Genomic DNA, 72089 nt, shown 5'->3' with positions numbered 1-72089 from the left:
AAACTATGACTGATTTGTTTCCTAATGAAATGATTACCATATATATGATGCTTTATTTGTGTTTTTTTCATTTCAAATTGTAAGTCCATCAAACGTGTATGCCTTTACATTTGTATCCGTATTTCTATGAATTTGGTATCAAAGGAATATACATAATAACAGACTTGTTAATAATAATTAGTTACATTTTAGGCGTGAAATGAATAAATGTTTTCAAAGAATAACAAAAACAAGACGTAGCATTACAAAAGGGATATTCAAACTCTTACGTCAAAAAGAAACTGATACTGCTTTTTGCCACGGCATAGGTAACTTGTGTTCAAGTAATTCATTTGTTAGCTTTCTCTTGTCTCGTTTTGCAGTCTGATTACGTTCCTATTGTATAGAAATATAGTGAAAACTGGAATATTTTTTTTCGAACTTGAGTTTACGAAAGTTTATCTTAGCTTAAATCAGCTAAAACAACAGCAATTCAAGTGGACACATGGTACTGATGAAAAATAAGAGAAAAACTGGACATACGTTTATAGATCTTTATTAATGAAAGCACTTACCAATTTCAAATGAAACTCGCATCAACAATAACAAATACATATATTTGAATTAAAATAAATTTATAGAAGAATAAAGATTTTACAAATCATCAATGATATATGCAGAATATGAAATATTAATTTAACAGTGGGGGATAAGTTGCGTCTACACAATCTGCATTTCAACTGATAGTATTACTAAACAATTTAATAAGAAACATATTAAGACTTTCAAAAAAAAAGGCATACTAAACTCGGATCCGAAATATTTAAAAGAAACTAAAATTGAAAAATCATACAAGACTTACAAAGGCAAGAGGCTCCTGACTTGGGACAGGCACAAAAATGTGGCGTGGTTAAACTTGTTTTTTGAAATCTCAACTCTCCCCCTAAACATCTTCACAATGTAGACAATCATACAACTATGCGCACAGTTAAACTCAGTTTAAAAAGAAGTCCGAGCCCGATGCCAGAAAAGTTCTACAAAGCAATTACTAGCAGTTACTGATATGCCAGCTCCGAATCTTAATTTAACTGATTTAAAGATTATGTCTTCATTTGCCTGTATAAGAATATATAACAGATTGTGTCTTCCTTTTCCTAAATAAGATTATATAAAAGATTATGCATTCATTTTCCTATATAAGATTGTATAAAATTTTATTTCCTCATTTTCCTATATTAGAATTGAAAAGGGAATAAACTATTAAATAATTGATAGTGCTTGCCGATGTCAAGTGTCAAATATTTCATGCAAATTTAGGATGATAACCTCGATAAAAAAAATATGATTTATCAAATGAAATGCATCTATCATGTCAATGTCTTAATTGTTAATTAGCTTTTATGACGCACCAAGATAGGCTAATTTTATTTTTACTATGTGAAGAATGATTTATTATTTGGAAGATTTGTTGCTCTCTTTTAACATATTCAATACATTTACACAGAGGATAATCATGATAATACTGTTTAGTAGTTTATCATATTTCCGTTTTAGAAAATAATACTTTTATTCTTACACAAAAAAAGCTTAATTTTTGAAAATGACATTATAGATAGGGTTCTTAAAAATAATGTAGTATATGGGTGAAAATGTTAAACATGTTAAAAAAAATCCGAAACCGTTACAAATGTAGATTTAAATTATAATGTACTTTAACAAATGTAATATATAGTAAAAGGCACATGTGAAAGTGAAAAATTAGTCTGTCATATTTGAGATTTCAAAATAAACTGACATATGTACGCAACTCGACGTACAGAAATAATAGGACTGGCTATTATCAATTTGATTTGATTAAATACGTCGCTCAAGTTTAAACAAAGTGTTTTTAGAATTTTAAACTCATACACTGAAATTTCGTCAATATCAAATAATTGTAAAAAAAGGGACGAAAGATACCAGAGGGACAGCCAAACTCATAAATCGACAATAAACTGACAACGCCATGGCCAAAAATAAAAAAAGACAAACAGACAAACAATAGTGCAATGACACAACATAGAAAACTGAAGAATAAGCAACACGAACCCCACCAAAAACCAGGGATGATTCCAGGTGCTCCGGAAGGGTAAGCAGATCCTGCTCCACATGTTGCACCCGTCGTGTTGCTCATCTTATAACAAATCCGGTTCATAGTCTAATTCGGTAGGTCTAATTTATTTGAAAGGGAAAGGGATTGTAGTAACGACGTAAGGAACATATCCGATATCATTTGTGAAACGGTTATTCCATAACGATCAACCAACTTGTGATGGCGTCCGTAAAATTTACGAAGGGATGATTTCAACTTCACAATTTTGAATAGCTTCCTTGTGAGCAGCAGTCCTCTATTAAGAAAATTATGATAGGAAATGCAAGCACGGATATCGTATCAATTGGGAGATATATACCCCGTATGCAGGTGCTGCTGGAATGTTGCTACTTAGAAATTGAAAGTTCACAATTGGAAGGCTAAAATCACCTCTTTTTGTCGTAAAGTTTTGTTTTTAACCGACCCTCATTGTCAATTTCTAGATGTAAGTCAAGATATGAGGCAGACTTAACTGTATCTGTAGTATCCTCTATCTCTAGTTCGATGGGATAGATGTGTTCAACATAGTCCCCAAATTTTGAATTATTAAGTGACAGAACATCCTCTGTATAGCGGAAAGTAGGGTTAAATGATATTGCTAACTTCATATCTTTCTTCCTAAGAAGTTTCTGTATGAAGTGAGCCTCCTAATAATAAAGAAACAAGTCGGTAATATAATGACAAATGATACAAATCATGCATTTTCGTTAGGACGAAATTATCTAGATGCCAGCCTTAATTTGCACTAACATAAGATAACGAATAAACATACATATCACTTTCCTATCTTAGGATATGATAGATTTAGGTTAGCTTTCATGGTTATGGTTATGAACATAATTTGCAGATGAACGCTCGATTATTCTTATAGTTACATGCTTTTCTGTTCGTTATCCGCTGTTCTTTCTTACTTTCTTCGTTTATCTCTTTACATTTATTTATATCTTTGGTGTGGAAAACATTTTTTATAAATTACATTTTCTGCCAATTTCAGTAATGTTGAAATTGGTCCATGTTTGTGAGAATTTGTTTATTTACAAATTTGAAAATGAATTTACACTATTTCATCTATTTAATTTCTAAATAAAAATATTCCCATTTATCATCAGATGTAAAGAGAAAAGAAAAATTAATTTCATAGGTTGTATTTTAGAAGGTGTGATCCATTAAAGTTTGTTCGTCGTGTTCTTTGTTGTTGTTTTTTGATTACGAGTCCAAATACATAAGATATTTCCTGGTACGATATGTTATATCCCTTGAACAGCATTAACGTATAGTAGTTTATCTATTTATGCTATAGAGAAAATTCTAGGGAGTCACCAATTGAAAATGTGTTAGGTAAGAAACTTATAAAAAAATAAGATAATACAATTTAGATTACCTTTGGTGATACAGGAAATTGAAAATAGGTGGCAAAAATTTGCCTACGTTAGAATTAATTGGAACCTATAAAAATTCTATGCATTAACCATAAACTTAGTTCCATAAAAGATTCCCTTAATTCGCGTTTGGATGCCTTTTACAATCAAAACAGCATGTGATTCTTTCTTTTGTATTCCCAAAAAGATCACAATTTAAAAAATGCTGTAATATAAGTACGTACTAACCGGGTTTAAAATCATTATGTAAAAGTGTCCATTACAAAATTATGTACTTTGAATAGGCATTATCAGAATGATATAATGAGAAGATTATTATGAACCTGAATTTGTAATAGAGCGATCAGCTGATACAAATATTTTAACGTGCTTGATCACAAAGTTTGCAGGAAGACATATAGGAAACATCATTTTGACTTTTGAATATTGCGTGCGAAACAGAGAGGCTGGCAAATAGCTAGGATTGAACCACAGACCTCACGTACTCGACCGGCGAACTAAAAACACAATATCAAGGAGGTGGTTATATGTATCAAAGATACGCATACATTTTCATGTATATTTGAAACATTTTAAACACGAATATGTGGCCTCAAGACACCGTGCTTTCTCACATTATCTGGCTTCCATATTCAGTAAACCGCTTAATCCAGATCTGATTTGATGTAAAATTTAATAATTGAACAGAACAGACGAAATCTCTAATACGGCACAACAAATAAATAGCATTACATCTTTGTCCATCCCTTTTTGAATCATTTAGCATTCAATAACCGTATAATATGTTGAAAGGCTGCACTACTGGATTAATGCACATTATAGTAAATATATATTCAATAACCAATTTCGTGTTTTGCTTGCTCACGTTATTGAATTGTTAAGAGCCTAATGCTGCATTCACATGTTTATCCGATTTCCGAGGGTTAGAAAGCGCTTGGTATTGAAATAGCTCATGTTCCATTGATACCGGTAACGCATGATCAGTGGATTCATAAGTATGATTATCTAATTCACGTTGTTTTGTTAATGATTCATATTGATTGGTGCTGATAGAGTCTGACGCATAAACATGTTCAACTGAGTTTCGATTGGTTGAAAATGATTCGTATTTGTTGCAAATGTTATCTTTCTGTTCAGAAGAAGTTACAGCGTTTTGTGGTGATGCATGTTTTGTAGATTCATAGGTATGTTTATCCGACTCTCGTTGTTTTGCTAATGATTCATATTGATTAGAGTGGATTGAATCTGATTCGTAAATGTGTTCAACTGAGTTTCGATTGGTTGATAGTGATTCGTATTTGTTGCAAATGTTTTGGTCCTGTCCAATTAAAAATTTTATGTTTTGTGGTTGATGTTGTGCAGTATTGGTTTTCCCATTTAACTTATAAATAATACTGATATCTGTCATTTCATTATAGTTTATAACGTTATAGTCAGACTCGTCGACCCTCTCTGCAGTTGTTTTCTGTTGAACCTGACAAGGTTTCAATTTTTTGGCGTTCTTTTGTCTTTTGCAATTAATTACGATAATCACTAAAGCAGCACCTGTTATGAAAACTAGTGCAGATACGATCAATACAATCAGTACTGGAATACCAGCTGCAAAATAATTAACAAGGTTACAGCAAACACCAAGATGATTGAACATGTATTTTTCTAGGAAGTATAGTCATAATGAATTCATGAAAAAGTGCGGTGACAGAAGTGTAAAAAGTCGTCTAGATCGCGAGTTTAATCTCCCCAAATAACACACGGCTAAAAATGGTCTTAACTTAAAGACAAATATGTCTTCTTTAGTTTTTGCCCTGTCGTCAGAATTTCGTACGGTCACTTTTTTCTAAAAAGTCGTTTTAATGACTGGTAGTATATTGGAGAGTTTCAACCCCCCTTTTTCAAAATGAAAAAATGTGTATGTTTGCTTACATTTAATTTTATATGTCAAAATATTCCATTCAGCATTTTATTTTCTTCTAATCTATAAAATTTGCGAAGTTTAGACTATTTGAAATTGAGGTAATTTTAATTGCAAATTCAGACTCAAACTTTAGTTTCCTCTTCATAGTAGTAATAAAAATTATCCCATAATATTTTAAGCATATAATATTTAATCAAAATAATTAGTGATAAAAATTTCGGAACCAAAATATGAAAAAAAACTTAAGAAATCAATGGAAAAAGAATGGAGTAAATATCTTCAATTTCAACACGGAACTCAATCACTTGCCTTCCGTCACATTTTGTGTGTTAGTCAATAATTTGCTCTCAAATGATATATGAAATTACTACCTTTTTCGCTATTATATACACATATTTTCAATTACAGTGCACTGATATATGTTTGTATATGTTTATATTCTATGTTTTTTCGTTATAAAACATCAAATATACTTTGTCAGAAAAGTCTTATTGTAAAATCAAAATAATTGACGGATAGTTTCAGTAAATACTCCGTGATATGTCAAGTCCTTTGCAACTTGCTCCATTAAGTTCAAAGAAAAGACAAAAGTCGTTGCATTTTATGCAGTGCATAATATGCCAAATAAAAAAACCTCGATTGAAATTTTGAGTCAATTTACCAGTTTAGGGAAGTCGATTTTTGTATCTGCATTGCATAAAAGATTGGATGAGGTGAACATCAAGCTGTTTCATGCAATAGCTGTTAATTTGAAAAACTCCGTGCAGGCAGTTATTCATCGTTCATGCTACAAAACTTACACAAGTAAACATATTTGTTCCCCCTTTTAGAGCGAGGAAGCTTCTTGTCTAATATTTAATGACGACATACAATTATCTGACTGTTGTCCCTCAGTTTCTGGTATTTGTACACGTTCTAGAATGCAGTCGTTCAACTGGAGCGCTTGTATATTTTGTTGCAACAAAACATTTTAGAAAGTAGAAAATTACTCAAGTTTGAATCAGATGAGCGTATTAAAAATGTTTTATCCGTGTCAGATAAAGTTATAGTTGAAATAGTTTCCCGTCCATCTTTTAAACTTCAATCACTCTGTCATTTTGGTTGCATTACAAATTATTTGCTTAAAACGTTAAAAAAAATCCAAACCCGTGGAAGCAGATTGCTCAAAACATGATACTGCTTTTAGTAATTTTATTTTGGCTATTGACAACGATTCCTGATTGGTCATTCCTCAACACCGTTACTCGATAAATATAGATCATTTCTTCCGGCTGATTCTAATTTAAAATATTCTACATGTAAAATGCAGTCTAAACTAATTTATTTCTTTGGAAATTCAGTTGTCAAACAACTTCAACAAGTTCAAGGTAAATGTAACATAATATTTAATAGCAAAATAAGTATTTAAGATGCCATATAAGCCTCTAGTCAATTGAAAACTGACCTTAAAATCTCAATGTCAAATGTAATAGACAAAAATAACGGACAGATATTTCATTCCGCTGCAAGTGTACTTAGAAAAGACATCGAAACTATAAAGAAGACTACCCAATTTCGGATGAATTGTCTCTTCGTTCTTAATTCAGCCAATGCCTTCGTATTTATTGCAATTCATTCTATGGTTACTCAATGAAAATGCATACAGCCAAGACTATTCTCAGGAAATGGCACCAGAGAAATTGTGGAAATGCTAAGCAATTGTTGAGGCAATCGTTTTTGTTTTACTCCTTTTCATTTAGGATTGGCTTTACAAATGTACCATGAGTTTGGTTCAAAACATCTAGTTGAAACATTGAATGCCAATGGATTTTATGCTTCTTAAAGTAAAGTGCGACGCTATCTAATGTGTTGCCAACCATGAAATTGAGCGAATTCAAGATAGTGCGTACGTCTCGTATAATGTTTCCCCAGCATCTTTGCAGACAAGCATATGGATGTCATCACACCTTCCTAAACCCCCTTTTAGATCTCTTTTAAAATCTTGGATGAATTGATAGGGATGGTTTGAAGCTGGTATTTTTTTAAGGAACAAATGTGTTCGGACTTCCTACAATACCTTGTCTGTACTTGTAAAGAAAAACTCAAAATAAAGTGTTTGCTTTGAGCAGAACCTTTCATGTGCAGACCTGTGGCCATGAGTGAAATGTGTAGAAATATTAAAACATGTCTTGTGACGGTTGATGAAAATGAAGATGATGGAGATAACGGTTGATTTGGTATAAAGCTTGTTGCACTGGTACACACGGTTCCAGTCCGAGGTTAGGGGAGTGTTGACGTGCCCTTAAAAATGTTAAACCCCGCCAATATCTGTATGTGTCTGTTTCAAGTCACGAGACGGTAATCATTGGTAATGCAGTGTTTCTATATACAATATTTGTTTCTTTCTTATTTATTTTGTACATTAATCAGGTCGTTAGAGTGTTTGTTTGTTTTACATTATTCATTTCGGGAATTGAAGACTATGCAGTAGGAATTTTACTCATTGTTGAAGCCCGTACGGGACCTATAATTGTTTTATGTCTCATTTGGTCTCATTTGGAGAGTTGTCTCATTTGCAATCATATCACATCTTCTTTTTTTTTATATGGAATACCTTTGAAGTTTGGGGTACGTTGCAAGGGATAAAAGGGGGGATATATTTTAAAAAAACCTATAATGTAATAGATATTAACCAGAGTTAAATACACAACAAAAGAAAATACTATGGTAGCAGTAATAATTGTGAAAAAAAACCAAAAGCAACGAGTAGTCTATAAAAAAAACTGAAGTATCCGCAAATTCAATTTGAGGTCATATTTGACTGTAGTGTTCTATGGCTTTGTTTTGATGACTCACCCACTATGATAGTTTAAAAAATAATTTTAAAGTATTGTCCTGCATGACACTTGATTTTTACCTGAAATTGATATTTTTCATAAGGTTAAGGTGCTTTAAACATTTTATAGGTTGAAAACTTGATTTTTGAAGTTTTGTTTATAAAACGTCGTTTTAGGATTTTTTTTTGATAAAAAAAAATCTCAATGATTAAGGTTTATGTATAAAAACAAACATTACTAAAGCCAAAACAGTATCATTTATATAAAGGTAGAGTTTAGAAATAGAAAAAAATGTCAAAATTGAAACCCTCCAAAACTTTCACAGATTTTTACATATGACCTTTGACCTCAATTTAAAAAAAATGTGACCACATCAAGTCCTGACGACAGGCATATTATTATAGTACACGATTTCCTCTTTCTAATGATATATTTTGTAGGTGTGTGTTCGGTGGGAAGATTAAATTCCAAAAAATCTGCCTTCAGTCACCGCACTATAAAGGTAAGGAAAAACTTATTGTATTTTCATTGTTCTTCAATTTTTAAATGCCTGACTTCATACAATTATTTATTCTTTTAAAAATATAATGTGCGTTTTCAATAAAATTAATATAGTTTTGACATCACGTTAATGGTGTTACGGAAAACAATGGATTATTGTTCATATTTTTATAGTATTAATGTCTAGCTACGATTTTATTGTATGTACCGCTGTAGCTGCGGAACCGTAGCTCTTAGGTCCTTATGTTATTTTTTGACTATTTGCGGTATATGATGGTCCGCAAATAGTAAAGAAAAAACATAAGGACCTAAAGGCTACGGTTCCGCAGCTAGTATCGCGGTTGTGCGTTTCCAATGTTCCTTTTGTGTTTTACTAAGTCAGTATGTCAGTATCTGATCGATATTGAATTCCGAGATGTCATATCATAGAACATATACAGATAACACATTCCCTTGAATTTTATTTGTTCCAATTGCACAAAAACAAATCGTTTCTGATTCGTGATTCGTAAATTTGTCTACCTTGGAAACCGCGATTGACCGTGCATTGTACGATTGCTGCTGTACTGTTGGACTTGTGTATTATGTAAGAAATATCTAAAATATTTCGAATTTGGCAGGAAATATATATAAAATTTAAGCTCCATGTACCATTTATTCTTTAATTACCTAGTATATATTACACCCCTTATGCATTATAAATGTATTTTATCCGTTCATTATCGTGTTCTGTTGATAACAATTTAAACATCGAAACACAAGCAGTGTGCTTTTCGTTGTCATAATATTGGAGCAAATTAATATTAAAAATTAGGACTTGGTTGACCTAAATATATTTATCTAAGACAATTACAGTTTACTCATTATCTGTACGTAAGTCTGGCATTTGATAAGGTGATAATTAAAGATTATTGCTGAAATCCTTCTCATTTTATGGTACGTGATTGCAATAGTTTGAAAAAATAAAGTCCATGTGAATTATAACTGATGTGGTTAATACATTTTCTTTCCAGATTTTTGGTTTGATTTGGGAACTATCGTGGATCTTTCAGCTGAAAGAAAAAATGTTTTTACTTTCAAACGAGCCTCATGAAAATGAAACCAAAGACAATCTTTAAAAGCATTAACCTTTACAGCCGATTGCAATGATTCTCTAGAGAAAGGTAACATCTTTGGTTAGGTTGCCTTCTAGCTGAACCGTGAATTCGTTTTTAAGTAAGGTATACTGCCCTCCTTTCGAAGTATCCTTGTCCTCCAGATATAAAAATTGGTTATCTTTCGGACTAGTGTACTTTTACAGGAGGGTAGTTTACCTAACCTCATAATGACTTCACGGTTCATCTAGCAAACGAGCTAACTAAAAATATTAACTTTACAAAAACACTCTTTGCATTCGGCAGCAAAAACATACACGTATTTGATCAATGAATTAAACTAAGCACCATCAGAGTGACTTTTTTTCCTCTCGCCATGTATGTATATATCATGCTGATGTTTGATTTCTAAATGAATAATAGTAGCTTGTTATAAATAATTTTTTTTTCTGTTGGTATCTTACTTAAATTGAAATAACGTTTCGTGGACGATGGTGAAAATTATGGTCATTTTTTAAAGAACTGAATTTTGGTTCATTAGCGTACAAGTATTTTTGTATTCTGCCTGGAATCATTGGTACTTTTATTTTACCAACACATTGTTCATGTTGTTATTGAGAGTTAGCAGTTTTGCCAGAGACTTTTAAAGTCTTGCTATTAATGTACTTGTTAAGTTTCAATGCTTTACAAATTAACATAAAGGAACACAGGCTATATTTTGGAGGTAAAAGATGGTCAGTAATAAGCGTTCTACACATGTACATAAACATACCAAATCTACACAGGTTCTCAGTAGAATTGTTCGTTGTATTTATGACTAAATTCAAACATGTCATCATTATCTTTATTGAGACATTTTTGTTTCACTATGCTAACCTTATGCAAGTTCGTTACACACACATGATTATTATCGGTGTTTCGACCAAACATCAAATCATTACAATCTTTCAAGCTCTCTGGGGCATTTGGTACTTTTAAAATAAAATAAAATACGTCTGGCTCTGTTTTACAAATTCATAATTGACACCCTTACATTGAAATCATGATTCGAATCTCATGCTCAGAATTATATATAGGGTTAATAAACGCATTATCAATCAGAAATTAAATTTGTTCACAAGCCGTGACGTTCGGATCAAACCATTAAAAAGCTCAAAAACTGACGATGTTTGAGCATTGAGAACACGCTTCTCGCTGTATTGCAGACCCATTGATGGTTTTTGACTGTTTTCTGTACTTTTGTCAGGTTGTTGTCTCTTTGACACATTCTCCATTCCATTCTCAATTTTATTAACTGTATCTGTGGTTTTCTTTACATCAAGTAAGACGTGGTCGGTGCAATCCACTAAGTAACCACTTTGAATTATTATGTGAATCAGTATACATGCACTACATAGCGGAACGTGAAGGTTAAGGTAACTTCTAACTTCTATTAGTTTTTAGAAAAAGCTAATGTTTGAAGTTTGTCTCACATGAATAACGATACAAGAAGGATAACATTATGGGTAATTATATAGAGACGCAGCTTTTTCGTTTAAAAAACACATCCTTGCAGAAACGAAATGACGTAGAAGTAAACTATAATTCAACAAACAACCTTCAGCAAATAGCGATGATCACATAGTTGGATATATGTACAAAACAGTTAACAAAAACACAACAAGTCAAACACTGAATTGCATGCGTGTGTGTGGCTGTTACATTTCATCCACTGTTAGATAAATAAAAAACAATTCTTATAAATCTGTACTGTAGCTTGCATGTTTCGTATCTTAAATAACTGCTAGAAAAAAGTGATTGATTCTTTCAAATCTGAAACCAATTATTTGCCATTTCTAATTTACATATTATACCTCGTAAGCTACCGTCAAATTCAATGTTGATATTTTGTACCCAGAGAGCCGCCATATTGACCTGCTGAAACAACCAAAGGTGCGACTACTGCAATAGAATAGAAAAAAAACGCCTACCTCAAAACTTTATCTTAATGCAATATTATCTGAGTGGATTTACGTTGGAGGTATATTGTAACAGCCATTATCATGCACATCTCGGAGTATGCGCTAAGTATAGATATATCTCGAACTTTATCACTGTGTTGTTTACAAAACGAAAGAAGTACGTCATATTAGACTAGCTGATATCTGACCGTTTCTAACACATGGAATTTTTAAATTTACGTTTAAACTTAGCAGTATTCAAGATTTTTTTAATATTTTTAGATATGAATACATTTATATAAATGATGGAAATGTGTGTGAATCAATAATCTGAAAATACAAGTCAACTATAATCTACACATTACCATATGCAATATAGGATGATAAGTGTTTAAAACTATTATGATAATTTTTGAATAAGGCGTACACACAAACATGTACCTTTTGGGTGTTAATGATATAGTAGGAGACATATTTGTTTAATATTCACTAACCTGTACAAAAATATTCTAAAACAACATCTTTATTGTAAATTATACAAATATCTGTTCCATAGAGCTAATAACATCATGTGCGTTGACATTGCATCTTGAAAATATATCCTCTTTGCATAGGCTTAACAAATTTTCCTTGGTTTTGTTTTCTATTCCTTGGCATTACATATTTGAGGTTTCGAGTGCTGGTTCGAAAACTAAATGAAAGTCGCCAGTGTCAAGTTACATTGATGGACAGCCATCTTATGTGAAATTGTTATCAAAGTTCAAACAGCGTTTTTGGAAAAATCGATTCACTCTAATGTTTTCTTATTAAATGAACAATTGGAATATATTGATGAAAACTTTCTCTTTTTTGTTACAATTGATTCTTATTGACCCAATTGGGTAGCTTTCACCCGACTTTAATAGCCTGCTAAATTTATTATCCTGGATACAGTATTTTATTATTCTGCTTTCATATTAGGCAAATGATAATGTCTATATTTTCTTTTGGATGACAGTTTATTTTAGTGTCATTTATGCATCATCAAGAATATCAAGCGAGCCCGTTAGATCAATAAAGTCAGAACCACAAAATACATGCCAAAGTATTGGAGGTTTTTTTTTTGCAATTTGTCACAACAGTATTATAAAAAAATACATTTTTTTAAAGCATTAAACAACGTCGTCGATGAACATCCCTATACCTTGGATTCCGTGACATTCGTTGCTGGAGAGACAATGATATTGTCTAACTTTCTACGTATTAGGAAAATGCATGTTCCAAGTCAGGATTATGACAGTCCTTTTCCATTGGAATGGTGTATTTTAGATTTTAGATTTTGCCCATTCGATAAGAGAATTGCTTTTTTTAGTCTTCTTGTAGTTATTTTTTGTTATAATATTTTCAATTGTGCATAAAAATATATTTTCTTGTTTTTTTTCCTAGAAATAATAATTATATCTAAATACATGTTAGTTTAGCCAACGTTCGAAATGTACAACCGAAAAAAAAAATCACTATACATATATTCGCACATATACAAATGACTTCTATCAAATGTAATTTTAACTTTTAAAACATATTTTTGTCTTCCTTGAAAGAAATTTTACAAATAAAATCACTAATTAGTTTTTAGATACTTTTTAAATGCAAATAACAAATATCGAATAAATCACTAGACTAACCACTACAACGTTCAGGAAACATGTCAATGTCATCAAGTCCAATGTAATTTTTCCAATATCCAAAAACTGTTCCACGAAAAATAATTCTATAAGGCACACTTCCTGGCAGATCCACAATTTCTCGAATCCATCTTGTTTCTGTACTATTTCTGTACTCTTTCAGTAAACTACATCTACCCTTTTCATTAGTTTGATATAATTCAAGTTTTGAACCCTGTACAGCAAGGACACTGTTCATGTTATACCAAAAGGATATACATTTTGATTTGGTGGACACTATAAAACCAGTAGAAATTTCAGCATGTATTTTGTCGTTGCTCCAAGCGCCTTCATACTAATGTAACAGACTGAACCTTAAAAAAATGATAAACAAGGAGATCAATATATTGGAGCATTTGGGAATGACAACTAAGAGGTTTGTTATACTCATACTGTTTACATATTAGAGACTTTTTCAAATTACTAGTTCCCTGATAATTTTATTTTGATATATTACAAAAACATTTTGCAAAAGGAAGTCACTGTATTTATTCTTAATCGGCTATTACGCGTTTTATTTCAATATTGTCATTCAATTATCTCTAAAACAACTGCACATATAAAATGAAGCTGAAATTTATAGTACATAATCAAATGTCCTTCCCGTTATCATGGTTATTGTGATATATCATAAGAATTGTTTATTTCACTTTCGAGTACTGATGATAAATACGTGTTAACACAAACTATATATAAAAAGGAATGTATTTTTTCCGCCGTTTTGATCTATATTTGGGAAATTTCATATTCTTATTTGGTAACAAATAAAACTTATGACTCACAGACACTTTAACGTTATTATATTTTCTTAATGATTTTTTCTTGTGATATTTTGCGCCCTAAACGAATTAAAAGGAACTTATATTATTCATCATATATGTGTTCCCTTTGAAAATGTTGTACATATACCTTTCCTAAAGTAAAGGTTTTGTATGACTTAGTTAAAATATTTGATTTTTAATCGTGATTGTGAAACGTGTATATATCACGTATTTCAGGATAAGATTGAGAATGGAAATGGGGAATGTGTCAAAGAGACAACAACCCGACCATAGAAAAAAACAACAGCAGAAGGTCACCAACAGGTCTTCAATGTAGCGAGAAATTCCCGCACCCGGAGGCGTCCTTCAACTGGCCCCTAAACAAATATATACTAGTTCAGTGATAATGAACGCCATACTTATATCCAAATTGTACACAAGAAACTAAAATTAAAATAATACAAGACTAACAAAGTCCAGAGGCTCCTGACTTGGGACAGGCGCAAAAATGCGGCGGGGTTAAACATGTTTGTGAGATCTCAACCCTCCCCCTATATCTCTAGCCAATGTAGAAAAGTAAACGCATAACAATACGCACATTAAAATTCAGTTCAAGAGAAGTCCGAGTCTGATATCGATGTCAGAAGATGTAACCAAAGAAAATAAACAAAATGACAATAATACATAAATAACAACAGACTACTAGCAGTTAATTGACATGCCAGCTCCAGACTTCAATTAAACTGACTGAAAGATTATGATTTCATCATATGAACATCAAGCACAATCCTTCCCGTTAGGGGTTTAGTATCATACCATCATAACATATATGAGAAGAACATAGCCCGTGTCATGCCAACAACTGGTTTTTGAATAAATGTGTTTAGTTCCGATGCAAAGACCCTATAAGTGAATCAATATTAACGCCAAAATATGCAATCTTTAATGACCTGACAACAGTATCGTAACTATATCATGTATATCCCTTCTTAATAAGTCTATTCAAAGGTTTTGTAAGTTTTTGAGGTGAATACTGACACCTTTGTGCTTTATAAAGAATATTTCCATAAAAAATTGGATGTGAAATACCTGAACCTATAAGAAGTCTGCATGTTGAGCTATATTTACGAATGATGTCCTTATACCGATGATAAAATTTAGTAAATGTTTTGACTAGTTTGTGATATCGAAAACCCTGGTGTAATAATTTTTCAGTAATACATAAATTTCTCTCGTTAAAATCTAAAACATTGTGCACGTACTGGTTCAATATTTTCGTAACCATTATTATCACAATGAAGTGATTTCATATGGATTGTAACAACATATTTTTAATTTACAAAAAAAAAAAAAACGTTAAATAAATATATATAATTGTATATGGTTGCGTTTTTACTCTTTTTTATTTCAATCCGGATTTCTTTATTTTATAAAATTCGTCTTCAAAATTGTTGTCGATTTACATGTATCGTATGCTAGGAAATTCGATTGTGTATGGGGAAAAAGTTGTAAACAATGCATACTGATATGAAATAGCACATATAACATGTATAATTTACTGCGATGGTTGTGACTACGTTGAAATCGAGAACTCTTACAAGGAGTCCCAAGCATAAAGAATTAAAGAGACCACTCTGTACCAATTAAGTAGTGACTTAATTAGCAGTTTTTAAATCTTTACAGGTTGTTTGATCTGTATGTGGACTGACTGACCTTCTTCGTGTCCAATTTCCTGGCATCCAATTGCAAAAGTCCTGTTCAAAGATTTACTTTCAACGCGTTGGTTTTCAATTTCTACGCGTTGGTCTTCAATTTCAACGCGTTGATTCGTAATGCATACTGTATGAAAAACCAACGCGTTGGTTTTCAATTACATAGCACTTTTGCCAACCAATCAAAATGTTTGTTACAAAGTATTTTCTAAAAATATCTGGTCGTCATCTCACTATTCGGAGAACCTCCGGATTTTTCTTGAGATAGCGTAGGATCAGATTATCTGTTTATTCTATTTATAGATTACCTTATCTACATACTGATTAATCAATCTCACTTGAGGACAAACTTATTTCCCATATGTATTAATACACTATAGTAGTATTCTATACAAACAATAACTATATTTTTTTTAACCAACTCTAGTTAGTCTGAGATATAAAATAGTAACTTGTATTAAAACGTAAATTATGGAAGATTTGGTGAAGAAAGGTGCAACAAAACATTGCTGTTACGGTACTTGTAATAGTGATTTACGTTATACACACAAAAATTACACAGAGGGAGTGGAATTTATAAGATTTCCAAAGCCATGGAGGGACAGAGAAAAATGCACATGTGGATACATGCATGTAGAAGACGGCTTTACAACTGTCAGAGTAAAAAAGGATACATACATATTCAGTAAACATTTTGTTGGTGGAAAAGGTCATATAGATGCTGATCCTGATCCATTCCTGCTACCACTTCTCCAAGTGATGTATATAAATACATAAATAATTTAATAATATATACTATTACATTTCAACATGTAAACCACAAAATACCAATGAACACCTTCAACTAATTTATGACAGTACAGCCCAAAAGAATAATGAACTGTATGTCAAACGAATGTATCAACAGCACAAAAGGTGACGTAAATTTCTAACAATAGAATATTAAATTGGGATTTAAAAGTTTGTAATCGAGTGATTTGACAACATGTGATACAAAAATTTTAAAATAACACTTTATGCCTTGAATGATATATTGCCTCTCAATACTGACGATTTCAGTATCTACACTAAAGAGATTTATCCTGTTGAACTGACTTCAAATACCATAAATAATGCTAATACTAAAAATAAACAAGGCACTTTACTGGATCTTGGTATCTTTATCCTTGACGGGAAGCGTAATTAATTCCAAATTATTTATGATTAAAAGATTATTTTTCATCTTTTTTGTTATTTTTTTCATTTTTAAATGTCGACGTTCCCTTGCAAACATCTTATGATGTTTATTTATTTCAACTAGTTCCATTCACAGGTGTATGTAAAAAAGTATTTGATTTTAACAAAATATACCTCTGTTCTACTGAACAATTATTACATCAGAGTTTTCGATATCCGAAGTAGCCAAAACATTTACTTAATTTCATGATCGGTACAAGGACATCATTCGTAGACATATGTGTTAGGTGAATGCTGCAATATGAGTAGTGTTGCAAATGAGTACAAGGTTAAATATAAATCAATCACAATTAAACTGATTTACTATCTGAAACATTTATGGACAAAAAGATCATATAATGTGAATGAATTGTACCGTTATTACATTACGTATTGTTTTCTGCTATCTGTTATTTTGTAACATTGTATATTTATAGAAAAAGTAATCGAAGAATTTAAATAGAGAACAATATTCAACGAGTGACCGAAAAACACATTAATTCACGAATGCGCGTAGCGCATGAGTTAATTTTCAGTGTTGTTCGGTCACGGGTTGAATATTTTTCGATATTTGAATTCTTTGATTAGTTATTCTTTTTTTTACATTATATACATTGGCAAATGGCTTTTTTTTTTATGAAATTAAAGTAGAAAATGTAAGGAACTATATCTTTTTCTAAGCATGATTTGATCCGACGTTATTGACGTCTTGACAACGCTTATTGTTGCATGACGTCAGACGAGTGAAATAACCACATTAATTTCACATGTGAAATTATCTGTTTTTATATATATATTACTGGGAAATCAATGTAATTCATTGCAATCAATGTAATAAACTTGTTTATGTATTGCCATAACATGTTATTCATGCTTTTGCAAAACAAATATTATTCATTCATTCATCATTCGCCAATACAAATCAACATGCAAACATTTTATACATTCACATCCAATCTTTTATGGTAATATTCTATATAAAATGCAAAAATGAAGGGATTGTGGTATTGATATTCATTTACTCATAGGATGTTTGCTTCGGAAATCAACACATTTATTCGAAAACCAGTTGTTGGCATGATCGGGGTTATGTTCTTCTAATAGATTTTCATGATGGTATGATACTAAACATCTAACGGGAGGAATTGTGCTTGATTTTCTTATCATGTAGACATAATCTGTCTTTCAGTTTATTTGAGGTCTGGAACTGAAATATCATAAACTGTTTGTAGAGCTTTGTTAATGTATGTATCATTGTCATTTACTATGTTTCTTTTGTTGCCTGTTCTGACATCGGATTCGGACTTTTTTTAAACTGAGTCCTACTGTACGTATTGGTGTGTGTTTGTTATTATACATAAGCTTGAGGTATAAGTTGAGGGTTGATAACTCACAAAACATGCTTAACCCGCCGCTTTTTTGTCCCTGTTCAACGACAGGAGCCTCTGGCTTGTGAAAGTCTCGTATGTTGTTTTTAATCTTAGTCCATTTATATGTTTCGGAGTTTAATATGACGCCCATTTTCAGTGAACTAGTACACATCTTTGTCTAGGGCCAATTGAATCCCGACTCCATGTGCGGGCTTTTCTTGCTGTGTTGAAGACCCATTGGTGGTCTTCGGCTGTTTTCTGCTGTTGGGTCGTGTTGTCTTCTCTTTGACCCATTACCCATTTCCATTCAAAATTTTGAAACTAACAGTTAAACGATGCATTATCAACCTCTTAGCTGGAAAACTTCAAAAGTAATAGAAAATCTAAACGGTTAGATTCCATCAACTCTTTTGAAGCTGTTTACCTAAGATTAAAATTTATGACTAATTAATTCTTGAAAAAAATATAAAGGAAATGAAGCGTACGACCAAAAAAAACCAACAAAAATATGTTGACAGCATTATGCATGTAGATGAACGCTGTTAAAAGTGAAAACAAATATGGTTTGATATATACGAGTGTTTCTTAGGGTTTCCTTTAATAAATAGTCCCCTGTTCTGTGTTTAATTATATAAAAAAAAAGGATTGTGTATATAAAATATATCTGTGAAAGCTTAAAAGATAAAGCTCATTACAATAGACGGAATTCACTGTTTTTGAGTATGTGTAAATCACCCACATATTTATGAAGAACTATCTGAGGCAATCGTATAATCGTAGACTATTAATTTCTAATGTCAGACTGTTAATACAACCTTACATACAAACTCCTAATAAATTTTTTTATTCTACTGCTTATTTTCTTATGTAAAACAACCTTATAAATTATTATAATGAATTAAACCAGCCAACAGCAATTCTTAAATTAAGAAAACATTTTAACTACAAAATAATTACATTAAGTTAGAATAAAATCTGCAACAAGCTATGCACATTTCATTTCTAAACAAAATATAGCACAGTAATTGAAATGAAATACGTCGTAAAATGATTAAAAATATCTGTCGTGAGCTTAAGAAATGAACAGAAAAATTAATTAAATAATGCATTTTATGTTTAAGAAATGCAGTTGAAAGGATGATATTGTTTTCACTTCATCCTGTTGATTTTTGTAAAATCACAAATAATATACGAGTCCAATACCTAACGATAAATAAATTTACATTATTTTTCTATTACAAAAAAAATATATTTATTAATGTTACTTTGAAAAGTCCATCGAAATAAATGAAAAAAACAATACCCGGTGGGTATCATTATAGTCCAATTTACATGAAAAATGTTGTGTATAAATAATATGTCTACAGTTCGTAAAAGAGATTCGTGATATGCCTTAAACTTTAATTTATCCAGTTATGTTCTTGTAGTCACATCGTAATCATCTTCATTTTTCTGACCGAAAACGTGGTCATATGTTCCTTCTTTCCTTTCTTGTCTGGTGTGTTGCTCAGGGGAATCATACACGGTATCGATAGCACGGCTGTGTATGGCTGTGTCTTTAACAACATGTCTCTTTTCATTGGCCTTATCGTATACCCCTTCCTCAGAAAAGGCATACGGTGATTGTGTGTCCTTCGGTTGATGACTATAGCCTTTTCCATCTTCAATTCCTTGCGTGTTTGTACTGTTTGCCTGGGTATAAATTATCTCGTTACTTGTTGTATGTTGAGGGAGTGCTATATCTTGATGACCGAAATAGTTATCATCTGTTTTTTTATCCGACTTTTTGTGAATATCCCTGTAAGAATAAAGCACTTGTCAATAATATGTGTTGTGAAGAGGCCCATTAATTTGATACATTGAACACTAAAGTCATTTTTTTTTTAAAACATAAACAATAATTAATTATTTAAGTGATTAGGGATTTATTTATCACCGCTTATTGAAATGTTCGTTTGTCATCAATGAAATATAACTTAGCAAACACGCTTGATAGTACCAATTAGATTTATCATTAGTTTGGTACATTGTACAACACATGTACAATAAAGTCAAATTGTTGTCATACATAAACTTTTATAATCATTCATGATTTACGTGAGTAAGTTGTTGAATCATTGAAACAGTGTGTATATTACGCTCAAGGATTGATGTAATAAATGCATCATGCATCATTTAGACATTCTTTAAATTGATGACATATTTCACTAGTTACACATAAACTGTTTTCAGGAAGAAATATTCTAACGTTGAACTGGTGAGATTTATGTTGCTTAATTTTTATAAAAAAAAAATACAAAAAAGCCTGACATCACTCGCAGGCAATATTGGTTTTTACAACAAACCATACCATATTTATCCCAAAATATACATGCCTACGTTGTGCACAGAACTGTATACGAAAACATGAAATTAACTCTCAAATCGTACTTCCTTGTTAATTTGACCAGTTGATACTATTTGTAATGCTTTTCGTTATTTCATGTTAATATGGATCGTGTCTATGTACCAGCTTTGATTATTTGGAATTACTACAAATTTTCACTTTTTCGTACTATGAACATCAAAATTATACGATTAAGTATACGTAATGACAAAATTATTTTCATTAACCTGTGTAGAATATGAAGCAGATTTTTTCAAAAGTGATGTTTTTTTTATAAATTGTTTAATATTTCACAGTGGTATCTTACTTTAATTTTGTTTAAACCTGTTTATTTACTTCTGACCTTAATTATTTATCCCTTATAAATTTTATTAACTATTAATTTGCATTCAGGTATCGAAGATCAAATTTATTCGTTCATTGTTTGTTAATTTTCGTTTTTTGATTGAGTAAAGCCATCCTATTGATATTTTGAAGTGTTTTTTTCTATGTTGAGATGTTATACTATTGTTTAGGAAAAGGGAGAAGTTTTGGGTACCATTAAAACGTTTAAACCCGCTGCAAATGTTTGCACCTGTCCTAAGTCAGGAATCTGATGTACAGTAGTTGTCGTTTGTTTATGTAGTTCATACGTGTTTCTCGTTTCTCTTTTTTATATAGATTAGACCGTGGGTTTCTGCGTTTGAATGGTTTTACACTAGTATGTTTTGGGGCCAATTATAGCTTGCTGTTCGGTGTGAGCCAAGGCTCCGTGTTGAAGGCCGTACCTTGATTTATAATGGTTTACTTTTATAAATTGTTAACTGGATTGAGAGTTGTCTCATTGGCACTATACCACATCTTCCTATATCTGGATCTGTTCAACAAGACGTATACATGTAGGCTGTGTACACAAGACTGTGTTGCCTCATATATTGGCATCGTGTTTAGCCAATGGGAATCACATTGAAACACAAGATTTCGTTGCTTAAATTTTCTGTCATCGTGTAGTACGACTTCCAATCGCATTAAAAGCAGTGACATGTAGGTATTCAATTGTTATTTTTGTCTATCTGTGACATTTTGTGCTAAACTGCGATGTATATTCACATTAAGCAGTACAGTCGTTGTTCTAACTAACGTGGTAACATTAATATTTGACATAATACAATGCTTAGAAAAACAGTTCAGCGTAATTGTTTTATTCATGTTTTCATATTGTATATTGTTAGTTGATAAATATAGATAACAGTAGTTTATCAAGGAGATAAATCATAAATAGGGAAAGAGATTAACATAACAAACGAAAATTGAGGAAATCAAATCAATTTCAATAAGATTGAAACAGTTATTCTGATATGATTTGATAAACATGAAATTGTCCCAACCGAATACGTGCTGTTCGAATGAGTAGTAATATTGTAAGGTGGTCATGAGAATACTTGATTTGAAATAATTTTTAAATCAGTGCAGCAGTAAAAGTCAAGAAATGCACATCTCCCTTGATTTTATTTGACATTGGTTAGTACGGTAACATCTTAATATTTTTTTTTCAACATGAAGTGCTGATGTTGTCTCCATTGTCGACACTAGATTTCTTAAACTCACATATTTCTTAAAAAAAAAACATTTTCTAAAAATGTTGTTGTTAAATGAAAGTTCATTAAGATACTAACCGCCCAACAGGATGTAGTGTCGATTCGATATGTGTCAAGAGATTAATAAACGAAGTATTATCTTAACTTAGATAGCTCTCAGAAAACAAAGTTCAATTTATTTCAAATATTATAAAGTATATTTCCTTATTCTTTCTTTACAATTATCTATGTTAAGTATAATTTCCAATTCTTAAAAGATATGTTATGTTGAAGAATAAGCAAAAATGCCTCCTTCAAATAAAAAAAATATATTGCCGTAGTAACCAATGTCAAGTAAAATCAAAGGTAAATATTGAATGACCGTAATTATCCATCTATTCTACTTTATATAGACAATGGATAATTGATATAAGAACACATCATATAAAATCACGATATAAAATACGATACATTTTAATATAAATACAATGATTGCCATCAACATGATCAAGCATGCTATGCGGAATGATTTTGGTGGGGTTTGTGTTGCTTAGTCTTTAGTTTGCTATGTTGTGTCTTGTGAACTATTGTTTGACTGTTTGTCTGTTTCTTTTTAGCCATTGCATTGTCAGTTATTTTCAAACAAAGCGTTTGAATGCCCCTTTTGTATCTTTCTCTCTTTTATTATAAGAAAATATCAAATTCTGACATGGTTGATTCATACCTTCGCCGCCGGGTGAACAAAACAAGTACGATGATGCAGACCACTGCAATAACAGCTATAGGTATTCCTACAGCAACTCCTGTAAATTCATAGTGTATATTGACAGAAGTGTGAATTAAATTCGTATGGTAAACATTTAAAGTATTGATGTTGATATTGTAATCAATATTTCAAAATATATGTATAAAATCTTTTTTTCACCCCTTTTATTTTTTTCTCGAATTTAAAAACTTAAAACCATCAGAATTTGAAATCTTATCGAATATTTTTATCCACCATTACAACATATATCGCAGTATTTTCTGGAAAACAATCACACACCTTCACAGTTCACATCGTATCAATTTCATTTCGTCAATTGCTACAGTTTTACATATTTCTCGTTAACATAGTTTGCATTGTCCCATGTTTATCGGTGCATATATATCTGTTTGATTGCTAAAATTTGGTATGTGCTTGCATCGTCTTATTGTGCTTTGCTTCCCTATTTAAAAAAAAATATATAATATGGTATTGTTGCAATAGGACAAGTATCCATCGCAATTTACATGACGTGTATCTGTGCAGTTATATGTTCCCGATGATCTTCAACAATGAAGTGAAGACATATCATATAAAAAACTATAAAGGGCCACGATACGAATACTGTAAAGATGTGGTCGAATTTAAGTAGTTGAAGATACCTATGTGATAACAAAAAAACATATTTCTGATGATGTGGATGTCCTCGAATTTAAGAAGTTGAAGATACTTTTGTGATGAAAAAAATCATATTTTTGAGGATTTTGATGAGGATGAAAATGTATGCACAAGTGTTTTCTGGTAAACTTAGCAATGCAAGCATATCAAACGTATTCATCTTTTTTGTTGAATATCATGGATCCTTAGAACTAGGTTTACACATAGTACATACTACTTCTTCATCCAATTTTATGTTTTACCAAAACGCAAATTAAACAGTAATATAAATGATAATAATAATATATGAAAAAGAAGATAACTGGTAATTTTTTTCATAATAAGGTATATTAGAAATTAATTGATTTCTCTAGATTGGACTTTTTTCTTTATATTGTTTTAATTTTTATTTCATCAATATTAAAGATTTTGAACTGAAAAATCGCAATATATTTTTTTTGTGTTCTGTTAACCACCTGTCACAAAATATAAAGTTGTTTTGTTATGAAAGTATATTTTCAAAGTGATTCGTCAAAACCCAACTATACTTAGGACTTTCATCATAATCATTACTCTTAAAAATATTCTCTATGCTAAAACATTAAACATGACCTCGATCGTAGACAAGATTATGTGATTGTACGTATTACAAACCTATGGTTGACGATTCGGATGAAACTTTATTAGAAGAGGGAGTCATGACACATTTTCTTGAATTGTCTGTATCTAGAGAAGAAAAAGAAACATACCGAATAAATTCTGTAGGCAAATGTTTTCCGTATATAAATTTGAGATTCGAAACTAATGATATAATAATAATCATACGACCAGTTAGGCTGTGACTTTTAACATCTTACAAATCTTACCATTATTATTACATGCATATTACAGACGATAACAATAAGATATGATATCAATAAACTAGGCAACATTAGTATACCGCTGGTCATTAGCCATAAATCGATTGGGAGAATACATACCATGTCACAAACCAAAACCGAGGGAAACACATCAACTATAAGAAAAAAACAACTGACCAACACTGTTGTATTTTATACATACGAGCTTTTGTAGTAACATACAAAACAATTCTTCTAAAAAATTCAGAAAGCCGCCAGTAGCATTCTTTTAGCTTGGACACACCAGTTGGCCGTTTTTGCTGTGCACTTTTCTAAGACTGTTTAATATGTTGTGTTCTAGATAAGATTGAATTGTTTCAAGTTTTGAGTATATGCACTATTGTCTGGCTGAGATAGTTTTTTCTTAGTGAATCGGTCAACTTCTAGTGAAGATCCGTTTTTTTTCGAGTAATATTACATATGATCAGGTAATTAACTAATTATTCTCGAGTATTATAGTTTCATTCTTTGCAGCTCATCTTATTCTGATTACTTATATATGTTTTGATAACAAACGAAACACAATTGCCTTGTAGTCATTTCAGTGAATTCTATAGAAGAGGGGCGAAAGATACCAGAGGAACAGTCAAACTCATAGATTGAAATAAACTGACAACGCCATGGATTAAAAAAAGACAAACGGACAAACAATAGTACAGAAGACAACATAGAAAACTAAAGAACCCCAACAAAACTGGGAGTGACTATACAATATGCCCTTTGCTTATTGTTAAATGCCGTACGTTGACCTATAGTTGTTAATTTCTGTGTCATTTGAAGAGTTGTCTCATTGGTAATCATAGCACATCTTTTTTATAACTAAAATTAAAAAAAAAACAGAGCAAAGTTACACCGTTTTTATTGCTGTTCCTCATCTCAAAGTCACAGTGAAATAATTAACATTGCACGTTTAATATGAAGAAACTGGTTAAATACAGTAACATTTATTCATTTTTGCAATCTCAAGTTTTGACAATTTTTCAAAATGACCCTTACATAAAATTAATTTGGATGAGTTCCTGTTAAAAAAATACACGAAGAGCTTTGAAACCACTCGTCTAAAGTATATTTCATTTTTATCATTCAAAGGGATACTATACTATCGGAAAGCTAATGATCATGATGAAAAATATATATCTGAAGAAAGTTTACGTACCTTCACAACATATGGCTCCAGCTACTTTTGCTATATTACAACCTTTCACATCCGTCGTATAATTACACTCAAACTTTTTTCAAGTCCGCCACACTGTAGGGAATAAGGAGCAACCGTCAAATCTTGCATGTTGTCGACAACTATTGATTTTCCTATCCAGGTTCTGTCAATAGATTTACAGAGCACTCCAGCATCGTAATCATCCCATCCTAGACCACACAGGTGCAACGTTTGATTGAGTGAATGGTGATTGATTTCTATTCGGTGATCTTTATCAAATTTCAGTTCAGGCAGTGTGTCTTCTATGACAAGAAGAAACTAGTTTTTAGAAAAACTTAAATACTTTAGACAAGTTAATATTGTCTTTTAAATGTTACATCTTTACAAATATTTCAAATGGTCCATTGAAAAGGGTATTTATATAAATTGTTATCACTCCAAATTTATTTTATTTTATTTAGAATAATCTGATGACGACGTTCAATAATGAGTAAAGAGTGCAACTTTTTGTAATGATGAATGTTTTGTAAACCAATAAAACGTACGATATTTGTTCCTATCCCGATAACTTACGTTCAACAGTAGCATCTGCAATGAATATTGTTGTCATATCAAGTTTAGGATCTGAAAAAAATGACACTAAGAAAAATTAATGTCAGTTTTATCATATATTGCATGCCATCCAATACTCTACCATTGAACTTTTATTTCAGAGTATATACCAACGAGCAACGTGTTATGCACGAGAGGAAGCAATTATATTTTTTTATTATTGGGTAAATTTGTAAAGATACAAAAGATATAAAGAACATTATAATTGCGTTTCAAATGATTAAATATCGATTTAGTGTCTAGTTGATTTAATTATGTTACTGTTTGCATATCATAAATTGTTCTAAATAATAAGGATGTTCTTATCCCAAGCATACAAACATTGCCGTATTTGACACAACCTTTTTCAACTTTTGATCTTCAGTGCTGTACAACTTTGTACTTTTTTTTTCACTTTCGATTTTTTATATCTGGGCGTCACTGGTGAGTCTTGTGTGGACGGGGCGCGTTTTTGACGTATTGAATTTTAAACCTGATGCCTTTTGTTATCTATTAATCACGTGTTTCTTTGTCTAATACGTTCTTCTATTTATTTGTATTGTAGTCCTGTAATATTATGTTGTCATTTCAATTTTATATTTACCATTGCCATTAAAGTGCGAGGTTTGGCATGCCATAAACCAGGGTCAACCCACCAATTTATCTTTAAAAATGTCCTGTACCAAGTCAGGAAAATGACCATTGTTATATCATAGTTCGTTTCCGTGTGTGTAACATTTAAACGTTCTGTTTTCGTTGTGTCGTTTGTTTTCTCTTATATTTGAGTGTGAATTCACATTACTATAAGACGTGTCACGGTACTTTTCTATCCCAAATTCATGTATTTGGTTTTGGTGTTATATTTGTTATTCTCGTTGGGTTTTGTCTAATGGTTAGTCCGTTTCTGTGTATGTTGCATTTTGATGTTGTGTCGTTGTTCTCCTCTTATATTTAATGCATTTCCCTCAGTTTATGTTTGCTACCCAAATTTGTTTTTTTTTTGTCCATAGATTTACGAGTTTTGAACCGCGGTATACTACTGTTGCCTTTATTTGGAGGTTATTCACAAACACATCATACAACACACTAAACAATACTTAATAAAGGTACTATTTTATCATTGCGCATATTAGGTCGTGACGAGATAGTGCGCAGGTAGGTTAATGCTGTTCGAGAGTAAATCGGCTATTTATTCATATAAAAATCAATGAAATTTGAAATTATTTAGAATTTTTGTCTAGATACTTTCATACCCAGAACTTATTTTTATCATCCCTAATATTATCCAAAGTTTTAATTTTTGGTGTCTCAGAACCCTCCATCTGGTTGCCATGGTAACGGGCAGCATTCAAAGATGGCGTGTGAACGCCCAACTTCAAGAGCCTGGCACACCCCATAGAACTAGACAAATGAATAAAAATAAAGTTGTATTTGGTTGACAAATATGTTATCTTTCCCGTAACAGCTGTTTCGTTTTTTAAATGTGCCCTTTTATAATAAAAAATAACAGAAATGACATACAATCCAACCGTGGCCCCACCAAAAGTCAACTATTTTACCAATTTTAGATATGTTTATTTTCATTTTAAAAACAAGAAACAGCAATCTTCGTATTCATGAGCTTTTCAAGAATAAGTATGCCAAGTTTTAAAGAGATCAATAAATGTTAACGGGGTGTGCCAATGCGATCTTTATAGATGAATGATATTCAAGTCCTTACTCGGCGACATTTAAACACTGAATTGATTCAGATCGATTATTCCCCTTTTCGGTGTAAAAATGCAGGGAAAGAAATAATCGACATTTTGATAGTTTCTGACTAGAGATAAACACATTAAAGATGTAAAATAATGTTTTTTTTTCACATTTTCATACTTGAGTTGTTCATGAATCTTTAAAGAATCACCATGCATACGAAGAGAAAAAAGGGGGAATACTCTGACGTTATACTTTGTGAGGGTTTTCGTAACCAAATGTTCGTTTCTAAACATATGTGTGTCATATCTGCCGATTGCAAATAATATTGTCTTGCTTCCTTCCTTAAATTTGAATATCATAGGGTCTTTACGACTTTTAGATTACCAAGGTTTAGCGTAGTGAAATATAACGTGATGACGAACGGCATAACAGTATTTCTAAAACAAAATGATTCTCCTGATAGGGAAAACACTTTTTAAAATAGCACTAGTGCATGGAAGTATGTAGCCCCTTCTATCAAACTCATGTTTTATGAGAAATAGTTATCTATTCAGCCCTATTAAAGTTTTTCAATGTTTTTTTATTTAAAAACATTTTTAATTAATTCACTGAATTATAAGGATCAGTTACTTTCACATCACATGTGTAAATGGGTCTTTTTTAAAACTATATCAGCTATAAGCAATAATTTCTAGAGCTATGTTCATTTTTTGAACGTGCATCATTCATTCATTGCACTTTTTCCAGTACAAAACAGTAAATTATTATAGAAAAAAAAAAAAACATTAAAAAAAGAAATTTCCTTGAGATAAATCTATTTGTTTATTCAATAAAGTTGTATGCATGTGAAAGCCTTGAGTTCAGTATGAGTATTATCTGCCTATTACATACAAATATGACTATTTCAAAGGTTTAAAAGTCAAAGAAACTTAAATTTTTTCATTCATTTCAAATAGTTTTCTCAAAATTAAAACAAAAGGCATGCAATTTGCATATATATGTCACATTGAATTTAAACTAATAATCCTTATAACAATGCATACAATACTTCCTTGTAGGTTTCAATGATCCATAATAAATGTATAGACATATACATGTATCATCCTGCTGGTTTTCATATGATAATGCTGTACTAGATAAATCTTTATTCCTATACTTGTCTTTTTTTATTTCACATGTATCATGCAAAGAATATTCCTATATATCCATGTAAAATGTTGTGAATTACAATATATATACCAGTAAGTACATGCAGGTACCACATATGATGTTTGAATTATAATTATCACTAAGTTCACAGCTTTATGTATATAATATCCAAAATTATCTCAACTACTGCACATGATGCATAATGATATGAATATTTCCTTTTGTGTGTTGATTCTTCAAAAAAGAAGTGCACAGTTATTTCCTCTCATGTTTTTATTTCTTTATTTCTTTGTCTTGAATGTTCCAGAGTCAGTTTTAACAGTAATCAAATCCTTCCTTTTATTGTAATACTGAAAATCTCTGCATTCCAAAAGTTACATGTGACATGGCATGGGGTTTTCATATTCAGCACTGTTTTAATATTTTTTTTATATCATCAAGCTTTTATCTAAAAAAAATATTGATTTCACTTTCTTTTCATGCATATATCTAATACTGCCCCCATATCTGGTTACAAATTGTCTGATAATTTCCTTGTGTGTGTTGATCTTCATAAGAAAGAAGTGGTCACTCTTTTCCTCTGATAACTTTTTTCAAATTTCAGTTAGGCTATTATAGTTAAAACTAACATGTATGACACCATTGCCTCCAAGTCATCTTCATGCATGTACTGAAAAAAATATGTAAACCATTAATGGAATTAGAATGAAATTCAAAACAGTGTAGCTGTGGCCATTGATTGACACATTAAAATCATCCATTGACTGGGACAATTTAGGTGAACGTTTGTATGTAACGACCAATGCTCACTATGTAATTTTTAAAGACACTTAAACTATGGGATCACCAAAGGTTCTCAACACCTAAATAAAGTAATTCGAAAAATAATCAGAAATAACACGATATTTTGATTTATATCAATTATATAAATCAAAACACAAAGGTTATTCCTGATTAATTTTTCGAATTATTTTATAATTAAAGGCGTTAAGAAACCTTTGGTGACCCCACAGTTTAAATGTCTATCGTAGGTACGTCATGAACAGTGGTCGTTACAGACAAACGTTCACGTAAATTGTCCCAGTCAATGGATGATTTAAATGTGTCAATCAATGGCCACAGCTACACTGTTTTGAATTTCATTCTAAAAAGTAATTGGTATTCATATTATGATACAAATAGAAAACTTCAGTCAAAATTGTCACATTTGTGTATTCCTTAATTATTATTGAATTAAAAGAAAACTTGACACAAAGTTTAATTGATTAATTGTCTGTAAAAGTACAATAAAGTTTGTAAGTACAACTTACTTTAACTGATATTTACCCATCACATTGCTTTACCAATTTGTTATTAATAATCAATATGACTTAATCAAGATTGGGTGAGTGTGACTAAATACACCAGATAACTTATATATATTCACATAAACTGAGGGTCTGGATGGTGTTTACAGAATAGATACACCAATCATGTAATAATCCCTATGGGCAAAAGTGCAAAATTTAAAGGCTGAGACATTAAAGATTAAGAAAACACTGATAATAAAAGAGAATGATGGTGTGTTAAAATACAAAGAATAGAGAATAATGAGCAAAACAGATAAAGATTATAGAAAATGGTATATAAAATATAGAACTGAAGGGAAACATTCATTTTAATACAATTAATACTTACATTTAATTGTGTAGACCTCATATCATAGAAACTACACTCTTTATGCATTAACAGTCAACTTATTAGTGCCAGTTGTAAATCAATCTGCAAAAGAAGTTACAATAATTACACAGTTAAGATTGATCTGTTGGTGTAAATTGTTTTATAACAAGTGTGTCAAAATTTGAAAAGATTTACACAAACACACATATACTTCAGATACACATTATTATAGTTAATCAATATTAAAAGTACATATTTAATTTAATCTTATGTCTATATATAAAAAAAAGATAAGACAAAAAATTAATAAAGACAAAAAATTCAAATGTACACTAAAAGGGATGATTTAAAAATAATACTATAATGACCTTAGCATAAAATTTAAAACCATAAATGAAAACTTTAAGTTGTTAATAAATTATGGCCATGATAATAAATAATATTTCTCACATATAACATCTCATGTGAATGCTTACACAATTTTACTAAATACAGACTGAGGCATAAGTATGATGCACAGAGTCATGCATGCATGCATATATTTTGAATAATTCTTTGTTTTACTTCTACAATATGTTATAAATTGGAATAATGAATGATTTAACATGCGATCGATTTTAAGATTCAGGTACAAAATTTACCTAATAGATATTTAAAGAAAATGTTAAGGTGTTTGCATACGAGACTAATTAAGGGGGGGGGGGGTTGATCATGGTTTCTGACCACCGAGATCCTAAATTTAAACATTTGACCCGCATGAATGCATCCCTGATAGGTCTGCAATCTGTCGACGTGAAATTATTTTTATAAAGTCAATAGCTAATAAAGATTGGATTGTTTATACCTAAGCAAGTAAAATAGTGTTAACGTGAAAAATTAATTCAAAGGAAGTTTCAACAGACTGCCCACATCATACTACAGCGAAACTTGTAAATAACCACATTTTTTAAGTAAACATGCAGCTTTCTCTTCAGACTACATTCATAATCGTGAATGAAATGAATATCCAAGATCCTTGGAAGAAGGCTAAAATAATTTAAAACTAACGTACCTCAAAATATAAGCAGCCCACATCTATATTAACGTGTTGTTGTCGAACTGAAGACACTGACTTCTATCATAACAAGGTGCCCGATCAGCTGTTGGTGACAAGCTCAAATTTGACGTCGACGAAACGTTCTAGCCAATCACGTGTCGAATAGTTAGGAAAATGACGTCAGATTTAGATTGCGATGCAAACACCGAAAATCCTTGCTAAATTTTTTTAAACTGCATTAACCTGCCTGCGTGACGAGAAATTTGACTGACAGTTCCTAAACTTGTATAAAATAGGTATGGTTTAAAACGTCATTTTTCGAAATATTCCTGTATTTTAACAGATCTCGAGCTCATTCGGACGTTAACACATATGTTTAGAATGGTGCGTTAGGCTTTGTCGTATGTATAAATACGCAGCCACATCAGATAATATGGAGACATTTTATTCGGTGTCTATTCTAGAGATAGAGAGGCTAAATGCTACTCAAGTAAAACATGTAAAACAACTCCTTACAATAAGGTATTGACGTAAAGTGTTACACCAAAAAGTAAGATGCCAGCTCATAATTTAATTTTGGTCATTTTATCGCTATTGATCTAACGGACATTGGTATGCTTAGAATATTAAGTATTGCTAAAATAAAAGCAACTTAACTAAAAGGTTAAGTTTATTGATCTATTATGACATATAATATATATCTCGAATATCTATATGTTAAAATCTTAAACACATGCAACATAAACTACATAAATGTTAAGTATTATTTTTCAATGAGGATATAAAATATGACTAAAGCAGGTTTTTGGCAACATATGTCTATAGTTGATTCTTTCAAATGGATAAATGTAATTTGTCATGGACCAAGAATGAATATAAAAATTCAAAAAAACGCTGTTTAATACGACACTTTTACCTGATGATGTACTTTGTATACTTTCTGTAACTAGTGGATCTGTTTGTTCTGAAAAGATAGGAATACAGATTGTCAATACTGATTTTTCTATGAATAATATCATACACATGATATCAAAATATAGTAATACAACTTATCATAGGATTAAGATGTACGTTAAACGCGCGCTTCGCCCACAAAATATTCATCATTGAAGCCGGAATAAAAAAGGAGATGGCGTTTAACTCACATCTGAAACAACTTTTGTAACGTTTATTCCCCTGACGTATAACAATAGGTTTTGTCAGTAACTTGACATTCAAACGAATTGGGAACGCTCAATTCAGCGTATAGTCTTTCTTTATGTGAACAATCCTTAATTTATCGCATAGTTAGCCCACGAAGTCCGGGTTTTACAAAATGACAACAATAAAAATAAAAAGGGGAAAACATCATGATTCATACTGTTAGTATCGATAAAGACAATATATTCAAAAAGAATACTACAGTACTAAATGAGCTAGCTAATAAATGAAATAAATCATTGCAGAGAACTATATTCATATAAATCGTATTTCGGTTTAAAGCTTTATATTTGACATAAATTACGAATGCAACATCCGTCTTGTTTAAAGATTTCTTCTCGTGCAACCAAACTACCAAACCAGATTTTGTGTTTTTAAAAGAAATTGAAAAATGTTTAATGTAAGAACGAAACCTAAGACTTAATATTCTCCACTATACACGTCTAAATAAAGGCAACAGTAGTATACCGCTGTTCAAAACTCATAAATCCATGGACAAAAAACAAAATCGGGGTAACAAACTAAAACCGAGGGAAACGCATTAAATATAAGAGGAGAACAACAACATAACACTAAAATGTAACACACATAGACAAAATCCCAAGAGAATAACAAATATAACATATATATATAACATTAAAACCAAATACATGAATTTGGGATAGATAAGTACCGTGACACGTCTTATCGCAATGTGAATTTACACTCAAAAATAAGAGAAAACAAACGACACAACGTTATAATGTAATACACACAGAAACGAACTATAATATAACAATGGCCATATTCCTGACTTGGTACAGGGCATGTTTAAAGGAAAAAATGGTGGGTTGAACCTGGTTTTGTGGCATGCCAAACCTCGCACTTTTATGGCCATCTGAAATATAACATCAAAATGACAACACAGGACTACAATATAAATAAATTGGAGAACACAATTGACAAAGAATCACACGAACAACAGCCAACAAAAGGCAACATGTTCAAAATTTTAATACGCCAGAAGTGTATTTTGTCCACACAAGGCCTACGTGTGACGCCCAGATACAAAAGTTTGAAAGCCGAAACGAGTACAAAGTTGAACAGCATCGAGGACCAAAAGATCAAAAAGGTTGTGCCAAAAACGGCAAGGGTTTTCTGTTAGTTACCTGAAAATCCCTATAATTTAGAATAATTTATACTTTCGCAAACAGTAAATTTTATAAAATGAATATTCAAAAGATGTACATGATAAAACTGAAGTATTAACTAATTACAGGAAACAACTGAAATACATTTACATAACCAGACATTTGAAACACAAAAGTAGACACATCCGACTAAGTTTAAACCTCTACGCCAAGTGACGTCCTAAATTCATTGAAGTCATAAGTATTACTTCAAAAACAGGCATACATAATAAGTTGGGAAACATACACATCATGAGATGGGGGAAAGAAACATCACTGCATAAAACCGGAAAGTTAACAATAGTCTGCAGACAAATTATTGTTGCTGTTAAATGTATAGACTTTATTGTAAGTGTTTTTTATTGAGATCAATCGTTTGAGAAAACATATAATGCAGGTAAAGGACATTGTTTTACATTTTCTTTTCTTCAAAGTGAAATTTATGCTACTCTTATTCGATTTCGACCATTGTGATTTATACAGTTTGCTATCACTATAACCATGTTAAGGTGGAAAACCGCAGCCCGACAGAATATCTCAAGGCCGTCAAATAACTGGATTGTCAAAATGTCCATAAATGATACCATAGCAAAATTGTTTAGCTGTTGTCTTTTCAACACAGTCCCAGTGACTATGTCTTGCTAATGAACCCGTTTCATCACAGCAGAATGAAAAGAAAAGAAAAAAAACATTCAATGATCATTTGGTGTAATGGACGTTAAGATCGACTTTTAGTGTAGTAAAAAGGAAAAGAAAAGAAATAAATGTAAACTGATAAGTCAACCAGAACATCAACAGATTAAATAAATTTATCCTACTTTTACGTATGTTTTTTTTTTACAAAAAATACTATACGTTATTCTATGGCAGACCATCAACTAGTTAAAATTGCAGAACAATTAGTTGTGGCACATTTACTTCAAACCAAGATGAAACAATGTTTGACGGTGTCATTTGGTTTCAGGAAATAAATGTACTTTTTTGTGATGAGATGTTTTGTTGATGCCTGGTATTATTAATTGACTCCTTAAATGTATATCTTACCGACACCTAGAGATCCATATGCATATATATATGTCTTATATAGCATGTACTGTAGTACGACGCTAGATGAGTTGTATATACATAATGTACACAGCCATGTATCACCATCATTGCTGGTGATGCGATGGATAAATCTGTTGTAGAGTTGTCACTGACTCAGACGTATATATATATATATATATATATACAACTCGTCTAACATCAACCCAACAATGTTAGATTTACAGATCTAACCTTGTTGGGTTGATTTTAGACGAGGTGTATATATGTATATATTTATATATACAACTCTTTCTAAACATCAACCCAACAATGTTTTATCTGTAAATTTGCTTTTGCAAATTTTATGTTCTTCCCTCGCCGGGATTCGAACCCATGCTACTGTGATATCGTGAAACCAAATCGCCTGCACTGTAGCCGTCCCGCTAGACCACACGACCAACTGGGCTTTATTTAATGAAGCTTTCGGTGGCCGGATGTTACCTTTCCTCGTCAGTTTTAATTTAGCGTTGTACTACAGTACATTATATATAAGACATGGAGATGTTATTGTAACAGATCAGCTCAATTATCTATAGTAAAGGATCCTACAAATTAATGCAAGATACAGTAAAAGAAAATAATTACATTTATAAGTACGTCTGAGTCAGTGACAACTCTACAACAGATTTATCCATCGAATCACCAGCAGTGATGGTGATACATGACTATGTACATTGTATATACAACTCGTCTAAACATCAACCCAACAATGTTAGATCTGTAAATTTGCTTTAGCAAATTTTATCTTCTTCCCTCGCCGGGATTCGAACCCATGCTACTGAGATATCATGACACCAAATCGCCTGTACTCTAGCCGTCCCGCTAGACCACGCTTAAACATATTTATTCAAATTTGAATATAACAAATAGATATGTGGCATGATTGAGATAACTCTTCACAAGAGACAAAATGACACAGAAATAACCAACTATAGGTCACCATACGATCTTCAAAAATGTGCTAAGTCCATAAGGCATAATCAGCTATAAAAAGCCCCGCAATTACAAATGTAAAGCAATTGGTAACCTATCAGAATTTGTTAATCTTAAGAATCGACAAGTATACCAGGATCCTTTCTAAATTTCCGGGGCCAATCAGGGCACGGCAAACAATAACTCCGTGACAAAAAAGGATGTGCTATTCCGTTTGAATTACGTTTCTACATGTAAAACCAAATTTCAAAACCAAATATTTGTATCTATGGAATAATTTATGTTACACAAGCTTACAGTTAATTTGTAGTAACTAAATTCATGATTACATATTTTTAACAGTTATACATTAGTTACGTTCATTGAAATCTAAAACGTCACAACTTACACTGACATAGCGAACAAGTTGTGAAATATAAACACCGTAAGATGGTAAAAAAAAACACCATAAAAAAAGGAATATTAACAATAGGGAACGAAATATAATCCCTCTTGTCTTAACTTTTAGTGTTTCGTCGGGTTATGTAGTGTATTTCGGTTGTTTCCTGTAATTAGTTAATAATTCAGTTTTATCATATATCTTTTGAATAGTCATTTTATAAAACTTACTGTTTGCAAAAGTATAAATTATTCTAAATAATAGGGATGTTCTTGTACCTAACAGAAAACCCTGGCCGTTTTTGGCACAACTTTTTTAAACTTTTGGTCCTCGATGCTGTTCGACTTTGTACTTGTTTCGGCTTTCAAACTTTTGTTTCCTGGTGTCACTAGTAAGTCAATTATGTTCTCCTATTTATTTATATTGTAGTCCTGTAATTTTATGTTGTCATTTTAATGTTACATGTCACATGGCCATAAAAGAGGGAGGTTTGGCATGCCACAAAACCAGGTTCAACCCACCATTTTTTCCTATTTAAATGCCCTGTACCAAGTCAGGAATATGGCCATTGTTATATTATAGTTCGTTTCTGCGTGTGTTACATTTTAACGTTGAGTTTCCGTTTTGTCGTTTATTTTCTCTTATTTTGTAGTGTGAATACACATTACTATAAGACGTGGCACGGTACTTATCTATCCCAAAATTCATGTATTTGGCTTTGAGGTTAAATTTGTTATTCTCATAGGATTTTGTCTAATGCTTAGTCCGTTTCTGTGTGTGTTACATTTTAATGGTTTGTCGTTGTTCTCCTCTTATATTTAATGCGTTTCCCTCAGTTTTGGTTTGTTACCCCGATTTTGTATTTTGTCCATGGATTTATGAGTTTTGAACAGCGGCATACTACTGTTGCCTTTATTTACAGTCTATTATCCTTACCTTTACACAGATATGAAACAATGGCCAATCTTTCATGAAATAAACCCAAGTGCTTTGTTGTATCTGGCAAGCACTTGTGTTTGCCGTCGCATAAGCTCATAAGAGTGTCTTTGGCAGAACTACTGACATTACTTTGACAAAAATTTTCATCACTGATGGACTTGACTTTTTTAATTTCAATATAGTGCCATAGGTGACAGTGCACTTCTGCTAACGAATTGGCACAGGTATGCACAGTATATTTGAAAGACAACAGTACTAAAAACAAAGAAAAAACATTTAAAAAGGATTTCAATTAATTATATAAGATGGAAAACATGTTGATGTCAGTGAATCTTTTTTATCAATTACTCATGTTAGCATTCACAATACAAACGAAAACGAAAACAATTCAACACGATTGGTTAAACACAATAGCACTGTAAAATACTAGTTGACAATAATGCTCTAAATATATTTCATCTAATAGAAATGCACTTCTTGAATGAATTGTGTATGTTTTACAGCATCCTGTTTTCAATCATTTGAAGGTTGCTGGGTATCAAAATCGTGTAATTTCTCGACAAAATCGCTTGATTTAGAGCCAACATACACACGGTGAATAAACAGTGAGTGTTTGCCTTTTCACTAAAATAAATAGTGTGATAATAAAGTTAGCATATTGCTGAAATTTTTAGGTGATCTCTCAGTGTGTATTTGTTATTTTTGACGTTTGCAAGCTGTTTGATTTTGGATAACTTCAACATATACTGTCCTGTTAGAAAACATGCTAGTGATTTGGTCCTGGGCGATGCTGATAGACCCTAATTATGTATTGATGGGTTTGTAATGTATTATCATGTAATATCATGTAATATCTTAACAACAATCATTTCAAATATATGTTCACCAATGCCTTAATATGTACTTCGCAAAAAAAATCAAATGTATTTCTTATTGAAGATTACTGTGCTAATTTATCTAACAAAAATGAACTGATTAATTCAAAATAATTTTGATAGGTTCTGTGTAGTCATGTTCTTGTTCTGTTCTCTTTCACTGGAGTATTATGTAGCAAATTGTAAAGACCATTGATGCAGGAACTATATGATTTTTATAGAAAAGTCAGTAAACATACAGCGGATGGCTGCCTCATTTCTGATTATCAAATATTAGTATTATTCTTTATCAGCTCGCAAGTTTACATGATTTTCATGTCATATACAAATCATTATTTCAAATTAGAAAAAAACAGAATAAAAATGTTAATGTTTTGTAATTTTTGATAATCAAAAAGCATTTGCGAAGGATATTTGGTTTTGGTATGCGACGTAATGTAAATAATTGGCTAGTTTATTGTTAAACTATATGACTATCAAAACATGGATGATACATTGCAAAATATATTTAAACAATAGCCAACAAGACAATTAATAAATGTGTGTGTGTGTGTGTGTGTGTGTTTGATAGGGGCACAACGTGCTCAGATACGATTATGCTTTGAAATATATACTCACAAGAACACTCAAATTCTACTTCTAAACGTCTTGGTTGTCTTTGGCAATTACTATCAGGCAATATTTTGGTGGGAAGAATACAATTTTGTTTTTGAAGACAATTGTTTTTGAAGAAAGTATTTATATTTGAGTGACACATATCTCTGTTATTGTAATCCTGACATGCAAATCCACCAGATGTTATCTTTCCTAAACGTAATATTTTGTCTGAAGGACAACTCGCTGTTTTATGTTCTTGTTCGGGATGTTCACATAAAGTCAGTTTTAAACTTCCTACAGTTAGACGAAATAAAAACAGAATCTATATTATTTTTTACAAACACATACACATTTTTGTTATTTCTCACTTCAGTTTTTGTTTTTAATTATGCAATCATAAGTGAGGTTTATATTGGATGTTATGTTTTTGTTTTGTGCTATTTGTTCACAATTTGTATAGACTGTATAGAGAAGTTCATCTTGTGAATTTCATTTTTTCAAATAAAAAATCTTCTGTGAGGTCCATTAAGCATACCCTTTAAATTTGCACACGCATTAACGCAAAACGTAAAACTACAAAACACCAAACTCCAAAAGAAAATTCCAATCGAAAAGTCCAATATCAAATGGCAAAGCTCAAAGCCATCAAACGAATGGAAACAACTACCATATTCCAAACTTGGCACAATCATTTCCTTATGTAGTAAATGGTGGATTAACCTGGTTTAATAGCTTGATAAACCTCTCACTTGTATGACAGTCGCTTACAATTCCTTTATATTGAAAACAAAGTGTAAACAAAATAAACAGAGATACTCAAACATAGGGGTACAGCAGTCAACAATGTAATATCAATTTAATTAATAATAAAAAAAATAATATGTCTACAAAGAAAAATAACCATAAAATCGTAACGTTAAAGCACATAAGCATCACAAAAAGAGAGGGATAAAAATTTACAAGATGATAAATAACGACAGTACCTACAATGTAGGATCCATACTTTGAGACCATCATGTACAAATGTATTTTATGTGAAATTCATACGGAATATTTATCAACATGCTATTTGTATCTTCCGATGAACTTTTTTTAGACGTGTTTTGATATAACCCTGGTTCATCAACTTTCAGCTCAGACACGGTGACATTTGCTGAATTTTAGGTAGCAACTGCAAGCTTTTGAATACCAAATAAGTTGAAAAATGTGTATTTCATATGCAGGTGAATTAAGTTTATTGAAAGCGTTGTGGATTATTCCGTTTAGACGTTTTTTCAATGTCACATGGGGAGTGGTATAACGGGTTAAAAAATCTAAAAAATTGATATGATATATTTCAGAGAAAGATAAAGATTTAATACTATCCAGAAGTTCCTTATAGTTTTTTTTTTATAATCCTCATATAGTTCATACCACTACGAGAGTAAACAGTTTCACAGTATTTCTGAAGACCCTCTTTACTGTACCAAGTATTTAAAGGAAAATGACAGTTGATAACAATTCGTTTGATGTAATTGAGCTTTTGATTTTGTCATTTGATTAGGTACTTTCCTTTTTCAGTATTTTTGGGATTTTACTTTTCACTGCGGACAGCAATTTTGTCAATAAAAGAAAAAAACTTCAATCCCTAGAAAATAAATCAAAATAGATTAGGGCTGTAAAATCAGATTTGAATCAACTAAGCCAACAAGCAATAAAGCTTTCTTATTTTCAAAACAAAGATGAAGCTACATAATAGTTCTACACTCATATAAAACATGTTTCCTATCATTCAATGCCAAAGTCAACAAAACATACATGATAAAGAATTAGATAACCTAACAGGAGTATCCAACAAAACTTTGAAACAAAGACAAGTATCTTGTTTAGGGCGGTACCTCCCACTTTGACTAGAATAGATTTGGCATGTTTAATTGTCATAAATTTTAGTAAAATATTTACAAAAAATTACATTAAAACTTAATCCACATAATTTACAGAAACAATTTCGTCGGATGTATTGTTTCCTGAACAACGAAACTATACGTATAATGTAATATTAACTGAATATTTTATGAATGTTCTTCCTTATGCAGAAATGTATTGTTTAAGATACAAGGAGATAACGAAATTGTTTGATATCATCCAACAATTTATTGAAAAATGTACGTAGAAATTTAATTCTCCCAATTTCAAACATAACCAAAAACTTGTAAATACAATATTGTTTACTTAATGATTTTAGTTTCGAAAATACTAATAAAAAATATCAAAACATTTAGTAACATTATTCCGTATGTGCCATTGTTGAATATGCGATGGGTTAACAACAGTCATTATTTTCACTGTTTTTATAACATACAATTCTCAGAAATACAGTATTTAAACCCCACGCCATATGTTAGTGCTCATACTAGGAATTAAAAGTAACGGATATCTTTGTCGTCTGCTGTTTTCCTTGTTGTCTGTTATAACAGTGTCAATTAAGACAACTTCTCACATGTTCGATGGATCACATGACTACTTAATCTCATAGAATTATGATGTTAGTAAGATTAACATTATGAAATAGGATGTTAATTAAATAAGAGAAATTAATATCGTAGTTGAATATGTCAACAACGTGAGAGAATAGGCATGTCGTAAAAAAGTCGTCTCCTTACATGCATCCATCCTCCACCATGCAAATCGACACTCAGTCAAATGTCACAACGAGAACGATACCATTGGGTGTTCGGCACACAGCAATACATCGATTACCAGAGGATCTATCATGAGTTCAACAAAGGACCTTAATGTTATGGAGTCAATTCAATCCGAAAGTCCCCCAAATGGAATTTGTTTTCTTATCTAAGAAAAAAAAACCAATCGACACTGTATCTACCTTCAAATACGTTGTGAAGTCAAATACTGGATTATACAATTTCTGAATTGTTAAAATGAATTACTTCTTTATATAACAAAAAAGGAAAGCAGTTTCTTTTATGATAAAGAGATAAAAGATTAAACTGCTTTCACTAGAGGTTCTGGTAATAAAATATACAGTCTATCACAATATTAATATATGTCCAATCATCAGCACACACAGACAAAAGTTTTAAATTTGTCTTGAAACTGAAGGTTAAAAAAAGAAAACTTCGCGTTGCAGTCAGTATGTGTGTGCCTATATCACATTTAATTTTTCCAACATTTTTGTTATCAAGTAATTTATCCGCATTTGCATTTGAAAAAAAATAGTAATATCAACAATATATCAAAGTTAACAGTTATAGTTTGGAAAATCCAAATCGGAATATTCGGATTTTTGCTCAACAAATGGAAGTTTTTAACTACCTTGATTGGCTATACAGCCCTTGCACAGTCGATTTATGCTCATCGACTTCCATCAATTTTTATTCAACTGTCATGTGTATATTTAATTTCATTATAAAATACTTTTCTTTAAAACCATCAAAAATTGGCTTTAACTTCTACTCAAATCAGTTTGTATTTGACTTGAACGGCACTATCTTGTTTAATCTTTTATTTTATATTAGAGGTTTCTCAACTTCTTACGAATTGACGAAACTCTACGAACGAATCGTTAAGGAGCAGTAATTTTGTTATAATAAAATCGACGATAAATGTCTTCCGATATTGCAGTGTGTTTAAAGACAGTTAACAACTGCCTAAGTCTTTTTGCAACCTTGCATTTAATTTTTGTGGTTAAAAATTGGTGTTCCAATTTATTTTCTGTTGTTGAATGTTACGTATTCTTAGTTGAGTTTCGTTTGTTTGTACCTGTCGAATCTATGCGTTCGATCTATATCCCTTGTGTAGTTAAAACAATCGGCGCGTCTGATTTGCATTTCATTTGATTGATTGTTGGATGTTTAACGTACTGTTGCAAGTATTCCCTGCTTTTCACAACGAGATGAGCGTTTGAAAATTGATTGAAATGTGATTTAGTTGACACAATTTTAGTATTTCTTATTTATTATTTCCCATTGGAGGATCCAGGGGGACTAAGGGCCCGCCCCACTCGCGTGGGAAAAAAATGTTTATTATACAGGGAAACACTGACGCATGACAGAAGGGACCCTTCAAACCAAAAGCCCAGTCAGCAGTCCCCCACTTATGAAAAGTTCTGGTTCCGCCACTGTATCAACACATACTTATAAAAATAGAACGAATACAAGAGCATGAGTTTGGGTAAATTCTGTCTCCTAGAATAAAGCACCCAACAGGAAAGTCTCAATGTGCTCTAGATCCAATTGGTCCAACTTGCTGTTAAATTATTTTTGGGAATAAGTTACGGAAATATAAAAGTGCAGAGGCTCCTGCCTTTGGAAAGGCGCAAAAATGCGGCGGGTTTAACATGTTTATGACATCTCAACCCTCCCCCTATACCTCCAGCCAATGTAGAAAAGTAAACGCATAACATTACGCACATTAAAATTCAGTTCAAGAGAAATCCGAGTCTGATGTCAGAAGATGTAACCAGATGTATATATTTTTTATGTAAAAGAAATTTCAAAGGGAAGAAGATCACGACCGATAGTCCAAAAGTATTGAATAAATGAATGCTCCCTCTTTTCTCGCTACGGCAAGTTTAGTCAAGTTAGGTCAATTCTTGTTCGTTCGTAAGATGTTGAGAAACCTCTATCATTACGTTTTCATAACGTAAATGGTCGCACATTACTACGCTTTCCAATAAATACAATGCAATACTTTTGTTGTACATGTACACAAGGTAAACTCAGGTATTTATTAGTACACATAATTTGAATTTAAAAAATACAAACATACTAGGTCCTCTTTAAATGGAATTGTGGCCAATAGTTCCTATGGTGTTGTACTTACCTGTTTCTCCCAGACCAAACAACACTCTACATTCCAAAACAAGCCAAAGTACATTGTATTTACTTATCTTCACCATTTTTTTAATAGGTGTACACAATGAAGATGATATATATGAATGAACTAAAGCGTAACGAACAAGGAAGTTGAAACTAATATACACGAGGACTTAATACATACAATTGTGAAGTATTCACATTCAGTTTCCGGTGCTATAGATCAATGAGAAAATGAAACAAAGATAAAAAAAAATGAGAAAATGAAACGCATTTATGTATCAACGTTCATGATCGGGTCTTACAATTCGATTAAGAAGAGAGTTAAAGGTTCCTAAAACTGAAGTACGTTCATATTAAAATGTTTTTCTCATTCAATGTTGTTAGAAAAATAACTTAGTGCATTACTTATTATCTAAGTTTTAGCAATGCATTATAATGAATTACCTATATTTCAATAATTACACTTAATATTAAAAAAATGGAGAACAAAATCATTATGTTCGCAATTTTCGATTTAAGTAACAGTATATGTCTACTCATGGGCCATCTTCACAGTATAAACGCCTGTATAGATTATTATTTTGACACCAATTCTACTATAATCGTTATTAGAACTGATAGAGTGAAGGTATTACATATTTGTTTCCCTTATGTTCTATTCTTTTACAAAAACATACACTATTAAACGAAAACTTCATCCTAGGTTTTAACATTTCTTTTTTTTTTTCGAAAATGTAACTCTTTCAATGAATACAATAAATGACCTCAGATCCGATTGATCCTATTGAACTGAATAAAGACGAAAAGACATGTGATGTGGAATGATTGCAAATACGAGAAGTATCTACCAAAGTTCAAATGAAGAGGATGTAATCAAAGACCATTGAAGGTCTTTAAAAACCATGTGAGCGGTAAACTATTACAAATGAATGAGGCAATGTTTTAAAATCGAAGTGTTCTTCCATGATTTCCACTTTGTATATATTTCCTGATTAATAAATCACAAATTTGATATATGTATCGCAGTTTCCATTTAATAGCCAGGCTAAAATATAGAAGTTCCATCATTGCATCCTGTACATCTGATGTGGAAAAAATCAAGATTATTGCATGTATTGGGAAAACAATTATAGCTGTTCCAATCTACGTCCTACGAATATATATAAATTGTGAATAACATTGGACATGGTGAAACTCGCCAGCCTGATATGGTTTTAATGAACAGGCTTATTGCACTAGCGGAAATTAAATGATGTGTATTAAAAAAATTGTAAAATTCAACACAATGTGTACTATCATGACATAATCTACTTAAAAAACCAAAATGAGAGACCATTTGTACTATTTAATCACATGCTTTTGTAATAAGCGTTACGCAATGCCCTGATGAAAAGTGTATATCTATAATACGTATTCACTTATTGACGTAACGTATAGTATATTTAAAGTTGATAATTATGTAAGATTTTGAATTGAAAAAGAGGAGCGAACGATACTAGATACCAGTCAAACTCATAAATCGAAAATAACCTGACAACGCCATGGCTAAAAATATAAAGACTAACAGAAAAATAAAAGTACACCTAACAAAAAATAGAAAACTAAAAACTAAAGCAAAACGAACTCCATCGAAAAATGGGGGTAATCTCAGGTGCTCAAAAGGGGTAAGCAGATCCTGCTCTCCATGTGGCACCCGTCGTGTTCTCATGTTATAATAAACCCGGTAAATAGTCTAATTCGGTAGGTCACATTCATGAAAAAGAAGGGGGTTGTACTTATATTCAATAACGGTCAACCAACTCGTGATGGCGTCCGTAAAATTTATGAAGAAGGATTTTAACTTCACCATTTGGAACTCTTGGTTTAATAGCTTCCTTGTGAGTAGCAACCCTCTATCAAGAAAATCATGACAGGAAATACAAGCACGGGAATATCGTATCAGTTTGGAAAACTGCACACAAAGTCTAGTTTATAATCATTACTTTTTATACATGTTATAATACTATTTGAAATTTAAATAACCGCGATAGAATAAAAGGCCAAAATATGTGAAAACACTATAAAAATCTTTTTTTACAAAACAATGTACTACACGAAATTAGATTATTTGAATTAACACTTACGACAAAGTTTAATTAACATAAAAAAAAAACGCATGCTTAAGATAAAAAGGAAAATTTATTTCGCCCTATCGTCTCGCTTATTTAAAATGTCATCCATGATTTTATTTGACTTGTCTATCAATAAGGAACGATCAGCTAATGTATACCCAAAACCCAGATGTATGTAGCAGGTAAATATTTGTGATTTTGAAAGAAATATTTGCTGTCGATAATTCTCTTTACAATATTTGTATTTCATTTATTCATAATATATGTAAAAATCGTGCACAGAGGACCTAGTTTAGTACATATCCATGTATTGGTTCTATAATTTCCTTACGGTTATCATACCAGTAACTCGTTTCATATGACCCTATTTATAACTAAAAAGGGATTGAGAACAAAAAGAGAATAAAAAGAAGAAAAATCTTTTAATTTGACAAAATTATGATTAACTAAAAGAACGAGTTGGTTGACCGTTATGGAATATCCATTTCATAGATGTCTTACATTAGATTTTATCAATCGTTTCTTAACTAACCTTATTTGATATTTTTCTATAATATGATTTACTCCTGTATATGTTCGTGCTAAAAAAGAATACGTTCAAAAAAAAGGTCAAGAGAGTTTTGACATCTGTCTTTATATGTATATAATGGTCAATATAAACTGTAAACTATTTTTTTTTAAATATGCTTGTATTGATGTAGCATTTATTAAAAAAGAATAATGTTTTATTTGTGAATGTAATAATTTAAGCCTGTTTAACCTTATATAAAAGATAAAACATGGAACTTCATTCATTTAACGTCCTCAGATGCATGGGTCATTATTTAGTTAGTTTATGACAAGCCGTTTCGGTTGAGTGCTTAGATAATTCGTTTATTAAAATGTAAATAACTTTCACCAAGCATCTGTCATCTGTATAAGATTTTAAAATATAAAGTAAATTATATACTTAAAATATACGTTTCTTGACCAAATAAATATAAGAACTATTACTGTACATTAGAAACAAAAAATGTTTAAGCACATCTTTGAGATGTATTACTGATCATTATATCCTTAGAGGCGGAATGAATACATACAGGACTACTCTATGTCCAAAAGCACGACTGGCAAAGTTTTTATGACTCATTTTCCGGTTACAACAATTAATCTTTTCTTATATAACCAATTTAATGTTAAAGATTCTTTCAAAACAATTGAATTGTTTTTAAAGTTTGCATACTTTATTTAATGAAATAGATATACAGTCACATTTTAAAAGAATATCATTCAAGCTATAGAAATTTTATTCATAAAGGGGGAGTAACCCCTAATAAAAAAAAACAGATAAAGTGCCGCCCGTTTGATTCAAAATATTTAAAAGCTTAACACGACTGAACACGATCATAAAGCAACTAGACTTTGGTCTTACTTTATCTGAACGTGATATAATGAAATCTTATTTGACTGTTAGAAGAATCTGTCTTGTTTATTTTGACACGACTGATCTGACTGAACACGGTATATCTGAACACAGTCTGAGTGTCTAAACAGGTCTTAACGTTTTTTCCTAGCGGTAAGTTAAGTCGATTAAGACTTGATCAGACCAAAATGACCGTTTCAGACTTAAATCTGGCATAATGTCGTATCTACAATTTCACCAACTTTTCCAGAATGTGACCTACCGATTTAGACGTATTATGGGTTAGTTCTAAATGAGAGCAACATGACATCACATATGGAGCAGGATCCGCTTACCTTTCTGGAGCATCTGAGATTATCCTCAGTTGTAGTGGTTTCATGTTGCTCATCCTTAAGTTTGTTTATGCTGTTTTCTGTGTAATATTGTTTGTCTGTTGGTATTTCTCATTTCTAGCCATGACGCTGTCACTTATTTTTCAACTTATGAGTATGAACCTTTGGTATCGTTCGCCTCTCTTTTATGTCTATTAGCATTATGGGTGTATATAACTAGTATTAGGTTATCAAAGAATGTTATCTGAGTAGATAGGTATGAATATAAAGCTGACAGCAGTTTCATAAATTCCTTTGATACAATTTAAATATGTTGTGAAGACAACTGTCATTTCATAAAAACTTCATAGTTAAATGCCTAGTTTCTTTCTTTGGGTTTGAAATATATAATTTGCAACAAAAAACATTTACTAAATAAATCTAATTGTCATTAAACTAAAGGAAACACTCTGTAAACATTAAATGTTTGATCAACCTTATTCGTGTCTTTATTATTATTATTTTTTTTTAAAGATTTATGGAAAAGATAAAGATAGCTATTTATAAACTCTTATTAGTTTAGAGTACTATACTTCTATCATTCATCTAATAGTATTGTAGTGTGTTTTATGGCAAGCCATGTATCTTATAACTTATATTTAAAATAATATATAAATATAAGAAATCTTCATGATTTACAAACTATCTTTTAAGATAAACAATTTGAAGATATCTTTTAAGCTAAATAAAATATAAACTGAATGAGATATCTTTAATAATTTACCAAGTATTTCGTTAATTCGAACAATATTGTTTTACTTTATAAGATAGCCTAAAAAGTAAATAAATATAAACATGATAAGAAGAACGGCTACCTATAACTTTTACCCGAGAGACAAACTACACCCAAGAAGTTCGGAAAATATAGATTATACAATTGCATTGTGTGAGATTAAGTTTCTGCACTAGAGACTGCTATGTAAAACAGGTAGCAGTGTACTTAAAATTAATGAAATGTTAGGCGTGTGTTTGGTTCTGTTCTTTTGATTCTTGCAATTTACTTAGGGACTTTGCGTTTCGAATTTTCTTCGGAGTTTCGCATTTTTGTTATTTTTTTCTCTTATTTTCAGAAAACTTATATAAAATATATTATCCTTCAAAAGAACAAGAAAATGGTGCACATTTTGTAATGGAGTGTATTTACTAGATGAACTTAATAACCAGGAAAAAATGACATGAATATCATTATTTTCTCAGGAACGAACTAATGTTTTACAAATTTTAGTTTCACAAGTCTACAATCAACAGGAAGAGATGAACAAAAGAAATATCCTTTATTTAGAAAACAATAAAAACATAATACCTTTTAAGAAGTTTCATTTACTGAACTTAAAAATATTGTTGAAAACTGTAAAATAATGTTTAATTGATGCAAGCTATACTTTATTGTAGTTTTAAAATGAGTAGACATTATATTCGTGATTATTTTTGACCGTGCTATAGTGAGTTAAAACTACAATAAACTATAGCTTGCATTAATTATTTCGATTCTGATTAGGACAATTAAGGTAATTAAAAGGTCAAATATGTCAATTTAGAATTCTAACACGTTACAGTCATAATAAATGAATTTGTTACAACATGTGCATCTTGTAAGAGGTTGGAAGTGTTCAAAGTTAATCAAATAAATAAAATGCATGCCAATTTAATAAAATTGATTATTCTGCAGTAGTCAATATACGCATGTGCAAACATTTTTTATTGGATTAAGAGCATGAGATTATTCAACAATCGAATGAAGCACGTAATATTAGAATGTTTTTCAAAATATGTACAATGTAACAAGTAATACCGGTATTTCCAATTTGGTAATGCCCTCAGACAAAGTTCACTTTATATGGATTTGGATATTTTTAGGGTTTTTTGGTAATATAGCTCTTCAAGTGTATTGGTTCTTCACATATTCCGCTTTTAGCTTTTCTGATGAAGGTTAACTCAGGAAAGCACCTCACACGCATGAAACTTAGAAAGAGTGATTTTCATTTTTAGCGTATGGAATGTATATGATTGGATAATTAAGAAATGTATGTAAACATGCAGATATTGTTTTTTTTTTTTTTCACATATGGAATTGAACTCGAATATGTATCAGATGAAGGGAAATGCATCAAATTTAGTAACTATTGTGCAATGTATGTTTGTAGAATATCACAAAGAGCAAATTGATTGTCAAAACCCCAAAACCCAATCATACAAAACCTTACCCTACCACGAGAAGCATACATAAATACCGAACCACATGAGTATCCGTATGGTCACGACCGTCCGACCACACGCGTATTGTCCGACCGTACGCGTGTGGTCGGTATAATTTACACGTTTACTTGAAATAAGGTATGACCCTTCTAGTTCTCACTTCAATCAAAAGGTTACTTTATTATATTTCAATTATAAGAAAAGATTAACTAAATAAACATAAGCAGTTTCACACAGTTCAGTTCACTCACCATTTAAAGTACAATAAGAAAGGTCATGTTTTAGAATACTTTGATTCCCTAAAGGAAAAACAATCCTTGTGGACAAATGGTGCTGATAGAAATGATGAGCTAGACTGGACATTCATTTATACATCTTTATTAGTGCAAAAGTTCCAGTTAATGTCAAATTAAACTCATATCAACAATATCAAACACTATATTATGAATGCAAATAAAGAATACAGAATAGAGATTATACGAATCATTTGTATGATATATACTGTAATATAAATGTATGAAAACAGTAAAGAAAATGTTGCACAATTTAAAAAAAAAACAATACGACATTTTTTTTTCAAGACTTCTCAAAAAAGCATTGCATACATATATTCATATAGAAATATTTTGTTCTTCACATGTACATGTCTCTAATTTATGTTTTATCTTACGTACTTGTATGTAATGTCATGAAAGCTCTTTATAGGGCCCCTTAATTGGAAATAAAATATTCTTATTCTTATTCTTATTGTATACATATTGGATATCAAATAATTAATCGGTTGTGCTTCTTTCTCTGGTATGTATAACCCTCCTGTAATCAAGATCTTTTCCATATGGAGTGTATATACCATTAATTAATTTAAATTTTCATGATTATGTACAGCACATGCATTATTAATAAAGGTTTAGTTTGTGTTTACTTGGCATAAATACAGGGACTTGTATTTTATTTATAAAACTGTTTAATATATTAGTCAGCAATTGATGTCAAATGCAAATATTTTATGTTTATTTAGAATGATAAGATGAATTATTCAGATGGGAAAAAATTAAAACGTTATGAAATGAAATTATTTTGTGTTGCAGTGGTTATTTAACGCTTAGGATGCACACAATCAGCCAAGGTTAATGTTCACTTGGATTATGATTTATTATTCAAAAGATGTAATTCAGAAACACAGGAGATATTAGGTTGTAAGACTACAATACATGCACGTTTTCTCAAAAATATTATATATGATCATTATCGTTTTTTGATACACAAAAGAATACTTAATCTTTCACGATAAAACAATTATATCAAATCTAATATCTTAACAAAAAAGTTCAAGGGTTTTTGAAATAAAGATGTGTTTGGAAATACCCACTAAGCTTCAATAAGCACACACAAATATATATTTTACAACCAATTCCATTTTTTTGTGTACACATTATTGTGGAGACTCTGTTGACGAATCCACATGTTTATTGGATTCTATCGGGTTTGACAGAGATTGATATTGACATTCAGTCAATGTTTGTTTTGGAGGTTAATAGGTATGCTCATAAAATTCCCTTTGTTCTGTTTATGCCTCATATTGATTGGTTTTGAAAGAGTCAATAGGATCAACTTCGGTTCGATTGGTTGATAATCATTCGCATTTGTTGCAAATTATTTGGTTCAGTCCAATTGAAGTTTTTACGTCTTGTGCTTGTGCAGCTTCTGTAGTTTCATAAGTATGTTTATCCGATTCCTGTTGTTTTGTTAATGATTCAAATTGATTGGTATGGGTTGACGCATACACATGTTTGTCTGATTCTCGAGGGTTAGAAAGCGACTGATATTGAGATAGCTCCTGTTCCATCGATACTGGTAACACATGTTCTGTAGATTCATAAGTATGTTTATCCGATTCCTGTTGTGTTGTTAATGATTCATATTGATTTGTGTGTATTAAGTCTGATTCATAAATATGTGTGTCTGAATGTCTGTTGGTTGATAATGATTCGTATTTGTTGCAACTATTTTGGTGCTCTTTTTTTGAAGTGTGAATGTCTTGAGGAACTGTATGTTGTAGAGATTCGTAGGTTTTTTGATCGGATTCACGTTGTCTTGTTAATGATTCGTATTGATTGGTATGGAATGAGTCTGATTCATAGATATGTTCAACTGAGCTTCGATTGGTTGTTAATGATTCGTATTTGGGGCAAATGTTTTGATCCTGTTTAATAAAAGTTTTGTCAATGTTAATAATGCTTATATCTGTCATTTTATTATAGTTAACTAAGTTATAGTCAGACGAATTGATCCTCTCTGTTGAAGTTGTATTCTGCTGAGTGTGACAGGGTTTCAAATCCTTAGCTCTCTTTTTTCTGTTGCAAACAATTACGATGATCACTAATGATGCAACTGTAATGGAAACCAATGTAGATCCGATCATCACAGGGATAATAGCTGAAAAATAGTTAACAAACCTAAGCTAACAGCAAGACAACTGAACATGTCATTTACTTAGTATGGGAAAGTATTGTCATGATGAATGCATGTTACATGTATTTGCCCTTATACATTTTCAAGTATGGAAAAAAGTAATTATGCTTCATTGTGCTTCAATTTTGAAATGCCTGTATGACTTCAACATGTTCAAGTTGATTTTCTTTTTTAAATATTAGGTCATAGTATCATTTATTAACTAAAATTGTTCTCACTTAACTTTCAACTTTAAAATCCCCCAAAAATAAGTTGATATGGCCTAACTCGCGATCGGTTATGATAAACTAATTAACGTAAAATAAATATACCCGTTTTGTCGTTCACACTTCACACGGGAAAAACTTGTGGTTATTTCATGCTTTTCAGATAAATTGAACCAATCTGACAAAATACGCAACTTGGTTCCTGAATCATTTAAAATAATCATAAAATAACTATTTCAAGAATGTTAATATAGCAAATTATCAAATTGAATTACCAAACAATTCATTAATTTACGAATTTGCGTCATGAGTTGAATATCTATTCATAAATGGCTTTTTAATATATTTGGTTTATTTAAATCATTATAACATTCACCAAGAAATTTTTTGATTGAAATAAAAAGAAATAAAAAGGAATATATCTTTTTCCTATACATGTTTATTTAGATTCTAAATAACGTTATACTAGTTTTTTAGTTGTTGGCATCATCAGTACAGTGGTAAGAATGTCGGTACTGGCTTGATTATAACAACCCTTTCTCATTCGTTCCTCAATAAATAGATGTAAATGTTATAAATACAAAAACTCAGGTTTCAACTTCTTTACATAACGGTTCACCTTAGATGAATTTGGACAGAATTTGTTGTTCTTTTTGGTCATAACGCACTTATACGCGGTTCTTATACACACTTGGCAGTCATTCGGAATATCATTTAGAAACCTGGGGCAAATGTTTGCACCACAATGATTGACTGCGCCGAGAATTATAGTGAAACGATGGTCATCGTCGACAATTCGTTTGACTGTTCGGGATGTATAAAATCGCAGTTATGTTGGGACAGAAAAAAAGGACGTTAAATCTGAAGCTTTTTGTAAAAATGGTGACAAGTTCTTTGCTCATTGATTCGACCGTAGTTGAGTTTGCATTATCCAATATAACCTGAATTTCCGGTGGCATTCAAAATTACCGACAATCAATGATATCCTAAATGACCAACATTTAAAAAAAAACCTATGTATTCTATCTTTTCTTATATTTAGTCTTGTCTTGAAAATGAATGAAATACTTGTTATCCAACATTAGATAAAGGCAATAGTAGTATACCGCTGTTCGAAAGTCACAACTCGTTTGCGAGGAAACAAATCCTGGTTACAAACTTAAACAGAGGGGAACGCATCTACTATAAGAGGAAAACATCGAAACAACAGAAACACTGAAGTGCAAAAAACAAAGACATTGCAACACACACAGGGACGAACTATAAGATAACAACTGCCATTTCCTGTCTTGGTACAGGACATTTTTAAGAACAAATGGTGGGTTGAAACTGGGTTTGTGCCTGGCGTTTTAATGGTAATGTTCAATATAATACTTAAATGACAACATTACATGACAGGACTAGAGTACAAACAAATGCAAGAACATTCAGGACAACGAAATACACAAAAAAAAAACACAATACAATAGTTCATTTCGACATCCTTATAGTTATCAAACGTACCAGCCTTATACTGTAATACGCCAGACGCGCGTTTCGTCTTTATAAGACTTATCAGTGACGCTCAGATCGAAATAGTTAGAAAGCCAAACAAGTACAAAGTTAAAAAACATTGATGATCCAAAATTACAGAAACTTATTTCAAATACGGCTAAGGTTATTTATGCCTAGAATAAGAAAAAAATAATCATTAGTATGTAGAATGATTCATTTTGTTTTATTAAAATGACCATATAATTGATAGTTATGTTAACACCGAAGAGCTGACTACTGGGGTGTTGATACCCTCAAGGACGAAACTACATCAAAACTATGGTCTTTTCGAAAACTAAGGAATATTAAGGTAAACAAATGCGATTCAAAATATGAAAGAGAAATAAAATGGTTTGTATATTAATATTAGCTAGTTATTTTTGGTCGTTTAGCTCTTCAACTGTTTTAGTTGTTATACATTCTAGGTGTTCACATATTAAGTTTGGAACGTTCCTACTAAAGGTAAATCAAAAAAGGATATCAAACAGCTCACACAATGTGATGGTATTTTTTATGACGGTATACTTTTATACTGGTGCATGTAAACTGACTATATACACTTGTAACAATTATAACATGAGATGAAAACGTTAAACCAAAGTTCAACTTCTACATGAATTTATTTTGGACTCGGACTAGAATACAATTTGATTGTTATAGTGGTCACTAATTGAGAAAATGTTTTGAGAACCTATGTTTGTTGAGTCTGGTGTTAAAGAGGAAATAATGATAGAGATATTCGTGACACATTCTCCTGGTTTACCTGTTCCTAAGGAAAAAGAGGGAAAAAAATCTAATAAATTCTGCATTCACAAGTGTTCCCCTAATGAATTCGAGATATAAATTCAAAACCATAAATACCAATACGAGTTTTATTTGATTTGTTACTACTAACAGCAAATAGAACGTGCATGTAAATAGATAGTTTTGAATGTGTTCTAAAAATAAAAAATAAAAGATATTTTCTAAAAATAGAATGACATATTTGCACTTTTGATGGAATATTGAGAGTCCTTACATGATCATTGTCATCATCGCCGTCGTCGTCGTCAGTTGTTAAACTGTATTATGATTTGTAAAATTTATTTCCTAAGATATTATTTTCATTACATATCCCTCAGATATTATTTTCAAATTGTTTCATTATTCTTTTTAAATGACAAGACAATTTTTTGATAAACAGTCGATCTAACTTTTTTTTTGAACTACTATCTTAATACAGAACCTTGTTTGTTAAAAGTTACATGTATGCATGTTTTCAGCTAAGATACAAGCATTGAGTTCGTCATTTTGTTTGTTTTTTTTTTTTTTGTTTTGTTCTTTTCAAGCATATGCTATATCTCAAGTTAAAACACAATTTTGTAAAACCTAAATAAATTGTATAATATAAAACTAATTACCTGATGATGTGCTTTGTGTACTTTCTGTTACTGAAAAATCTGTTGATTCGAAAAATGAGGATGCATATTATCTGTGCTGATTATACATGTTATAAGAAAACCATATTAGACAAATGCCATCAAATCATTGAAAGGGGCGTTACACACACATGTGAAATAAATCATGTATGTCTAATGTCCCATAAGTAATAAAACAATGAGTATCGTCGACTATTTAGCATCGAAACGAAATATATAGCGCCCTTGTCCTTTGACAAATACCAATACCCCTACTATATAGTTGGCTATAGAAGGTCCTGTGTGATAGCATGGCAATAATTCAAAGGAGAAAGCACAACGGCCTTATTTATACATACCCAATTAACGAACATATATGGTACTCAGCAAATGAGAGGCGAAACATACCAAAGTGATATTCACATTTAAAGTCATACACAACGAACACTAATCAGCTTCATTTAGTGAAGTACAATCATTAGTGTTTAGTTGAATATTATCTCAAATATTTTTCTTATATTTATATATTTCTTACATGATTTGTATATACCAATACTTGAATTGGATTGGTCCGTTAGCATTTTACCCTTGGTTAACCCTTCGATAAAACATGATGCCGAAATTATTTCCTTAACCTTCATTGTGATCTATTCATGCGCGATACAAATTGAGATTAAAAAAGAGAAAAACAAAAAAACTAATTGTTATACTATTCAAATGAATAATGAAAATACACCAATTTAAGCATTAAAGCTGGGGAAAATTATCAATTTAAAAAGAAACAAAATTCCGTGAAAAATCATGAGTGAGCTTGGCAAGTTATCTTCAGGGAAACAAATTAAGTCATACGAATGAAATCTCTCAAGATGAAGATTATTCCGTTTCATCCGATTCAAATTTAAATAATATTTCATCAAAATGAAGTATGTGAGAGATTTGTTAATTTATTTTAGATTTTTTTGCATTTTTCGAACATTAATTGATGTCAGAAAGTAAATATGACGGCTCACTCCTTATTCGCAAAATTTCAATTGATGGTTTATAATATCCAATGTTCATTGAAAATATTAATTTCAAATTGCAAATGATTTGATAAAGTATTATAAGAATTAAATGTTAAGGTTATTGATATGTAAACTGGTCTCGTTTAATTGAGGTTAATCGCCCCCGTTTACACACCAATACCTTTTAACCAATCACATTCCTAGAAATGTATAGGAGGTAAGGTAATGACTATTATTATGCTGTAATATATTGCTCTTTTGTCTTTATCTGTGAGTGTTTATGGTTTGATGGTTTTTTTTACATCTCGCAACAAACTTGCGTATGAAACAATGTGTTAGGTCGGCCCGTCCATGCATCAGTTAACCGGTCTTTCAATCAGTCCGTCTGTCATTGTTGTTCGTGTCAACAAAACACCTCTGAAATACGCAACAAAATTTCATGGAACTTTGGAAATTGAATTAATCATTCACACGGTGGGTATGGTTGTCCTGCGAGAGAACGTTCTGTGCTGGTGATTCGGTCCTGACGGCTGCTGGTGATCAATGAAAAAATGTAAACAAAGACGAAAATGATGATTTTTGACGTTTTCACTCATAAAAAATGGAAGAAAACAGTTGAGATTTTTCAATTTTGTTTCTTATGGGTTCATATATAAACCATTAAAAAGTTGACCCTCTAAACTGTTTCAGTAAGCGTAACACAAAAATGCTCATTTTCAGAAAATCTAGAACTGAAAAAATAAAACAAAAATGCTCATAGAGTCCGCTTTATATACCGCAATCCACACGACAAAACTATTTTGTGAAAAAACATTGCAATTTATTAAAATTTAGCATTTTCTCAATTTATTCATGTCCTGATACTGTGCTGGTGGGTCCTGTCATTGTGCTGGTGGGTCCTGATACGGTGCTGGTGATTTTGGATAAGAAGTTGGTCATATTTGAAACAAATGTTACAAAATCAATAAAATTGGGCAGATAATTGTTGTCAATAGGATCTATGACTCCTATTTTAGCTCTTGTGCATCCATTTGGCTGTTAAATATGTGTTTTCAAATGATCGTAACTTGTATTACATAATTACATAAAAGGGCAACATCTTTCGTCCAATATAAGATAACAATCTATACCATCTAAAATAAGAATAGTTTTATTAAGATATTAAATGCCCCTTACATTGATGCTTCAACAATGATCAAAGCCCATGCCGCATAGACATGTTTGTTAGCGTTCCGCATACCCCTCCCTACTTCCACCCAACCAACCCTCCTCATTTCCTCCTTCATTGTTACAGTGGTGTACCAACACAACAATTTATCACATAAAATAATAACACAAAGACACACATTATTGAACAACGAATGCTCGCAGGTACTGAAAGCTAGTTCAAAGCTGCATTTTCAACTAATAGATAAACCATGTTCTCATATACAAAAATCCCAATCGTGTCGATTAAAAAAGTCTCAAAACTTAAGTTCACATTTTAATGTTTGATGAAGCAGAACTTTAAAAGTGTGCAGTGAATCTTGTGCTCACAACAGTTATTTTCATAATTATGTTTACATAAGACTTATAAAGGAATTAAGAAGGTACGAAGAAATATTTTACAGTTCAATTTGATGATCATGAATGGAAGGAAATGGTACGGAAGTTTACATAGGACAAAAAGAAATTGATAGTATTTTTTGGCGAAAGACTTAAACGCTTCTTTGCATTGTACAAGTACATACCCGTGATATCGCGGGTCCGTGACTGAATTAAGCCTTATTTTAGTAATTGGTATTGTCATCTGATAAAGTCATGTCGATTATAAGATATACAGTTTTCTCTGCTTTCAAATCTTTCTGTTTGAACCCGTCGACCTGGAACTTATCAATTATTGGTAATATTAATTATTTGGAAAACAAAAGGTCCTGGCTATCCAGGAATGGAGTATTTTTTTAATCAACAGCACTGTCCTATATTAGTTATCTTAGAAAGTCTTGCTGATTGCTGAATAAAACTACAATAGGGAACAATTTGACAATGATTGAATTTAGTAGTGTCAGCCCTTTGATTATGACCCGTGTATATAGCAAAATCCTAAATACACCGTTTGGTAGTGCGCCTGTCAAATGCGGAATTTAGTAGTGACAGCCCTTTGATTATGACCCGTGTATATAGCAAAATCCTAAATACACCGTTTGGTGGTGCGCCTGTCAAATGCGGAATGTACAGATAAGGTATTAGCTAACAGGTGAATATACTATTGGTATCGGTATCGGATTCGACCCGGAACTTGTTAATTATTGGCAATATTAATTATGTGGAAAACAAAAGGGTCTGGAGTGGTGTAATTTTTAATCTATACCATTGTCCTATATTAGTTATATATAGAGTTGAATTCTTTGATTTGTCGTTTTTACCCGATGACGACTGACAAATTGGACCTCGTAATTTTAGTATTATAGATAGTACAGCTCTTCTATAAAAGCATGCAAAAAAAAAAAACTTTGATTGACTTGCTTGCTATGTTTGCTTGGATGTTTTCAAACAATAGGTAGGCGGAGTTTCAATACATACTGGGATTTGATTGGACAAATCCAAACTGACAGGAATTGAAGTTAATGTTTATTGTCCAAACAAATTCTAGTATATAGTAAACGGACTACTTACCTGTCGTTTACAAACATCCAAACAATCATAGCACGCAATTTGATCAATAGTTTGCTTTGCATATATTTATAGAAGAGCTGTAAATTCTAAAAAAAAAATTCTTGTTGTCGTAGATGGTTAAATCCTCAACAAAATCTCAATAACTTTGTTGGAACGAATAAAGGTTTTAAATCAAATTTTCGTGGACTTTTTAGCTTCCACCCTGACGAGGCATGTTGGCTGTTCGTATGCTGTTGCACCTGACGCACGGAAACTTTCACATTTCCATCTTCTTTTCTGAAATATTTTACCCAGTTCATACTTGACAGGATTGTTATCCTAGTAAAAGATGTAACCAATGAATTGAACACAAGTTAAAAATTCCACAATACTATATAATTCATTTTATGTGTCAATTTGTTCGAAAAAAGTCGAAAAGATGAGAGTTTTTTTTTTTATGTCATGATTATCTGTCGCTTTCTAGATCTATGCTTAGCATTTATTTCAGATGACATGGATTCCTCACCCTGGTGACCCTGCTGCCTTTCATAACTTTATCCGTATACATATATAATAATAGATAAACAAAAGGCTGCAACTGGTATTTTTGTATTTAAAATGATTCGTAGTAACGAGAATATTTGTGGTGAATGGAAACTGTGGGGTCAAAATCTTAAATTGCTTATAAATGTTGCTGGACCCAGTTTCGTTATCTGATCTGAATTTTCTGAAAGGTGCAAGGTAGATAGACATTAGCCTTTTGATTTTTTTTAATCGGTAAGTTTTGCCCTAATTGCTTGAACTTTTGCAATATTAAAGCCGATTTCAATGGGTGTGTAGACAAAGTGAATATCTTTGGTTATCTTGCTTGCTGAACAGAAAAGTCATTGTTAGGTTATGTAAACTACCCTACTTTAAGAGTAGACTAGTCCGACAAATAACACATCTTTCTGTCTGTAGGACCAGGCTACTTCGAAAGGAGGGTAGTATATCTTACCTAACAATGACTTCACGGTTTAGCTAACAAGCAAGCTAACCAAAGATATTACCGTTGCCTACATACTCAATGGAATCGGCTGTAACTAAAAACTCGAATACATTTTAACAGACATTGGTCATGTTTGTTGATGAATATTGTTTTTCCTAGATTCACTCTTGAAAAATCATTTGGTAACATTTGGTCAAGTAATTTCAGAAAGATTTTTTTGTAATTGCGGACGCCAAGACAATACATGAACCTCACACGACCCCTCGACACAGGTGAGCTTATATATGATCTTATAGCGATTCGGGTTGATAACCAGTTGAAATTAAGCCAGTTTTTTGTGTGTGTAGATTTGTATTGTTTTATAAAAAAGAAAATGTGGTATGATTGCAAATGAGACAACTATCCACAAAAGACCATAATGACACAGACATTAACAACTATAGGTCACCGTACGGCCTTCAACAATGAGCAAAGCCCATACTGCATAGTCAGCTATAAAAGACACTGTAAAACAATTCAAACGAGAAAACTAACGGCCTTATTTATGTAAAAAAAAAATATCTATATTTTTGCTCTCTATTTTTATGCAAAACCTTTTACATTTTTATTTTATGGGTTATTGTTGAAGGTCGTACGATGACGTATGGTTGTTAACATATTCTTCCTTTGGTTTCTTATGGAAATTTGTCCATTGACAACAAACATACACATCATCTACTTTATATAAGTATTGTAAAAATTACAACGTATTTTGGTGATCTTGCAAAATGATCGTAATCCCGAAAATCGTAAACATATTTTCTTATCTTAAAAGTGGACAAGAAGGGTTCCATTAACAGGCCAAAAAATAAGTTTACAGTTAATTTAAAAAAAATATTAAAAAAATGGTATTTTTTCTCTCATAATAACAGTAAACAGATTCATAACAATGTCAATTTCAAGAAAGTAGACAACAGTTAATTAGTCAATAACAGTACAGCATCAATGATCTTGAATATATGCCATTTTTAACTAAAATATAAAGGCACAGAACCAGGACATAGGAGCACAGAACCAGGACCGTTTTTCTTATCACCAGCACAGCGTCAGGACAATTCCGTTTAACGAACTTGCACGACTTTTGCAATATGATATTGTTGTTATATACTTTGCATGGTACTTATGACGCATCAGAGAAAAATTAAGCAACAAAACAGTCGTTTTATTGCCGTTCTGATACAATGTAAACAAACCCACCAGCACATAATCAGGACCCACCAGCACCTGACAGGACCAAATCACCAGCACAGAACGTTCTCTCGCAGGACAACCATACCCACCGTGATTCATAAAGCATAAGTATAATACTGCAGCTGTTTTTAATTGCAACTCATCTGAAACCACACAACTAAATTTAAACTAATAGTATGTAGACAGTTAGGACATAATATGTATATATGTATATCGATAGGAAATTATGGTTAATCTTTTTTTTTTTTTTTGTAATAGTTTGAACTGATATTTTGGGCATTTTTAAATTATTTACTAACAGCTTGTCAAAGCAACACATCTAAAACACATATTATGAAGATGTGCAAATTCACTTGATATTTTTTTTTTACTTTAGTAGGAGTTAAGTTACCCCTTAGGAACCTGGTGAAATTTTGTTTGCCAAGTGATAATTTTTGGACTTCAGGTACTAGTACGTGAGCATGCACACACACGTTCTTCAATTGCATTAAGAAATATATGTTATTGCTATATCGTAAAGTTGTTTAACAGGAGAGGCGCAAAGACTCGAATACTTGAGCGCCACTGCAATGTCAGTGACTACCAACTCTCTAAGTGTACTTTAGCCTCATATCGCGTTTTGTTGGCGTTCAAGAGATAAAATAGTATATTAAATTACTGCGAGTTACATATCGTAGACACTTTAATTATAAGACTTGATGTCATTTAAAGTTTGGATTAACATCCTTACGGTATTTCTTGCACATGTTTTGACCATGTGTATCGCGTGTCGCTAGAATGCCGAATCCTGAACGTCAAACTTGCAACCCGTTTTTTCTTCTATGTTGATATTATGAAACTAGAAAAATTATTAGTATCATAATTTTTCCAACTGCTTTATTCGGGCGTCACTGGCGAGTCTAGATCTTTTATAGACGAAACGCACGTCCGGCACAATTACAAAATCCAGGTAAATATGTTTAGTGTATTTCTTGAATGAGGAATGATACTAGTATATGCTGAAAATAATGAAGCTAAATATTTGATATAACAAGACAAATTATATAACCAAAAGGGACTCTAGCGAACTGTTAAATAATTCCAAAAGTTAACAAAAAAGGGTAGTCAACCTCATAATTTGCCTGTTACTTATACATGTATGTTGAACAATGCTAATTTACTGATGAACATGAAATACATGTAGTATTTTGTACCTTGAAAGTGTTTAATGTTTGTTCGCTTTTTTAAGAAATGAATATTATGGTATTCAGGGAGTGAATTAATGGAAAAAACTGAAAACACACAAATTAATCATAATCATCAAGTACAATCACAAAAATAAACTCCGATGAAAATTCAAAACATAAAGTCCCTAATCAAATGACAAAATCAAAAGCTCAAACATATCAAACGAGTGGCCAACAACTACGCAAAACAAAAAAGATAAGGTTCAAAACTATATGGATATCGCGAGCACACAAACACAATTGAGGTTTTACTTTTTCAGTGTATAAGGAATTGTTAAAAGACATTGTATAAATTATTCGCTTACCTGTACAAGAATATTCTAGAACAATATCCTTATTATATGTAATGCATTCCTGTTCCTTAGACATGCCAAAGCTAATAATGGTGTATTGATTGACATCGCATCCTGAAAATGCACCTGCCTCACACCGACTGAACAAATTGTCCTTAGTCTTGTTTTCTATTCCTTGGCATTCCATATTTGAAGTTTCGACAGGTGGTTCAAAAACTAATCGAAGTTTGCTTGTGTCGAAATACAAAAAAGGACAGCCATCTATAGTGAAATTGTCATCAAAGTCTAAACAGTGTTCTTGAAAGAATCGATTCTCTGAAATATTTTCCCCTGACATATTTTCCTCTGAAATATTTCCCCCTGAAATGAAACATTTAGCATATGTTTGTGGAAACTTTCTTTTTTGTTACAATTGATTCTAATAGATCCAATTGGATAGCTTTCACTTGATTTTAATATCCTGCTCAATATATTTATCCTGGATAAAGTATTTTATTATTTTGTTTTCATATTAGGCAAATGGTTATGTTAATATTTTCTTTTAGATGACAGTTCATTTTAGTGTCATGTATGCATCAGCAAGACTATCAAGCGAGCCCGCTAGGTCAATGAAGTCAGAACCACAAAAGAGGGACGAAAGGTACAAGAAGGACAGTCAAACTCATAAATCGAAAATAAACTGACAACGCCACGGCTAAAAATAAAAAAGACAAACAATTATTATAGGACATATGACACATCATAGAAAACTACAGAATAATCAACACAAACCCCACCAAAAACTAGGAGTAATCTCAGGTGCTCCGGAAAGGTAAGCAGATCCTGCTCCACATGTGGCACTCGTAGTGTTGCTCATTTTATGACAAATCCGGAAAATATTATAATTCGGTAGATAACATTCATGAAAGGGAAGGGGATTGTAGTAACGACGAAAAGAACATATCCGATATCATTTGTGAAACGGTTATTCCAACCAACTCGTGATGGCGTCCGTAAAATATACGAAGGGATGATTTCAACTTCACCATTTGGAACTCTTGGTTTAATAACTTCCTTGTGAGCAGCAAACCTCTATCAAGAAAATCATCATAGGAAATGCAAGCACGGGGATATCGTATCAATTGAAGTTTTGTTTTCAACTCCCCCTCATTGTCAATTTCTAGATGTAAGTCAAGATATGAGGCCGAATTAACTGTATCTGTTGTATCCTTTATATCTAGTTCGATGGGATAGATGCGTTCACAATAGTCACCAAATTATTAAAATACGTGCCATAGTATTGGCGGTTTTTTTTGGGCAATTTGTCACAACAGTATAACTTTTTGGCTACGAATATGAAGTAAAATTAAAATGTAAATACAACTAAGTTTACACGTACTTAACGTTTGGAAAGTTGTACGAATGTATGAATGAAGTCGCGTGCATTTTATTGAAAAGTTGACTCAGAAGGATTTGAAAACGCAATGTTGCTGCACTGATTTGTGACGTTACTGCTTAATATTTTCGCGCATCGAGTCCTGTCCACGATCTTAAAAGTATTAAGCGATAAGATCAGAGGGACAATTTCCATGTTGCCGATCGATTCAGTCGTCAAAAATACAATTACTTAAAAGTATTTAAAGACGTCGTCGATGCCATAGCAATAGGATGAACATCCTAATTCCATGGATTCCTTGACATTCGTTGCAGGAGAGACAACAAAATAAGTATGACTTTCTACATAGGGAAATGCCTGTATCAAGTCAGCATTACGACAGTTGTTTTCCATTCGTATGGTTTATTTAAGATTTTGATTTTGCCCTTCGATAAGGAACTTTCCTTTTTTTCATTCTCCTTGTAGTTATATATTGTTATCATATTTTCAATTGTAATTTAAAATGTGCAAACGACAATTATGCATAAATATATATGCTCTTGTTATTTTTCTCAGAAACAATAATTATATCTAAATACATGTTAGTTCAACCAACGTTTGAAAAGTACAACCGAAAAAAAAATCAATATACATATATTCGCACATCTACCAATGATTTCTATCAAATGTATTCATAACTTTGGAAATATAATTATGTTTTCTTTGAATGAAATTTAGTAAATAAAATCACTAATTGGTTTTTAAATACTTTTTAAATGCATATAACAAATATCGAATAAAATCACTAGACTAACCACTGCAACTTTCAGGAAGTATATCAATGTCATCAAGTCCAATGTTATTATTCCAGTGTCCAAAAACTGTTCCACGAAAAATAATTCTATAAGGCAAGCCTCCTGGCAGATCCACTGTTTCTTGAATCCATCTTCCTTCTGTACTATTTATATATTCTTTCAGTAAACTAATTTTACCCTTTTCATTTGTTTGGAAGAATTCAAGTTTCGAACCTTGTACACCACTGAAACTTTCCATGTTATACCAAAAGGATATACATTTCGATCCATTGGACACTATTACTCCAGTAGACAGTTCAGCATGTCTTTCGACGTTGCCCCCAATGGCATCTATACCAATGAAATAACCTGAACCTTAATGAAAAATAAGAGCAGCTCAACATATTGGAGCATTAGTGGGATGACAAATACAATGTTTGATATACTCGCAATGTTTACATTGAATTAATATCTCTCGTAAATCATTTTATTTGTATATCTGCTAGTTGTTTTTAGATATATTAAAAAATTAACAAAATAGTTTAAGCATAGCAATTAAAGACATTAATTATACTAAGCATACTTATAAAAATTGGCTTTTATATAAGTTATTAATTTGATAACAACTAAAATGTTCTAAAGTTATTGGTTGGATTTTGATTGTAATACAAAGGGTTATTACATGTTCATAGAACTTATGTCCTTAAAATGATAACAGTAACTGTTCTCAATAACAAAAACTGCATGCAAAGAGAAGTCACTGTAATTATTCTAAATTAGATATGTACAAAGTGTTTCATTTGGGTATGGTCATTCTATTATCTTCAAAACAACTGTATAAAGTTATATAAAATGCAGCTGATATTTTATAATAAATTAAAAAAAAAAAACATGTCCTTCCATTATATATAATTAATTTTGATATATTCTACTCTGATGATAAATACGTCCGAACACAAACTATATATGAAAAGAACTATATTTTTGCCGCTGTTTTAATCAAAATTTTGGAAATTTCCTTTTCTTAATAGGTAACAAATTAAACTGAAAAACTCACCTCCACTATATCGTTTAGTATATTTTCATAATGTTTTTTCTTAAAACTTTTTTTACCGAAATTAAATGTGTACGGAACTTATTCACCGTCGATGTCTTCCCTTTTACATATTGTGCACATAGCTTTCAAAAATGGCGCTTTGTCAATGAAATAATATACGACATAGCCCAAGGAAAATTAATAATTTGAGCATGTTTATTATCTCCCGTCATTTTCTATAAGCGGTAGTTTACGACTCTTTATAGTTGAGCTTGCAATACCACTAAGACATATTTTGTGACAAACGTGCACATGGTACATATACGACGTAATTCAGAATGATATGCTCATATGTTTCAATATTATTGTTAACATTATAATCGCCATGAGGTGATTTCATAAGGGATCGTAACAATAGATCTTAAATTGGAAAAGAAACAAACTCTTAAATATAAATATATTTGGTGTCGTTTTAAAGCATTTTTATTTAATCTGGATTTCTTTATTGGTGAAATTAGTCTTAAAAATATATAAGCTGGATATTCATGTTCTCTTACATGCATCCTTGGTTGAGAATTATTATTGTGTATTGGAAAAGTTGTAAACATTTCAAAATGGTATGAAAAGGCATATTATGATTTACTGCAATGGTTCCAAGTCCCCAAAAATTCAAGAGACCACTCTATCTCATTTCATAAATATAGTGAAATAGCAGATTGTAAATCCTTACCGTCTGTATGATTTCTTCGTCTCCAAGTTCCTGGCAGCCATTTGCAGAAGTCCTGTTCAAAATTGCATGCATAATTTTCTTGTTCTAATAAGTAAAGAAAATTCAACATCACATAAGAGAATAAATTGAATAATAAAATAGAATAACGGTGCGACAAATACTACAACGTACAGACTTATGAATACTTACATTGTCGAAAATATAACTAAGAATTGGGATCCCGCTAACCTGTTTAACCTCGCTACATTCTGTATGTATGTGCCTGTCCCAAGTCAGGAGCCTGTAATTCAGTGGTTGTTGTTTGTTGATGCGCTGCGCTACATTTTTTTTTTAAACTTTATGCATAAATTAGGACGTTAGCGTTCTTGTTTGAATTTTTTACATTTGTCATTTCGGGGCCTTCTATAACTGACTATGGATATGGGCTTTTCTCATTGTTAAAGGACGTATGTTGACCTATAATTGTTTATTCCTATGTTATATGTTGTCTTGTGGAGAGTTGTCTGATTGGAAATCATATCACATCTTCTTTTTTTTATATTACACAATATAATATATATAAATCTTGGAATGTTAAATATTTCAACAGCTATTCTTTCTATCAATTGTTAAGGCCTGATGATTTATAATAATTACTGATCTGTCACTAATACTCCGGTTTTTTTCTCGTCAGCATTTCACCAGCAAATGTTGCTGCCGTATTCAGTTTTATACACTACCAATAATTTGCCTACGTTTTTTGTACATTTCTACCTGCTTACATCAGTTCTGTTCGCATGACTAAAAACTTAAAATGGTATACTTTCTTTGATTTCAGTATAACAAATGAAACTAAATCTATATAAATTCAGTGCTGACTTTTTCCAGTACTGTTTCGGTACTAATTTTGTCAGTAATGATTACAGTTAATTTGTGTTTTCAGATCGTTAATTCATCAATATTGAATAAAACTTGCAAACTAATCTTACCACTGTCTATGTAGTTAATGAAGTTAATGAAGTCACAACTTAAGAAGTCATACTGCAGCAATCAGCATTCGAGTTACGGTCAAAGCTTGAAAATAACCTTTTTTGTGTGCTAATTTTCGGCATATTTAACCACTCGCTAGATATCCTGTTCATTTTGCTTTTGGTCTTATCATTGTCAATGTACTATCAACTACTGAGTTTCATTGTTTTTCGTATCAAATTTTCCTTATTCAAGAAAATTAGAAACTGCGATTAAAACAAATTGGGTTGAAAATGACTAATCAACTCAAAGATGATAAATGAAATTGCTAAATGTCTTTCAAGAAAAGTATTATAGCATTTATTTTTCTTGTTTGGTAATAACCGTTTAATGAACCGTGTTTCCTTTAACTTGTACGCGTTCTTTCTACAATAATAGTAAGTTTCCAGAGATGAGAAGACACATTACTAATAAATTAAAGCAACAGTAACAGACGGCTTAATGAATCGAGTTAACTGAAACAAGTCCAGGACATAAACCAAAATCTTAGGAACACGTCAGTTATAATAGAAAAACAACAGAACAAAAGAAACACTGAACTGCTACAAATGAAAAATTCAACAAGCATAGAAATGGACTATTAATTAACAGCTGCCATCAACAATAAACGTTTTAGGTTTAGCAAACCAAAGACTAGAGGTACACATCTTCTATCATTTGCAACTAATACGGTGTCAATTAAAAATTGCAATGACCACATACGTTTATCTAATGTATCTACAATTTGCATCTCTCATTATTTACACATCTTATTTTTCTATGCCAAAACGCCTTTCTCTTTATCGATAGCTGTGTCGTGGTTTTATGTGTTCATACTACGCACAATAATCTCCAAAATAGTAAGAACCAAAATGCATTACAGTACAATTAGGAAATGGTAAGTGCCGTGGACATATTCGATTTGCGTCACTCCCCTTAAACAACTTCGCAATATCTGGTATAAACAAAACCGATACTTTCATATGTAACTGAAGAAGTGTTTGAACAGGCACGTCTCAATGCCCCAGATTGGTACACATTGCAAACAAAATATCATCACTTGGTTAAATTCTTGACAGTGTAGTATTTAAATCTCTTATGAACATTTATCTTAAAGAACAGTTTTTTTTTAATTTAATATTCAGCGAATCAATAACTTTAAAAACTAATATCTTCATCTAATAGCTCTATACAAAACATAACAGTACAAATTGATTATTATAATATCCTGTTTTTATCAAATTAAATTCATGTAAATTGCAAGATAAGATTTAGGTCCGAGAACACAATTATTTCGTAGTGCATTTCTTTTAGAACATAAATGCAAATAAAAAAATCCCACCTGCACTTTCTCAAAGAAACTTTTACAGTGTGTTGTACTACTTTTGGGACAAATTATATCAAAATTATAGAAAACTTCATCGTCTCTAACTCAAAATATGGACAATTGTATGTTTAGGGCGTCTTCAAATCTTTTGACAGCTTCCGAAGTGCTAATTTTCAACCTTTTTCAGCTGGACCAAATCACTACTTTCCTTTAAAATTCTGGACCCAAATTTTTTTTAAAGTGTAATTTCATTCCCCTACTTGCAATTTGAGGCATTAAACATGGAGAAATAAATTTGGAAGGGGTATAAAAATTAATGGCAAGTAACCCACTGTCAACAATAGGGACTATATTTGTGAACAACGAAAATCAAAGGACGACAATGGTGGTCTCGGACCAAATTATGTGTGTAGGAAATGTTTTAGTAAAGGTTTACAGTAGTAAGTGGTAATTATTATTAATTTACATTTATTGTCTAGAAGAAATGAACTACAAAATAACTGTATCGGGCAACATGTGAATAACGACATGTGGCACATGTGCAGCAGGACCTGCTTACCTTTTTGAAGCACATGTGATAACTCAAGTTTGCTTTAGTGAAATTTGTGTTAATCTGTCTTTAAAATTTCTGGTTTGTTTTCTCTACAGTAACAAGTGCTTGTCATTTTTCGTTTATTGTCATGTTGTTACATGTATCAGTTTGTTTGTCAACATCGGTTTTGATATTATTTTAAAAGCTTCAGCATTTATCTATGATCATAATAATGATAAAACACTAATAAACAATATTAGTGGCAAATGTTGTCAAACAATAAGTCAATGCTTTAAAATCGAATTTTTTCGTCGAATATGTCTTTAACTTGCATTTAAAATGCCATGTCAACTTTAACAGGCAGGAAATATTAAGAGTGTTATAACTTGAAGACACATTTTACCTTTGCAGCCATAAAATAAATCGAAATTTCGCTTTCCTAACAAGCAAGGAGAGGTGAGGTTAAAATCTAGAAGACAGGACGTTGTATCATTACATATACTGTATATCAATGCATGGTCATTGTCTTCTAAAACACAACTACTATTGTTGCATTTCCCGTCCTCCACATATACATTGTTAATTGATATAGTTGAAGTTGGCTTGCATTTTATGCTTTCAAAAGGATTATCCTTTAGTCGAAATCTTTTAGAATCTGTATGAAAAAGTATTGTTAGTTTACAATTTGTATTATGACAGAATTTAGCTAAGGGAACGACGAGTCTGTTTGGATCCTACATTTAAAGAAATAAATATTATAATCAGGAGGACAATACTCGAATTGAGGGTGTTTGCCATCACTTTAATTCTTAAAGTTTTGTTTTAAAGTGTTTCGCTATTTGCTTAAAAAATTCTAAATAAATTGATGCTTACTCGTACAAAATAATGCTAGAATGAAAAAAAACAAAACAATACGCACTCAAAGTTGATCGGTCCTTCGGTAGTATGAAAAATTAGTGTTTGGTACTTTTTTGTCTCTTAACTCTTTAAATGAATGCAATCAGATGGACTGTATAGTTTATTTTGAAGGTTTCCTTTGAATAATAAGGCAAAACTTCAATCCCTTGAAATCACAAGGGCGATGAAACAAGATTGGTCAATAATAATAGCAAGCATATCAAACACCAATCTGTTCAATATTGAAACGAAACCTACATCGTTGCATGCACATTATTGAAAATTTTTAAAGGAGCAGACCAAATATGAAAAATAAATTATGTATACGGTTGTAAAATTATAAAAACGTTGAATCCATACGGTGTTTGACTAACCTGCATTTGTAACTATTATCACAGTATTTATTCCCAAATGAAAGATAAAACTCCACCACATGTTTAACCTACTTTCAGCGAATTTTACGACAAGGAAGATTTTGATGCAATGTGTTTAACCATAACTTCCATAAATGATCTTTTGTAATACAATAATTTTTTTTCTATCATATTTACAATCAACAGGAAGATATATTAACAAAACGATTTACTTTGTATTTACATAGAACACAAACAAATATGTAGCCATCAAGGTAACTTTTAAATAGTTTGTGATGAAAACTGTATACTGAATGATGTACTTTAAAAACAAATTATTAAACTAGTAATAAATCAAAGTTGGTATATACATGTTATCAAAAAAAAAAAAATAAGAGTGATACAACGCCAAGCTTTATCCCGGTTCATCCTCATTGTCCAGATTACATTTCTCAATCTGAAATCCTCACCAAAATGAGACAGATATACCAAGTTGACAGGCAAAACTCAAAGGTCGAAGAGAAATTAAAAACAAAATCGCCATGCAAAAAAATAAACAAACAAAAACCTAAAAAAAATAGGCTAAACCACAAACAATTCCACAAACCTCCTAGTTTGGAATTAAATAATCGTATTGCGTTTTTTTTTTTTTAACGGAAATGATGTCAAATTATAACTAAAAAAAAATGAATGCTTAAACAATTATTACTTAAAACCTCAATTATAACAGATTTTTGTATACTTATGTAGGTTATGCAAATATTTTAATTATTATCAACATTTTAATAAAAATCCATATACTCGTTATATTTTTCATATACGTTACTCATTGTTGTTGATGTCATTTTTTTAATGTCACAAAACATTTAAATATGCATCGTTGCTTTCAAAATCTAGCACTGAAAAACATTTTGACTTTTATGCACATATGGAAACTTTATCAATGCAGGCCGAAAATAGATTCGTTTAAAAT

At 31.4% G+C, this 72089-nt stretch overlaps 1 protein-coding gene and 2 long non-coding RNA genes across 3 annotated transcripts; all 3 read right to left on the bottom strand.

The window, feature by feature from the left end:
- Positions 1-19762: 19762 nt before the first annotated feature.
- Positions 19763-44171, bottom strand: LOC143046800 (uncharacterized). Its single transcript, XM_076219866.1, has 9 exons — positions 44048-44171; positions 39248-39520; positions 37752-38009; positions 32965-33012; positions 26489-26539; positions 25916-26217; positions 24515-24586; positions 23183-23261; positions 19763-20314 (listed from the first exon to the last, which is right to left on the bottom strand). The coding sequence occupies exons 1-6, from the start codon at positions 44121-44123 to the stop codon at positions 25961-25963; spliced, it is 963 nt and encodes a 320-aa protein (XP_076075981.1). The 5' UTR covers positions 44124-44171; the 3' UTR covers positions 19763-20314; positions 23183-23261; positions 24515-24586; positions 25916-25960.
- Positions 29302-32252, bottom strand: LOC143046799 (uncharacterized). The gene is made up of 3 exons (XR_012969286.1): positions 32064-32252; positions 31031-31114; positions 29302-30023 (listed from the first exon to the last, which is right to left on the bottom strand). It is a non-coding gene; the product is annotated as an uncharacterized LOC143046799 (long non-coding RNA).
- Positions 44172-63044: 18873 nt separating the features above from the next.
- Positions 63045-67139, bottom strand: LOC143046798 (uncharacterized). The gene is made up of 3 exons (XR_012969285.1): positions 67021-67139; positions 65276-65629; positions 63045-63466 (listed from the first exon to the last, which is right to left on the bottom strand). It is a non-coding gene; the product is annotated as an uncharacterized LOC143046798 (long non-coding RNA).
- Positions 67140-72089: the final 4950 nt, after the last annotated feature.

The sequence above is a fragment of the Mytilus galloprovincialis genome, chromosome 9, assembly GCF_965363235.1.
Source record: "Mytilus galloprovincialis chromosome 9, xbMytGall1.hap1.1, whole genome shotgun sequence".
NCBI classification, from domain to species: domain Eukaryota; kingdom Metazoa; phylum Mollusca; class Bivalvia; order Mytilida; family Mytilidae; genus Mytilus; species Mytilus galloprovincialis.
Note: the sequence above shows the minus strand (reverse complement) of the source record. Positions and strands in the feature narration are given on the sequence as shown.

Bases quoted from the DNA above. Each gene is read 5' to 3' on its own strand.
- LOC143046800 (XM_076219866.1), bottom strand. From the start codon at position 44,123: ATGGTGAAGATAAGTAAATACAATGTACTTTGGCTTGTTTTGGAATGT. The intron at 39,521-44,047 runs GTAAGTACAACA...GTCTAACTGTAG, and splicing joins GTTTGGTCTGGGAGAAACAG to GAAGTTTAAAACTGACTTTA. The intron at 26,218-26,488 runs GTAAGTTATCGG...TTCTTGTCATAG, and splicing joins TGCAGATGCTACTGTTGAAC to AAGACACACTGCCTGAACTG.